We start from the raw sequence: 60,948 nt of genomic DNA, 5'->3' as shown, positions 1-60,948 counted from the left end.
TCCACAGGTTTCGCTGGCAAGAACTGAGCTTGAAGGACCAAAGACCAAGCCATGCTCCTCCCTTCTCAAAGGACTCATCCAATAAAGGCTCCTGCCTGGAGCGTCCCAGCTGCTTATCTCCAGAGCACAGCACTCTGTGTTCCCTGGGTAGGCCCATTATAAGACCAGCATGGAGCTTTCTCCCTGGGCTGGGTGGCAGTTACCAAGGAACAGGAAGCCTGGGCCAGTGCGGAGGAGGTAGGGAATGAGTGGCATGTACCTCTCAGGGTCACCCACCCACATCGAGGAGACATGGAGGTGTCCTGGGGCCATAGCGTGTCATGGCATGGGAGGGTCTCCCAGAAACCATCCACTTGGGGTGGTGGGGGAGGTGCCAGGGGGCCTCCTCCCATCCACGATGCATTTGTCCCAGGTTCTAGAAGCTGCATGGGCTAAGGCTTTGGTCATGTGACACTCTGAGGGATAAGGCCATCCTCCTCTGGGGGGTTGTCCCACCTTGCCCCTCCCACAGCACAGGCCTGGTGGAGAACAGAGAGATCCACAGAGTCAGATGGCAGACCCCACGAGGCGGCAGCCAGGAAGGCTCTACTTGCTTTTAAAGCAGCTTTTAAAATCAGACAGGCTGGATTCAAAGTCCAGCTCTGCCACTTAGTAGTTGTTAGTTTGGGGGAAGCTTATTTCAGTTCTCTTGGCCTTGTTTCCTCATCTGTAAAATAGAGATAATAACAATGCCTACTACATGCTCACAGAAGATAATACACATGAGGTGTTCAGCACAGCATCTGGCACATGGCAGACGCTCAGCAAAGGCTAGCTATTACTGTCATTATCGTCATCATTATCATTACGAGGAGCTCTCTCCACGTGCATCTCTCAATGTCCTCCCAATTGCAGCAGGACGTCGGCTAAGCAATTATGGAAAACCATAGGTCTTGGGAATCTAACCAAACCCCAGAGGCAGCTGGAAGGGCAGCAAGGCTGTAACTGGCTCCCCCTCCAAAGAGCCATCATCACCTGTCCCACCCCCAACGCACTCACTTGACCCTCCCCCTTTCCCCAGGGAAATTCCGGGGAAATTCAGCCGTCAACAGAGCTGACAAAGCCAGAGAGTTTGACTGGAACCTGGAGGTGCCTGGGGCCCAGGGACCATAGGACAGTGTCACCAGCAACACCTCCCCTCAGTACACACACCCATCTCCCTGGAGATTCTGGATCAATTTGGGAAATCCCATCACCCACCCTCCATGATTTTTATAGCCTCTATAGATGTCCTGGGCCTAAGGAATATTTTTCTCTTCCCATCTAGATACTGCTTTTTCTCTTACCTCTCCCTGACACACACACCTCTGCACCCCAGCAAATCAATTTCTGCCCTAGGGAGCCAAGAGAGCAGAGAAAGGGTCTGGTTCCTAAGGAAAAAGGAACAGAAATGGCCTAAGCCCTAACTCTCTGCCCCAAGGCCTAGCTTCTGGGATATGACCAGCTTCCTCTGGGGGGCAGAGATGGCTGGTTATCTTCCAAAACAGGTGTTTACTCTTGCATGGGAACTGCCCAGGGACTGACTTTCTTCGTGCCTTTCCCACTTGATCTAGGTGGTGCCATGTGATATGTTGACACCCATAAAATATGAGTGAAAATGACATGTATCACTTCTGAGCCAGAGCATCTAAGAAGTGGATATGCTTTCTTCATCTTTTCTTTCCTCTGTCCACCGGCTGGAAGCAGATGACAAAGTCACTAGGCTGAAAGAATCTGAGCCCCTGAAAAATCATGTGGAAGAAAGCCTCCCATTGGCCAGACACCCTCACTGGACTGTTAGGTAGATGAGAAATAAACTTGGATTGGGTCAAGCCACTGAGATTGTGGGGAATTTGGGGATCTGTGACAGCAGTTGTGCTACCCCTACTGCTAAATATAGTAAGCCTGGCACCTGCCCCCTCCCCATGCTTTGTCCTGCAGACAGAGCAAGAAAATAACTGGAGGAAGGATTTCCCCTGGCGTTGACAGGGGAGATTAAACAATCTTGGGGTGTGCAAAGGCCAGGCCCATGGGGGCAGGCCTGGAGAAATCTGTGCTCATGGCTGGAGGCACGCGTGTGTGTTGAGGGTGCTGGGAATTCATCGTGGGATCATAATGGGTGAGGTCAATATATTGATATTAAACACAGGAAAAGTAAGTGCAGAGCAAGAAGGACTAGATCTTTCAGAAGAGGCCAGTGGGACCGCCCATCCAATTCTCTTGGAAACAGTTGAGTAAGCATTGGGGTTTCTTTGTAAACATGCCTTTTGCTGAGCTGGCAAAGTCAGAGGCAGAGAAAGAGGAAGGAGGGAAACAGAACAGGCACTGGCCTGCTCTTGTCCCACCCCAGCTGCTTGGTGAAGACTCACCTACTCTATTAAGACTCATTTCAAATCTCACCTCATCTATGAAGCCTTCCCTGACCTCTCTAGGTGCAGCTACCGGCTGTGTTCCAAGCACGGTGTCCACACTGAATCACAGCTTCTATCACACTGGGTCACGACCATGACTTCCTGAGGACCACTGTGGTTTTTGTACCACCTGGGCCTGGTGCAAGTTCCTGGTACAGAGCAGGCACCCATATGGTGGGTGAATGAATAAATAAATGAATGTGTGATTAAATGAGCAGAACCCAAAGCTGAGGAACCAAAACTAAGAACAAAAACTGAGGATGTCTGGGCACCTGGGTGGACAATCTCAGTTTTCTACCTGGGGTACCATGAAAACATCCAGTGACACATTTTTCAGGTCACACAACTTTTATTGCTGAAGACCACTGCTAGGGGTGCTGTGGATGTGAATGTTGCCGTCCCCCCAAAAAACCCAGCTGTGATAACACGTCACCAGGCCCCTCAGACCCTGCCCAGTGATGCTAGCCAACTCCAACTGCTCTTCCAGAACAGTCTATCCCCCGAGCAGCCGCCTGCCTGGGCTGGGCTGGGCTGATCTGCTCGGACCCTGCCGATGGGAGTCATAGCACTACCAGACAGACCCAAAGATGGTAGGAGAATGGGATTGCGGGAGGATCGGGTGCCCCAGAGAAAAGGATGGGGAAGGTCCAGGACTTCAGCTGGTGCGGGGGCTAGAAGCACTGATGCCCTGCAGGAGGGGCAACTCGGGTCCTTCAGAAAAGCTCTTTGGAGGGCCTGGGGACAGAGCCAGCTTTCTCTCCAAGGCAGTTTTCATGGCAACACTGTGTCTCTGAGAAGGTGAAAGATGGAGAAAGCTGAGAAGAAATTCCAAAGTCCCAGGACAGCCCTGGGTACCAGGGATGCCCATCCACCTGGATTTTCCCAGGCTCCAGGGCCAACAGAGAAGCAGCATTGGTTCCTTCATGCTCCTGCAGCCCTTGGATGCAGCAACGGCCATGGTTCTCTTTGTGATGGATTTGCCCGCCAGCCCAAGTGAGGATTTGCTTCCCTGAGTATCTCAAAGGGCCCCTTGAGGGCAGGAGCATTCTGTGGGACTCCAGAGGGGCACAGCTGCCAGGAGTCCCTCTGAGTTCCTGAGGTGATTGATGTTAGCTCTCTTGGCTCCTGGAATTTTTTTTTTTTAATTTTTATTGGAGGATCGTTGATTTACAATGTTGTGTTAGTTTCAGGTGTACAGCAAGGTAATTCAGTTACATATGTACGTAAATCCACTCTTTTTTCTTTTAGATTCTTTTGCTCCTGGGATTTTTGGAGAATTTTAAAAAATACATCTACTTCTATTTCTTGAATATAAAAATAAAATGAAATGAAATTTGCCTCCAACAGCCTGTGACTGTTGGACGAGGACAGCGAGCCCTGTCCTGAGTTGTCAGCGGGGACAGCCACGGCGCGGCCCCAGCAGGAGGGCTGAGAGGGGAGAGGCCGCGCAGGAGGCCAGTGGGAATATCTTCCTGCTAGGGATGGTCCCGGTACTCCATGAAACCTATTACTGGCCCTTGATGGCAGTTGACGGCTGGGCCACTGGGGGAGGCGACCCATTCTGGACTAGTCTCCAAGTCAGGGTCAGAGAAGCAAGAATTCCTGATGTGACCTTCCAGGCCCTTCCCTGGGCTCCACCTCCTCCATCCATTATGGTCACCCCTGTGGGAACCTCCATGGTGTCCAAACGGTTATCTTCAGGTGATTTCCAGCCTGGCGTGTGAGAAGAGCTGACAGCTCTCCTGGTTTCTGAAGACCTTGGGAAAGCAGTGACACACACGTGTGCCCATGCACACACACAGGTGTATTCACAGAGGCAGCAGACAGTGGAGGTGGCAGTAACGATGGTGTCTGGTGGCCTTTAGCCCAGATGATGGTGCCTGTGGCCCGGTCACATTGGCCAGAGTCTTTACAGCAGCCAGTGCCGTTCGGTGAAGCCAGACTTAGGCTTTCTGGAAGCGTGTCTCACTCTGAGGAGAAGAGGGAGAACAGGGTGAGGGTGGGCAGGGTGTGTCTAGAACACAGAAAGCTGAAGGTGGGGCCTCAGGGCCTAAAATTCAGCCCAGCTGTCATCGGGCACTGCCCCTCAGAGAAGAGGGGCAGCCCAGGGGAAAAGATGGGAACAGGACCCGCCCCGCTGGATTTCCAGAGAAGCCTTCCCATCCCCACCTGAGCCCTCACTGCCTGGGCAGAGAAGGGAAGGGCCGGCACAGCACCCCAGCTCTACAGCTAGGACGCAGGCCCAGGGAAGGTAGGGGCTGGACCGGGTCCACAGAGGTGGGGGGTAGACCTCCGTTTCCTGATGCCCAGTTTCCCAGGAGACCCACCTCCTGCCAAGAAGGGGAGGCCTCCTCCTGTCAGCGTGTGGGCTCACGAAGCAGCCATCACTGGGCAGAGGACAGTGATGCTGGGGCCGGTACCCAGCCTAGACCCACCACTTTGCAACCCTCTGAGCTCTGTTTTGCAGGAGGAAAAGGGGCGGAAGAAGCACAGGCAGCGGGGGTCGGCCCAACATTTGACTCCGGTCCTGTCCTGGTCATTTCCACATTCTGAACACCCCGAAAGGCGAAGGGGCAAGGGGACCTCACCGAGACCCTTGGGAAAGGCTAGGCCCTCTTCCAGGCACCCCACCTTTGGGAGTCCCCGCCTGCTGGGTGCACACACGCTGCAGGGCTCTCACCTCCATCTTGCTGTATATCCAGTGGAGGACTTCCGTCACTTTGGTGTACACGCCGGGTTTGTTTCTCTGGCCACAGCCCACGCCCCAGCTGGTGACCCCTGCCAGATACCAGTGGTGGTTCTGCTCGCAGATCAGGGGCCCCCCACTGTCTCCCTACAGGGGAGTGCACGCGCATCAGCAGGTTGACGACTCTGATCATCAGATCATCACCTGACTCTCCCTCCAACCCCAAAACCCCAGCCTTCCTCCCTTCCCTTGGGGTCCCAGGGCCTGAGCCCCACGCGGGAGCAGCCTCACCTGGCAGGAGTCTCTCCCTCCTTGCAGGTCCCCCGCACACATCATCCTCGGGGTGAGGTAGCTGTTGTAGACCAACTCGTTGTTACACTTCTTGTAGTCGATGAGGTTGACCTGCACCTCCCGGAGGAAGGGGGATGTCCTCTCTTCAGTGCAGGGGAGGAGAGAGAAGACGGGAAGGGAGTGAGACTCTGGGCGGCTTTGTGGCCTTCCAGCTGCCCACCCCACACCCCAGACTGGCAGCCTCCCGGGCGTGGAGGGCACCATTCCCATGGTAGGCCGCCCAGGATGTATGGGCGCATACACCCTCACACCAGACACAACTCACTACACGTAACAGAGACGCACGTACACAGACAAACTCACAGGCCTATCGGGCTTACATGCTGCACAGTGCCTTTCTGTATTCAAAGCAACGTCAAATAGATCGTTTCTGGTAACTACGTGCTCTGAGGAGCGCAGGTGTGATGAATCCATTTACAGAAGGAGAAATTTAGGGCTGAGGGAGGACTTGCCCACGGTCACCCAGCGAGTCAGTCACAGGGCCAAGATCAAAACGAGGCTGCTCCTGGCCAGTCACCGCTCCATCCCACGAGCAGGTCCTGACACCTGCGGCGGCCACAAGCTCACGACTCTCGTGGCAAGGCCAGCTGACTGCTGTGCCCTCCTGCCCAGTATACATAACCTTACAGACCGGACACCAGACACGGCCACCCTGTGATCATGATGAAGTGAGGGAAAACCAAACCGCTTCCTAGCCTTGTTTCCGCACAGACAAAACACAAGGTAGGTCAAACCACGAAAGGACCAAACAGCCCCCTGTCCCAGACAGGATGAACAGCTGCTGCTTCTTCACCAACTACAGCTTTAGACTCAGTCTATTAACTCTTTCTAAACGAGATGATTAAGCTATCCACTCACAGGATTATCCCTGCTTTCCTACAAGCAACCAATCTAGAGAAAGACTTCGCTTCTTTGAACCCCCTTCAAAGCACCCGAATCCTATAAGTCCTTTCTGACACCCTCTTGTCGAGACGCCCCACGGTTCTCCCTGGTGTGAGTTCTCCCTCGGTGCAATGAGCAATGAACCCAGGTCTTTCAAAGATAGGGGTTTTCCTCGTGTTCTTGGCTGGGGCACTGTCACAGCAACTGCTTTGATGTATATGCAGGTGTATACACACACACATTCACACCAAGGCCCATGAATCTGTATATCCAAACCCTCATCTAGGTAGACCCTCATCCCTATACCCTGACATATCACCCACACACACTCTACATAGACACATATGTATACACACACACACACACACACACACATACACACACACACTCTAGCATCTGCCTCTCACCATCTGTCTCCTTGGTCTTGCCGAAGCCTGTGACCCAGCAGGTCTCATTGAGGCTGAAGGTCTGTCCATGCATGGGGAGGCAGGCAGGGTGGACGTGTGCTGTGACAAGACCTCAAGACATCAGTGAAGGGACACGGCTGGAGGTTTTGGGGGGGGTGGTGTGTGGAGGGACAGGAGTACCAATGTCCCAGGACCTCCTCCTTCCCCCCAGAGTGCTTCTGAATCTTTCAGGGCCTTGAACTGACCAGGCAAGAAACTCAATCGCTTTATCTTGACCCTCCAGCCTTCAGGGTGCCATCAGAGTCCCCCAGACATTCTGATTTTTCAGTGGGTGACATGTGAGCAGATGCATATGTCTTGGAAGCTCCCCTGTGCCCAGCTGATACTGGGTGGCTGAGGGTCTCTCTGCTTCAAGAGTGGCTGTCCTGGCTGAGCCTCTTCCACGCCAGACCCTCAGAGCAAGCAGCAGTGCAGGCTAAATCCCAGGTATTACTGCCATGATGTCTCAGGGGTGTGTCCTGCCTGGTCTGGGGAGGGCACCCCTGGTTGGCCAGGGCCCGAGCCTCTCCCTCCAGGGTGAGACAACCTCTCCAAGTGGGGAGAGCACATCCCTAGAGGCACAGGCCACGAAACTGCTGCTCCCTTGCTCCCACACTCAGAATGATATAGAAGGTGCTGTTGTGCATCAGTTCATAAGCTCCCTCTGAGGACCAGTGTTCCCATGTGGACTAGAGCATCAACCAATTTGCAAGAAGAAAAGAGGTGATAGAATGTTTGCAGTGTTCACAGTTGTTATGCTTACTGCAGCTTCCCGTGCCTAAAACAGTGCCTGACACATAGAAAGTGCTCATAGGAAGGAAGGAAGGAAAGAAGGAAGGAAGGGAGGGAGGGAGGGAGGGGAGGAGGGAGGAGAAAGACAGAGGGAGGGAGAATGAATGTAAAATTTTTCTCCTGTAAATTGGGAGTCTAACACATTTCTCTGCTAAAGAGTAAACAAACAAAAAATAAATGAAGGGATGGCATCAATTATTAACCAAAAACACAAAACATGACTTCTTAAAATAGTCTGTGCCTATTTTTGAGACATGCAGTCTTAAAAACATGTAACACTGTTATATATTCTACTCTTTTTATGGGGTAATTAAATTTATCAGTGAGCCTTCACAAGTTTTCTCAGCTAGTACTGTGACTTCGAAGTGCTCAGCCTACCAGACAGTTTAAGAAAATCTGCCCTGATCTCTAAACCAAAAATCAGCGCACATGGTCTGACCACAGGACTACATAAATCTAAGCTGTGACTGTCTCAGCCTAGAGATATTCTTCCTTCCCAGGAGAGTGGGATGGGGTAGGACAGGCTATCAGAGTCTAGAGAGGGACAGCTGCAGTCTGAAAAGCATAGGTAGTGCTATAATAGCTTTAATTTAGTTTTACAAATTAATTATATTTGGAATTCCAAATAACATTAAGGGGGTTTGGGGTGATGGCAGGTAAGATCTGGATAGTTAGCCAAATGAAGTCTGGGTTTTACAAGGTTGGGAAGGCCTGTCCTGGTCCTTCAGACTGCCTGCCCCCTTTTATGTGTGCACGAGGGGCAGGGCAGGGGCAGCACGACACCCCCATCTCACCGTCCCAGGCTCCACAGACGAGGCTAGGAGGGGCAGGAGAAGGGCAGAGAGGGCTCGCCCATGGCAGGCGGTGGGCTTGGCTTCTGCTGGGCTCAGCTCTGGGCCGGCTCCGCCCAGCCCAGTCCTGCGTTGGGGCTGGGGTTCTCCTCCCCACACCACTGTGATGAGCTAACCGCTGTGACTCAGGACCAACACCGCCTCTGTAATTAATGTGCCGGCAAAGGCCAGCTCACAGGCCCAGGGCACCAGAAGGGCTGGACTACCCAGAGAGCCCTCCAAGGCTTCCAGAAGCCTCTGTAGCCTGCCAAGACCGATTAGGTGCCCAAATCTGTGCCACCACGGCTCCCCGGGGTGCCCCCGACATCACATCACTAGCTTCTAAGTGGCTGTTTGTGTGTGTCATCCGTTTTGTTCTCTTTCCAATGGAACTGCAGAGCCGCTATGTAGTAGACACACGGTATTTGATGCGTGAACAAATGGGTGGATGAAGTAATGAAGAAAAGCTCTGATCTCCTGAGAACTTCAGTAGCATTTCCTTCCTGTAGCCCCATTTGGTCCTCAGCTCCAACCTCACGGCAGTTAGATGTTTGGATGTATAGGTACTTTCCTTGTGTTCCCAACTTTGGTGTCAGCAATTTGCCAGCAGAGAGCAGCGTGGGAAGAGCATAGCTTAGGAGCCAGACCCAGCTGGACCCAGTCTTGGAGCTGCCACTTATTACTGCATGGCCTCGGGGAATTCTCTCTCTCTAAAGCTCCTCTCCTCAAATGTAAAATGAAGCTAATAATAGTACCTGCTCCACAGGATGGGTTGTGAAGAGTAAGTGAAATTGTAGATGTAAAATGCCTACCACAGTGTCTGGTCTCTGTTAAGTGCTCGATATACCAGTGAAACAATTCGATCTGTTTATCCTGATGAAGACCAGTATCCAAACCCTGGCTCTGTCACCAATTTGCAATGTCAGATGTGTCACTGGGGCAAGTTTGTTTCCAACCTCTGGGTCTCAGTTCCCCTAACTGTAAGACAGAGGTGTTCCACTAAATGATCTCTAAGAGTCTTTGACATCCACCACGCTGAAGCTCTGGACCCTGGGATGGGTCAGCGGATGCTGCCAAGTGTAAAGGCTGCGCCCCAGAGCTGCTGGATGAGCGGCGGGGGGGGGGGGGGGGGTGACAGGCATGGATCCACTCACCGGTCAGAGTCAGGGGCTCAGAGAGCCGCATGAGGGCGATGTCATAGTCGTCCTTGCTGTCCGTGTAGTTGCTGTTGATAATGATCTGGGCAATGGAGGCTCCCTCGGGCAGCTGGTGCAGGTTGTTGGTGCCCGCGTACACCTTCCAGCCCTCCAGGATCTTCTCCGGGTTTCTGCCAGAGCCACAGAGAGCATGGGCCAGTTACCACCTGGCAGAGCCCTCTGGCAGCATCCGCTGCACACAGGGAGCCGCAGGCAGAGCACCACTGGAGGCAGGAGAATGGATGAAATGACCTCTGGAGGGAGGTCTCTATCTTAGCCCAGGGATCTAGGACAATCCCCTACTTCCAAGAAACCGCTCTGAACTGGCGGTTCTGTACCTTACAATAGAAAACGGGAGGGGATGAGTAAGACTTCTGGGACCACTGGCCCCACTGTCTCCTCTGGACGCCACCAAGGATCAAATAAGGTGGATGGGACACATCTCAGTGGTAGTATCCTCAGCAGAAACGGAGCTTTCGACAGGACAAAGTGACCCACTGAAACCTCGCTACTGGGGAAGCCAGTGCCCCTGAGGCCTCGTCTCCGAGCCCTTTCCTGTCCACCAGCTCGAAGGACAGGCCTGGCTGGTGACCGTCAGAAGCTGACTGCACTGCCCTTCCCACAATCCCCATCCCTCAATTCCTGGGACAGCATTCCTGATGTCTTGGGCTCCTCCCCTCTAACTTCCAGTTTCTGGAAGCAGCAACAAGCCCCAAACCTCTTTATTTCACCCTGGTCTTTAGGGCAGGCTCACAATTCCTTCCTTCTACCTGCCTCCCTCTCTCCCTTGGAGCCACCAATGGTATTTTCTCACTCTGTACTGGCTCGGAACAAGTAATCCCAACTCACAGCCCCAGGACCAAATACCAATGGCAAATCATGGTCCTCGCCACACATGTGCCGCCCAACCCGCAGGGTCCAGGCTTACAAACAAAGCCCTCCTCCACAGAGAGAAGTCAGTCTGCCCTCAGCCCTTGCTGGTGTCCCCGACCCTCAGCGGTGTCGCATCACTGCCCCCTTGGGCACTTACATGAAGAAGCAGTGGGCGGCGGTGAGAACCCACTGGGCATCGATCAGCGTGCCCCCGCAAATGTGGGTGTGGGCATACTGCAGACTAACTTGCCAAGGCCACTTGCTCTCTGGGGCCAGCGCCCCGCCCACGATCCGCCCGGTCATGGCCCTCAGTCCACAGTCTGGGGAGAAGCAGAAGAGATGAACTAGTATGAACTCAGCTTTTCTCGGAGCTGCTACCATGCTCCCAGGCCCAGGGAAGCTCAGGCAGCCGCATCCTGAGGGCACCACCCACCCATGGAGGCCGCTGTGCTCACTTAATCTGATGCGGCACAGCTGCTTCCTGCCAACACAGAGCTCCCACATGGTGGGTTAGCTTTCTGGGATCATCCAGTGGGAAGTTTGGTCCTAGGAAAGATCCTCTTTCCTACCACTCATTCATTCTTCCATTAATTCGATAAATGCTTCCTAAATACCTCATGCTTTGGGCACTGTGCCAGGCATTAGGACCATAGCGGTGAATCCCAGGGCTGCTGTCAGGAGCTTGGGAACGCAGACCAAGCCTAACATGACCCTGACTTGGTAAGCACTGTGATGGGGATCGTTTCAAAACAAAGGAGAGGGCTTCCCTGGTGGCACAGTGGTTGAGAGTCTGCCTGCCAATGCAGGGGACACGGGTTCGAGCCCTGGTCTGGGAAGATCCCACATGCCGCGGAGCAACTAAGCCCGTGAGCCACAATTACTGAGCCTGCGCGTCTGGAGCCTGTGCTCCGCAACAAGAGAGGCCGCGATAGTGAGAGGCCCGCGCACCGCGATGAAGAGTGGCCCCCGCTCGCCGCAACTAGAGAAAGCCCTCGCACAGAAATGAAGACCCAACACAGCCATAAATAAATAAATAAATAAATTAAAAAAAAAAAAAAAACAAAGGAGAAAAGCCCTTCCCGTGATGCACAGCTAGTTCGTGCCCACATGTTTCCTCAGTGGGTCATTCCGTGCTGTTGGGGACCCTGCACCCCAAGCGGACATTTCCAAACATGTTCTGGAGTGAGTCCTCCCCCCGAAATCATGGACAGAGTTTGTTCATATGTGTGTTCTTTCTTTGAAGAAGGAGAGAGGGAAGAGTCAGCGGTGGTCCGAGGGGGCTCCATCCACAGCACTGTGCCCCCTGCTCAGGGGAGCACCTCACCTGGTCACCATGAGCACACAGCACTCGTGGACCCGATAACAGTCTGGGCTTTGGGGTCAGACCCAAGGTCCAATACCAGCTCCTTACCTACCAGCGGTCTGATCTTAAGTAAGGCAAAATTTTCAGTCTCTTTTAAGTAAGTGGACAATAATGACACCTGCCTTGTGAGAATTAAACGTAATCACGTTTGTAAAGCCATAGGAGCAGTGCCTTGGCATCCAGTGTGCTCCGTAAATGTTGGCTCTGGATCTAGCTCCATGTCTATTGATAGCAGAGCTTTAAGCTGGCCCTGACGTGCTCTCCCAGTCCTCTGCCCTCCACCCAGAATCCAGGAGACTTGAATGGCGAGGTTGCTGGGCTAAGCAGAGTCAGGAGAAGGGGAAATGCTACCCTGAGAATGTCCATCCAGGTGCCTTACAGAGACCCTGGCCCTGAAGCAGGCCTGCTGCTCCAGCCCCTCTTCCTGGCTTGGACACCCAGGGCTGGCACTCTCCCTCATAGGGACCCCACACCTCTTCCCCCTGACTCCCACCCCACACAGGCTACTATCCAGGAGAAAGGGCATCCTCTTACGGGAACACTGGAGAGCCACATATTGCTGGGAAGGGCATTCAGACCTGCAGGAGGAAACACAAAAGATGAGAAAAGGGCACGTTAGCTGCCTCCTCCAGGAAGCCTTCCGTGATTGGCTCCTGCTAAGTCTCATCCCATCCCCTCTGCACAAGAATATGGAGATTCTTTTCTTTTCTTTTTTTTTTTTACACCATCTTTATTGGAGTATAATTACTTTACAATGTTGTGTTAGTTTCTGCTGTATAACAAAGTAAATCAGCTATATGTATACATATATCCCCCATCTCCTCCCTCTTGCGTCTCCCTCCCACACTCCCTATCTCACCCCTCTAGGTGGTCACAAAGCACCGAACTGATCTCCCCGTGCAATGCAGCTGCTCCCCACTAGCTATCTATTTTACATTTGGTAGTGTATATATGCCAATGCATTCTCTCACTTCGTCCCAGCTTTCCCTTCCCCCTCCCCATGTCCTCAAGTCCATTCTCTATGTCTGCATCTTTATTCCTGTCCTGCCCCTAGGTTCATCAGAACCTTTTTTTTTTTTTTAGATTCTGTATATATGTGTTAGCATATGGTAATTGTTTTTCTCTTTCTGACTTACTTCACTCTGTATGACTGACTCTAGGTCCATCCACCTCACTACAAATAACTCAATTCTGTTTCTTTTTATGGCTGAGTAATATTCCATTTATATATGTGCCACATCTTCTTTATCCATTCATCTGTCGATGGACACTTAGGGTGCTTTCATGTCCTGGCTATTGTAAATAGTGCTGCAATGAACCTTGTGGTACATGTCTCTTTTTGAATTATGGTTTTCTCAGGGTATATGCCCAGTAGTGGGATTGCTGGGTCATATGGTACTTCTATTTTTAGTTTTTTAAGAAACTTCCATACTGTTCTCCATAGTGGCTGTATCAATTTACATTCCCACCAACAGTGCAAGAGGGTTCCCTTTTCTCACACCCTCTCCAGCATTTGTTGTTTGTAGATTTTTTGATGATGGTCATTCTGACCGGTGTGAGGTGATACCTCATTGTGGTTTTGATTTGCATTTCTCTAATGATTACTGATGTTGAGCATCCTTTCATGTGTTTGTTGGCAATCTGTATACCTTCTTTGGAGAAATGTCTATTTAGATCCCATTTTTGGATTGGGTTGTTTGTTTTTTTGCTATTGAGCTGCATGAGCTGCTTGTATATTTTGGAGATTAATCCTTTGTCAGTTGCTTCATTTGCAAATATTTTCTCCCATTCTGAGGGTTGTCTTTTCATCTTGTTTATGGTTTCTTTTGCTATGCAAAAGCTATTAAGTTTCATTAGGTCCCATTTGTTTATTTTTGTTTTTATTTCCATTTCTCTAGGAGGTGGGTCAAAAAGGATCTTGCTGTGATTTATGTCATAGAGTGCTCTGCCTGTGTTTTCCTCTGAGAGTTTGATAGTGTCTGGCCTTACATTTGGGTCTTTAATCCATTTTGAGTTTATTTTTGTGTATGGTGTTAGGAAGTGTTCTAATTTCATTCTTTTACACGTAGCTGTCCAGTTTTCCCAGCACCACTTGTTGAAGAGACTTGTCTTTTCTCCATTGTATATTCTTGACTCCTTTATCAAAGATAAGGTGACCATATATGCATGGGTTTATCTCTGGGCTTTCTACCCTGTTCCATTGATGTATATTTCTGTTTTTGTACCAGAACCATATTGTCTTGATTACTGTAGCTTTGTAGTATAGTCTGAAGTCTGGGAGCCTGATTCCTCCAGCTCCATTTTTCTTTCTCAAGATTGCTTTGGCTATTCGGGACCTTTTGTGTTTACATGCAAATGGTGAAAGTTTTTGTTCTAGTTCTGTGAAAAATGCCATTGGTAGTTTGGTAGGGATTGCATTGAATCTGTAGATTGCTTTGGGTAGTATAGTCATTTTCACAATGTTGATTCTTCCAATCCAAGAACATGGTATATCTCTCCATCTGTTGGTATCATCTTCAATTTCTTTCATCAGTGTCTTATAGTTTTCTGCATACAGGTCTTTTGTCCTCTTAGGTAGGTTTATTCCTAGGTATTTTATTCTTTTTGTTGCAATGGTAAATGGGAGTGTTTCCTTAATTTCTCTTTCAGATTTTTCATCATTAGTGTATAGGAATGCAAGAGATTTCCGTGCATTAATTTTGTATCCTGCTACTTTACCAAATTCATTGATTAGCTCTAGTAGTTTTCTGGTAGCATCTTTAGGATTCTCTATATATAGTATCATGCCATCTGCAAACAGTGACAGCTTTACTTCTTCTTTTCCAATTCGGATTCCTTTTATTTCTTTTTCTTCTCTGTTGCTGTGGCTAAAATTTCCAAAACTATGTTGAATAATAGTGGTGAGAGTGGGCATCCTTGTCTTGTTCCTGATTTTAGAGGAAATGGTTTCAGGTTTTCCACCACTGAGAATGATGTTGGCTGTGGGTTTGTCATATATGGCCTCTATTATGTTGAGGTAAGTTCCGTCTATGCCTACTTTCTGGAGAGTTTTTATCATAAATGGGTGTTGAATTTTGTCAAAAGCTTTTTCTGCATCTGTTGAGATTATCATATGGTTTTTATCTTTCAGTTTGTTAATATGGTGTATCACATTGATTGATTTGCATATATTGAAGAATCCTTGCATTCCTGGGATAAAACCCACTTGAAGATGGAGATTCTGACCTTTCTCCCTCCCAGTGGGACAGACCCTTCCAGTGCTTTCTGCAGGAATGGGGATGGCTTAGTGCAAACCATGCCCACTCTTCTCCCAACCTCCCAGTTTTTCTGTGCAGATTGCACATGTTGGCTAGGTCCATGTCCTTTGAACTCATGACTTCACTGTCCCAGCATCTTTCCCCAGCTAAACAGATGACCCAACATTCCTCTGACAGTTGCTCCATGTTCAGCCCACAACGTAGCACGCGAACCACCCAGCACAAAGCAGGCAATCCAGGAGGCAGCTCACTGCCTCCCTTCCCTCCCCATGCCTTCTTCTCTCACAGCCTGGTTTCTCCTCTCCCCTCCCCAAGGTAAACACTGCTAGTTGGTGGAGCACCACCCCCCAACTCCTCCCCTCCACCCAGTGGCGGTGGGAAAGAGCAGCTGCAGTGCGAAGATGACAGATGGCGAGGCCCGGGGGGATGGCAATGCTGCTCAGATGGGTCTCCCTGCCCCTGACTACCTGCACCTGGTACTCCCCCTCCCCATGCCCCACCCCAGTGATGTTTCCCCCTTTCCACCCCAAGCCCCCCTCCCTGCAGCAGCTTTCAGTCCAAACATCAGGCTGACCAGTGGCCCCGAGGTTTATTCATTGTCTCTGGCAACCAGGTAAACTCTTGGGGGCCCCTCTGACCTCGAGGTGCTCTGCGCACCCAGCTTCGACTGCTTTCAGGTCAGGAGGCAGGTAGTGAAGGAGAGCTGTTTCTGAGATGCTCCTGACATTCACGAGGGACTCCTGGAGGTGTGGTCCCAGAAAGGCCGAGGGAGAGGGGCTCCCTGACTCAGAGCACTCCTTCACTCCCCTGCGCACAGCTGACAGCCTGGCCCGCCTCACACACCTGTAGATGCTCTCCTGGAAGGTGGAGCTATATTTGGAGATTGAGAAACTGCTGTCAAAATTCCTATTGGTCACCTTGGCTGTCCGGTAAGCGCTGCAAGGGAGGAGAGGGAAGAAGAATGAACCTCCTTGAGCCAGCGCACACCCATGGTTCCCCAGCCAGCGTTAGAGTCCCAGCGAGCCCTGCTGCAGAGGCCAGAGGCAGTTAAAACCCAACAATCTCGGACCCCACCCACTGTCCCCTACTAGCCCTACGCACTAACCCAGTAGTTTTGAAAGTGTGGTCCAATCCCAGGGGACAATGTTAGCACTGCCTGGAAATTTGTCAGAAATGCAAATTCTTGGGCCCGGTCCCAGACCTACCAAATCAAGAATTCTGGTTCTGTGTTTTAACAAGCTCTCCAGGTGATTCTGATGCGCTCTCAAGTTTGAGAAACACTGACCTGGCCCTTTTCTATCCAGACTGTGATCCTTGGACTGACTGCAGCAGTATCACCCCAGACCTGCTGAGCCAGACTCTGCATTTTAAAGATCCTCATGTTATGGGTTTGCGCATTAAACCCTGAGAACCGTTTGGCTTTTAGACCACAGTGTGCCTAAGAATCACCCTCCGGGGTGTTGTTAAGCAGGTTTGAAATCCTAATCCCAGAGATTCTGATTTCAGGGTGCATTTTAACAAGCACCCCAGGTGATTCTGCTGTGGGTGATCCATGGACCGCTATCTGCGTTGCCCTTTGGTGTGTTTCTAGAACATGGGACACCCTTGCGTGAGAGCATGCCTTTGCGGGCGCCGTCCCTCTACCCAGGGGCCTCCTCCATGCTCTGCTGACCTCCAGGCACAGTCAGGCACCCTCTCCGTTGTGTGTGCATAATGCTTCCCACGTGTCCTTTCCATTACACATCACGCGGTGCTGTGATTATTGGTTAAAGCCTCTCTCGCCCACACCATACCAGAGATTGTCCAAGGGCAGGGATCTTGTCTGGGTGAATGGCTCAGACATAATTAAAGCTCGATGAATGTTCTTTGAATAAATGACACTATCTATTGAAGCCCAAGGGAAGTTCGCATTTGCATAAGGTCACACAACTCAATGATAAACGATGTCCGTTGTCTTCCAACTAGATCACCCGGGTCGTCTTTCACAGATGGGAACTCTGAGGCTGAGGTGGGGGCAGCGAACTGGTTCTAAGTCCTCGTCCCCAAGCCCTGGTGTTCTAGGTGGTTTCTACAGAGAGCCCACAGTGAGATGCTAATAAATAAACCTTTCTCGCTACAACTTCACACACATTGGTGAACCCCCATACTACTTGGTTTGAAACCCAGACCAAGAGGGAGGATGGAGGTGACTATGTGGCCTGCCAACCGGGGGCTCCTTCAAGGGGGAAGGTCATGGTAAACCCCACTCCCTACTCCACCCACTGGTACCAGCTTCTTGTTTCAGATCCGTAGAGCCAAAGATGCTAATGACGTTACCTAGCCACATCTGCCCATCTCATTCCTGTTTGATGCATTCTAGCCCAAGCCACAGCTGCTGCTCAGAGTCCGCTGAAGGGTTTGCACAGCCTGAGTTGCTGGTTCCCAGATGTGAGGAGAAGACGAGACCTGCCCGAATGCCCACCCACCTCACAGGGCCTCCGCGACCACTGAATGCGAGCATGGGCATGAGGGTGCTTTGATGCAGAAAACCATATAGGAACGTCATCCTGCTGCAGATGTGCAAATAACTACTTTGGCCTCTTGGAAACAGCTTGTCCCCAGACTTGGGCTCCTCGGGCCACTGTCCCTTTGAATAATTCAAGGGTGCTATGAGCTAGTGACCTCAGCCCTGGTCCCCAAGAGTCTTTTTAATATGAGTTTCCATCAATGATCCTGAGATGCCCTTATGAAGAGTCTGAGGCACCCCTGAAGCTGGGACTCATAGGGGAGGTTTACCTCTTGAAACCCAGCTGCTGGCAGATCTTCTTCGAGTAGAAATCATTCCAGCTGTCACTGCAGATGGGAAGCCACTTATGGGAGGATCCAGAGTAGAATTTAAGCAGAGACGTGTCCCAGTCAAACCTCACTGCAGGGCAAAAAAAGATCAAGGCAGGTCCTCAGCACCAGGAAGCTCCAAGTTCTTGAGGAATGAACCAAGTAAGGCTCTGAGATGCTCCTGTCCTAAGGCTTCTCACTGAGGCCTTGCAAACAGCCGGGAGCTTGGCCCGGGATGGGATGATCATCAGCCAGTGCTCGGAGCCCAAGATGCTCAGTAAGGGCAGAGCCAAGGCAAGGGGGTGGGGCAGCGCAGAAAGAGCTCTCCATCTGACAGGACCCAAGAGCCGTCACTGGGAGAAGGGGTGTGCGCTGCCAGGAGCTATCACGCCAAGAGGGCAGTGATGTGCCCAAATAAGAGAGGGACAAGGGGAGTGATGATCAACTGAGTGCTCACTAGACAGGCTGAGTCACAGAGGGATGTGGTCATGGGCAAGGACACACATATACACACAGGTGGAAAGGGCCAGATGTGCACCCACAGACACCCACGTTAGGGCTGTACATGGACAACACAAGTAAAAACCACTGAGGACCAGCGCTCAAAGAGATCTCTGTGCTCGTGAAAGCCTTCATTTACAAACTGACCTTCATGAAACCACAGGGGTGGCAGGTCAGAGGTCACCTGCTGGGCACATGGACAGAGCTCCGGACCCCACGCCTGCCTCCAGCCAGAGCAGCCCTGCTTTGCTCAGTCTGGTAGCTGCGAGCCGTCAGATTGTATCTGAGAACCACTAATCTTGTCCAATCCACTCATTTTCCAAGTTAGGAAACTGAAGCCCAGAGAAGGTAAGTGATTAACCCAAGTCACATAGCACTCAAAGCCAGGTTCCAAACCCCAGTCTACTGTAACTAGAGTCCAGATCTTCTGAGTCTCTGTCCATTGCCTCCCATTTGAGCTGATACCGAGTTTGCAGCCCCCAGAGTACACATGTGCGGGTGCACACGCACGCACACACACACACGCACACGCATGCACACGCACGCGCGCACGCGCACACACGCGCGCACACGCACACACGCACACACACGCACACACGCACAGCCGGCCTCCTTACCACAGCCCAGCTCGTCGCTCTTCAGCTTACAGTCCACGACCCCATCACAGCGCACAGCCTGCTTGGGGCAGCTCTCTACCGGCTCCTTGTACTTGATCCCTATGTGGCCCTGCCAGAAGTAGACTGAAAAAGATGAAGCAGAAGCCTGGTCACTGCCAGCCCCAGAGAGACATGACGCTATGCAGCCCAAGGCCCTGGGTGTTCTGAGACACTGATCTGCAATCCCTCCTGGACTCTGGGTCCCTCGTCCCCCATCTGTATGGAGAGAAAGGCTGCTCCGGAATGCTCCAGAAAGCTCCTGCAAGCAGGGCAGCGCACAAGAGCAGCCACCCAGAGAGGGAGAGAGGGAGGTGTGGAGACGGTTTCTACTCTGGGAGCTCCCCTGCCCTACGTGCTGGCCAGAGTGGTGGTCAGAGAAACCCCTTCCTCCACCATCCCAGAGGCCCCTCCTCAGAGCCACTCTGGCATCCCTCCGCCTCTGTGCTCTGCGGGTTGTAGCAGAGACATTTCCATCTTCAGTCGTACACTTGCAACCACTACCTGTCCTGTCTTCTCAAAGGCTGTCCTCCCAGCCTCAGAAGCTCCTGGATTTTCTTCCTCCTCCCTCTTCTCTAAACAAGGGATGTCCCCTTGGCTCAGTTCTTGCCCCATTACTTGTCTTGATGCCTTTAAATGTCTTCCCACCCTGCGAGCAACTCTAGGTGGCTGATTCCTAAATGTACAAGTTGAGCTGAAAAGCCAACAGCTTTACAAACCATATGTGAAAATCAGCTTCATGACTTCTTCTAAGACCCATCTCTTTCCAAACTAGGAACCGTCATCCCTCCTGCCGGGAAACACCTCCCCTTGGATGCCTGAGAAACCCCGGGTTCTGACTCCTCACCCTGCCTGTTGTCTGCAACCTGTTACTCAGCCCTCACATATCCCACTGGTCCCACTATGCTCTCCATCACCCCGGGTGAAGGTCAGCCTTGTGTGACTGCTCCTTCCGAGTCCAGACACCAATCCCTCCTAACCTCTTGGACTTCCCCCTCCTCTCTGTGCCCTGGTCTTTCCCTCTCCCACGTCCTGGGCACTGAGGCTCCTGGGATCACTTTGATGTGTAGCAGAGAGAGCTCTCAGGGGGCAGGGGCTCTAGTCCTGACCCCACTGCAGAGCTGCTCAGTGACCACTTCCCTGGGAATTCCGGAGGTCAGGGGACTTCAGGGAATGCTGTGAAATCATGCTGAGCACCTGCCCTCAGTTGCCATCTCCCCCCTCCATGGGTTATTTCCTACTGGAGCAGATGTCCCGTGTGGGGAAGGGAGGCAGCAGGGTGGGGCACCCCAGCGGGAGGTTCACATGGATGCCACGTGGCGGCAGGTTCCGTGTTGACGCCTTCACATGCATTGTCAGGCAGGCGGGGAAACTGAGGCTCGGGAAGTTAATTAACTTGCTGAAGTCACACAGCTGGTAAGTGGCGGAGCCGAGATGCTTCGGCAGGTCTGTCTGGTCCTAAAGCCATACTCCTTGTTGTTTTTGTTTGTTTTTTTTTTACTTTTATTTGTATTTATTTTTTGCAGCATTTATTCCTGGGCCATAAGTTTTTGTTTCTTCAGTTTCTTCTGGGATATCTTCTTCTGGGCAACCTCCTTTTCTGGTTTAGGAACAATCTGTTCTTTTTCAGTAAGGATCATCTCAATGTGGCAGGGAGAGCTCATGTATGGGTTGATCCAACCACAAGCTCTGTAAGTCCTGCGCCGCATCTTGGGGGCTTTGTTCACCTGGATGTACTTAATGACCAGAGAATCTACATCTAAGCCCTTAAGATCAGCATTACTCTCTGCATTTTTGAGCATGTTCAGTAAAAATTCAGCACTCCTTCTGGGCCACCGACACTGCGTCCAGCCCCACTGTTTGGCCTGGGCACACCTACCAACTCCACCATTGTAACGACGGAATGGCACACGTTGCCTCTTTAAAGTGCCATCCTTCAGATACTTGGTAGCTTTTCGGATATGCATACCCTTAATGGCCTGGGCAGTTTCACGAGTGTTCTTAAAGTGAACACGAAGATTTGAACCTCTTGACTTGCATGATTTTGTGGGCTTTTCTGGGTCAAGTGAAGAGGGAACCATTTTTAGAGGTCACCTCAAGCCACTTACCGGAAAAGGAAACATAAAGCCATACTTTTAACCAGCATGCAACTTCTTCCCACGCAATCCTCTCCCTCAAACAGCCCTGCCCTTCGCCTCCCGTGCTGCCTCTTTAACAGAATCCTTACCCCTCAGCCTGGCATTTAAAGCTCTCTACAATGTGGCCCAGCCATGCCCAACCAAACGACAGCCCTCAGGTCCCCAAATGAATATTCTCTCCGGTTAAGTGGGTCCCTTCCCTCTCCCCATGCCAACTTGCCCATCTGCCCCCCCACATTCCCTGCAGCTGCTCATCCTGCTCAGATGCCCTGCCCAAGACGCACCCCCCATCTTCTAGGTCCTCATCTGGCCCCATGGCTTTATGAGCTGTCCCCTGCCACCCCAGCCCATACAGCTGTCCTCTCTTCCTGATGGTCACACTCAAATCCACTTGCTCTTAATCATTTCCATCTACGTCCCCCAGGAGACTGTACTCTCCCTGAGGACAGGGTGGTGTGATGTGTGATCCCCTTTGCTCCCTCCTAAGATTTCCCACTGTGCTGGGCTCAGAGTGGACTCCCCGGCAGGGAGTCCAGGGACATGTCCTGAGTATCTTTTCCAAAGGAGGGTGTGGAATTGTGGGAGCCTGGACCCCTGAACACTTTATCCAATTGACTAAAAATGCCTGGGGACTTTTCCTAATCAATGTTTTTATGTTTGTTTTTTAAATAACTAACTTTTTTAGAGTGGGATTTTGTGCCAGGCATTGTGCCAGTAGCTCATTTATTCCTTATAACCCAGTGAAATCTTTAGGAAATTTTACTGAGCACATAATACGTTGAATGAATGAATTTAATCCCATTTGAAGAAACAGAAACTGAGCTCAGACTGGTTAACTACTCACCCAAGTAAGTAACACAGATGGGACCCAAGCCAGGTTCCTCTGACTTCCCACCCTCTCAACCCAGCTACCTCCAAGGGGCCTGGAGGTGCCATGGTCCAAGGCCATTTGCAGGAGTGTCCCTTTGTGGACTTGGCAGCTGGCGAGTGTGTGTTCCCCACTCGTCTCCCTGCTGCGTGTCCCCATCCCTGAACCCCACTCCACCCCGCAGTGACCAGAGCCCAGCCCTGCTCCTTCTGTTAAACTCACAGAGAACGATGAGCAACACCACGAGGGCGATGAAGAGGAAGATACATCCGATGAGCAGCATACGCTTCAGGCCCTCCTGCCTGGTGAACTTGGGCAAGTTGATACCTGGGAACAGGCCAGAAGTAGGGGAGGGTGAGGCTGTTGGAGGGGAGTCCGGCACAATGGATGAGGGAGAAGGAAAGAAGGCTGGCCCAGGAGGGCCCTGTTAGGATCACTCCGCCCAGAATATGGCACCGCCCCTGCCTGAAACCAAGCTCCCTTTTACTCAGCATCTACTGTGGGCCAGCTAGGCATTTGCATGTGTTATCTTATTTAATTCTGACAGCAACTGTGTGAGCTGGGTATCATTACGCCCATTTTATAGATGGGGAAACTGAGGTTCATGGATGTTAAATAACTTGCTCAAGGTTACTTGGCTAGTGAGTGGCAGAGTAGGGATTACAAATGAAATGTGTCTGATCCCAAAGGTCTCCACACCAAAGTGCCTCACTGGCCCTTCAAAGGGCAAGACTGGGCCCCAAATCTTGGTTTGGATGCTCCTCCAGGCCTGTTTATACTGCAGTGCTGGGGCAGGAGGACAGGAGGAGGGCAAAGTTGGGATGGGCAGAAAGGCTGCTTCCCTAAGGGCAGAGCCAGTCCCTGAGGACCATTTGACGTCTCTGTCTCCCTATTAGCTGAATCCTATAAGCCAGCTTGGGAAGTTGGGGGTGGGGCATGCCTGCCAGATCAGAATCTCTCTCTTTGCCCCTCTACCCACAGATGAGCCCACGATCATGACTGTACTCCAGTGCAGACCCCAGCTTCCCTGGCAGACCCCCAGGGCAGCCCAAGGAAAGAACCCTGGCTTCTAACCAGGAGCCCTGGCTCTCAAAATCTGCACCTTGACCCAGACTGAGCAGCCTCCAAAGTTACATCTGCTTTGTCGGTCCTGGTTTCTTAACCTCAACCCCATTTGCTGCAATTTCCCACTGCCTTGGGTTTGCATGTCATGGTTCCTTCCTGCCCCCTCCTCCCCAGGTCCCCCACTGCCCACCTGGACCATCCCCCCTCCTTCCCAGTCATTGTTATTCAAGAGCTAGAGGAGGAGCAGAGAGTGACAGCTTGGAGATTCCCCCCCACCGCACCCCCCTCCGCCCTTGGACTGCTTCCCTGTTCCTCTTGCCTTCCCTGCAGGAGCCCCCTTACCTGGGCTCTCGGCCCTGGTGGCCCTGGCAGCTGGTGTGGACCTGTTAGGAGATGGCTGGACAGGTACGGCCCTCACTGGTGTGGCTCGAACAAGGAATACTCTCGTTGGAGACGATGTCATGGAGGCTGACATGGCAGACGATGACCTGCCGGGCGTTGACCTGGAAGGTGGTACCCGGGCTGGGCACGCACAGGCCAGCGATGCCCGGGCTGGAGGCGTCCTTGCTGGGGAGGCATTCTGAAAGCAGAGTGAAAGCCATCCCTCAGGCTGCTCCCCACTGCCAACCCACCCAGCTGTCAGCCCTGCTGGGCCAGGAGGTAGATGCCCTGGAGCAGGCGGCTAGGGGGTGAGCAGACCTCCCAGACAGGGAAGAGAATGTCCAGGGATGGATGAAAGCTCAAAGAGCCTGCGGTACCCTACTCCCTGCGGTCTCTCCCCATCACAGGGACCTGCGGAGGTGGGCAGAGGGCTGTGGGTCATCTGCCTGGGGTATGGGGGCACCTGCTTTGGCTACATGTGTCTAGAGACCCTCAGAAAAGAGGTTGCTGGACCGGACCCTCACTCTGAGGGGGAAGTAACCACCCTTTCTGCCCTCTTCACTCCCCTGCGTCCCGCCCTTCTGCGTATGTGTGTGATATTATAAAACATCATTCGTACTATGAGCTGTCATCAAAAAGTGTGAAAGCACTTCCTAAGAAAAGCCCTGACCTGCCTTGTACCCCACTGTTCTCAGTAACACAAGAAGTCGCACGCGCGCGCACACACACACACACCCCCCAATACATCAGGGAAAAAGGAGAGGCAAGGTGAAGGGGAAGAAGGTGACCAAGGTCCTTAACCTTCCTCAGCTGTAGGTGGAGTGATTTTTTTCATTTAGATTTAGCACTTTAAGCTGTAGTTACAGAGGACTTATTCTCTGAGTGCTTTATGTATTTACTCACTTGATCTTGAGAACAACCCTATGAGGTAGGAACTCTTATTATCCCCATTTTGCATCAGGGGAAACAGAGGCAGCGAGATTCAGTAACTTGATCAAACTCTCAGAGTTAGAGTGGCAGAGACAGGATTTGAGGCCAGAAGGTTGGGCTGTGGAGGCCACGCTCAACCACCAGGCTTTGCTGCCTCTCTGAGGAGGAATGCATGAGATAATGCAGCAGTGGCAATCAATGAACACCAGTGCTGTTCCTTCCTGGAGAGTCTGAGCCTTTGGGTGCACTGAATCTGGAATTGGGAGCTGGTGGGCAGCCAGGGCTGATGGAAAGTCCTTGAGCAGCCTCTGCTGGTGGCCAAGCCCTGGTCTGCCGGAACCCCAATCCCTGTCACCAGATTAGGCACCCTCTCTCCTCCCTCTGGCTCCTTACAGAGATCTCTGCCCTCCCTCACACCTTCTCTGCTTTCTAAGTCCCCTCTAGGTGTCCCCAGAACAGCAGGGGGAGCTGGAAACCGACCTGGCCCAGGGGCCACATCTGCCCCTCACTATCATTTCTGCTGAACACTGACTGGATACTCAGGAGGGCAGCCCGGGGAGGAGCAGGAATGGTGGGGGAAGGGACCTGTGCTCAGGGCACAGTCGGCAGGGCTGTGTGGAAGAGACGGGGCTCTGGACCTTGGGCACCTCTGTTTCATCCCTCATCTACCACTGTGCTTAAAAGCATTTGACATTAGTAAGCAGCTCAGTTAATAAAAAGTCCTCTTCATTAGGACATCCGGCTCAAGCCAACACCATCAAGCCTACCAGGCAGGGTGGGTTTTTTTGTTTTTTTTAACTCCATCTTCTAAGAGTCAGAGGTCACTTTTTTTTTAAACTCCATCTTCTAAGAGTCAGAGGTCACTAATTGATCTGGTCACTTCTCCATTTTTCTGGAGGCTGTGGGATGAATTCAAGGAAGGACGTTGAGTCCCTGACCACACTCAGCTTGCCAGAGGCAGGGACCAGGAGTGACTATCCCAGGGAGTTACTGGGGTTAATTGATGGACATGGGTAAATACACATGGGTCCAGATGCCCCAGCCAGCAGAGCAGGGACACACTCGTGTGTGTTTAGGGATATGAAGAGCAGCGGAACCAGAGCTCAGATTTCCCTCTCACCCCTGTTGTCTAGAGACTAGATTTCCGCAAAACGAAGACAGGTTAGCCCCTGGAAGCCTCAAGGGGAACAGGACTGGGGTTGGAGCATGGAGAGGGGGTGAGGATATGCTGAAATGTACAATGCATCCGTTCACAGCACTGGCTTTGGAGTCAGGCAGACCTGGGTCCCAATCCTAGCTCTAGAAGTGTGACCTTAGACAAGCCACTTAACTTTCCTTTTTCTTTTTCTTAATCTGTAGAATAGGACTAATACTCCTGAGGATTCAATGAGATAAAATAAGAAATCTCTTGCCCGTGCCTGGCACACAGTGACTGGGCAGGAAACGGTCATTCCTCTCCCCCCTTTGCACTGGCACACCCAGCACCCACCGTGCTGAGATTTAACAGCCCCGAGGCACGGCCAAAGGGCTAAAAGGTGGTGTGAGCTCCTCTTGGGAGAAAAGAGGGTGCTCAACAAAGGCCAGACTAAGGTCCTTCAATAAGAAGAACAAGCCCAGGCTGTGTAGAGCCCTGCGCTTCCTTCCCACAAGTGGTGGCCCCAGCCTCGGCACCTGAGCGAGACCTTGGCATTGTGGCACCTCAGCTGGCCTGCCAGGCCTCCCTCCCTGTTATGCTCACAATATACATCTTCCCTCACCTCAGGGGAAATTCCCATAACTCAATACAATAAAATTGATTATAGCTCCCAATGTATGGTACTTTAGGGTTTATAATACACCTGCACATCTATGGCCTCCTGAGGTCATCACTCCATCCCTGAGAAGTTGATATGTTTAGAAGCGCGTTTTACAGGTGAGGAATCCAAGGCTCAGAGCTCAGATTGCCCAGAATCACATAGTCGGGCACCTGGCCCAAGCCCCTGTGCATCTGAGTCTCCTGCCCTCTTGAGTCAGGAGCAAGAGGCCCCCGGCCCAGTCTTTTCTCTGAACCTGGTGCATGGGATGCTCGTTCTGCATCTGTGACGTGGCATGAGAATCGGGCCTGGGACCTTGCAGGGCTGGGAGCGCCATGGGGAGCCTGGGGGTGGAGCCGAGGGTTCCTGCAGGGATCTTGGTCTTTCCAGTAGGAAGCAGGGAACTGAAAGTTTCCAGTGGGAAGCAGGGTTGGGCCTGGTGGCCTGCCAGGACAAGCCTGGTCGTCAGGAGCCGTGGCATCACAGCCCTCCGGTACTCTCAAGGCCAGCTGGTGACTGGGCAAGAGACTTAACCTCTTTACATCTCGGTTTCCTTACCTGTGCGGTGAGCCGGTCACCTTGCTTCATAGCACTGCAGTGATAGGTGATGTATATAAAGTAAGACTTGGTGACCATTAGCTGTGATGGTGGGTGGGTGTTTGTCTATTTGCTTGTTTGCTAAAGACACTGGGCTTGCAATAGAAAAATCTGTGTTCAAATTTGACTACATCCATTCCTAAGTGGCTTGGGCAAGTACATTAACCCTTCAGAATCTGTCTCCCCACATATAAAATGGGATTGATCTTACCTTCTTCCCCCAGATTGACAAGGAATAAATATGAAAGAGGCTGGTTTATAAATGCATATCACCGTAATAATAGGAACAGCCCACTAGGCATTTTACTTGATCCCATCTCAACCTCATAACAGCTCTTTGTGGTTGGTATTATTAACCCCATTTTATAGATTTTGAAACTGAGCTCCAAGGTGGTTAAGAACATGCCCAAATTTACATCTCAGGTAAGTGACGGCGCTTGGATTCTATCCAGGCCTACTCAGAGCAAGTTGAGTCTGGCCCAAAATTATCACGAATGCCCACAGTAACTTCCTGCATTTCTTCAGGGCTTACAATTTGCAAAGAGCTTTTACACCCATTATTCCATTTGCTTCTCACAATGCTCCTAGTTAGCAAGCTGGACAGGAGTTATCATTCCCGGTTTATACACGAGGAAACTGGGGTTCAGAGGGGCTCAAGAGCATGCCTAAAACCCCCAAAAGGATTAGTGGCCCTGGGACTCTTATCACAACCTTCTGACTCCCCCGGCAAGAGCTCAGGCCCTCCACCTGAGCGGGACCCCATGACCAGCTAGGGTCCTGTCACCCCATCAGCAGGGCCTGAACGAGAGAGAAGGCTGAGAGGCCCACAGGTGGTGGAGGCCCAGAGGAAGATGGGTGGGGAGACCTGGGAGAGGATGGAGGGAACAGGGAGCGGGCAGGCACAGCAGGAAGCCGGGGGCAGCCAGGGAGGCAGGGCGACCTCCTGAGCCTTGCGGGTCCCTCTCCCAGATGCTGGCTCCACACACAGGTAGGTCCCAAAGCGCCCACCCACGGCCTTGGCCGGCAGGAAGTGGGGAGGAGAGGCCCTGGGGTCCCGGCAGGAGACCCACCTGGGTCCCTCTTCTGTGAGTCTAGAGGGAGGTGGGGCGTGTAAAATGGAACTAACCTGGGGCTCAGTACCCAAGGAGCCAGGTGGAGGGGTGAGTAGTCTCCAGCCAGATCCTTTCAAACTGTTACCTCTGGGCCTCAGCGGTCCAGCACAAAGTCTTCCCAAGGTTGGGAAGAGTGGGGTGTGGGGATGGAGGGGAAGCTGGGGGTGGGGGAGGGGAGAAAGGGTGATACCCAAGAAGGGGCTGGAGGCCCTGGAGGCCCTGGCCTCAGGAGAATGAGCACTTTGGTGTCGGACAGGGTGGGAGACAGGTGGAGAGTTTCTGGCCCCACGGAGCAGGGCAAGAGAAGAGTCCTGGTCCCCAAAGTGCCAGATAGAGCTGCGCATGTAGAGAGCTGCAAACCCCAGCAGGGACAGCAGGATGGAAACACAGCCCCAAGACCAGAGGAACACAGCCTCCAGAGTGAGGCTGTCTACTCCATCTTCCTGACTCCAAACCATCACACTTCCAGGACGCTGCTGGGAAGAGTTCTCATTTTCTAGGACCACTAGAACAGGAGATTCCACAGCCGTCCTTCTTTACCCATTTCACAGCCTTCCACCCCACCCTCCTGGAAGTTCTCCCTGATGTCTAACCTACTAGAGCAGTAACTCATTTCCCTTCCTCAATTCTTGGAGATCAACTGCTGAGATTCCAGCATCCCTCCTGGAGGCCTGACCTCTCCCTCAGAGCAGATGCCTTGAGCAGGTGGGGAACAGGCAGGGGAGGAGAATTCTTGCCCAAGGTCCTGAGATACAAGGGACAGAGCCCGGACCAGAACCGGCCTGACTCCTAGCCTTGGCCAGCGGGCAGCAGACCCAGGATTGGGAATCAGATGACCAAGGCCAGGCTCTCCACAACCTGCCTGCAGACCAGAGGCTCCTCGGTCTTCAGGGGGACAGGGGGACAGGGGGACAGGGCAGAGCCAAAGCGTGGGTGACTCTGGCCATTTCCCTGGCCTAACATTGCCAATCATTCTCTGCCTCTCTGCCCCCGCCACCCCTGGCGTGGTCCCTGGGGTTACCCCCTGGGCTAATACAGCCGTGAACCCTCACCGTGTCATGGACCAGGCCTATACCCCAGGCTGTCACTGATGCCACCTGCCTGTGTCTCTGCAGCTCCCGGGGACCCCTACTCAAAACTCATCCAGTCCCCTCAAGACGTTCTGGGGCAGGAGGCAGCGGGCAGGGCAGGGTCCACAGGAAGGCAGCAGCGGATGAGCCAGGGAGAGGCCTGAAAAGAGCAGTCCCTGGCTCTGGGGCTCGTTCCAAGCACTTTCCTGGACAGGAGCTGATAAGCATTATTATTCCCATTTTATAGACAAGGAAGGAGAGGCCCAAAGTATTTGTGTGCTTTGCTCAAAGTCGCTCAGGTACGTCTTATAGCAGAAGAGGGACTAAACCCGAGACCCACTGCACCCGGTCCACTGCCCTCTATACCACAGTTTCCGGGGTAGTTTCCCCAGCCCACGGCACCTGGGCCAGTGTTACGGTTTCCTGCGGCAGCTCTGCCCTGGGCCCTTACCTGGTGGGGGACGGGAGTAAGTTAACAAGCCCCCAAGTGGGTCCTACCCTTGGCCTCTCTGGGTCTCCTGCAGGCCCAGCCAGCAGTGCCAGAGGGGAGGGAGCTTCTGCTGTGCTGAGTGATGTCACAGTCACCTCGTGGATTGCTTCACCTCAGTGGTTATGTGGCTGCCGCCATGGATTGTGCCCTGGGCTTTCCGTAGAGACTGTTATTTACCCACAGACGGCAGCCTGATCTCTGGCCCAGATGCACTGTGGGTCGCTCAGAGCACCCGGCATTACAGGGAGCAGAACCCTATAATAAAGTCTCACGCTAGGCTTAAGAACGTCCACCTGCAGTGACTTGAACGCGTTTTCATGTCTCTCAGGGCCCCTTCAAGTCCAGCACGAGCTGACTGGGCCTCCCTCCCCGGTTCCGGGCCAGGCTCAGGCTGGGCATACCACAGGCTAGAAGCATCTTGAAAACCCTCCAGTCCAACCCATTTTCCTATTGGTGAGGCGATTAAGGCCCAGAAAGGCAATGTGATTTGTCTAAGATCACACAGCCAGCTGGGGGCAGCGCCAGGACCAGAACCCAGATCTTCTGACTGCCGTCCTCAGGCTGTTGCACACCTCCATGCTCTCGCACTGCCTGCCCCTTCCCAAGCTCCAACAAGGAAGGACCCCTTGTTAGATTTAGGCCCCTGTGGCAGCGTCTCTCTCCCAGTAACCCTGAGAATCAACGATGCTCAAAGGGTGGCAGCCCAGGCCGGCACCCCAGTATTCCAGGCTACGCAGGACAAGGTGCTCCCCAATCCCCACCAGAAGCACAAGCAGTGCCAAGGAAGATCAGGAGCCCCCTTTCACGGAACTTAAAAAGCCTCCTTGCCTGTTGGGAGCCTGGGGAACCCCTGGACCATGGCAGGGGAGCCTGAACCCCCCTCCAGTGTGGACTGGACTGGATCGGAGTGGTCCGTGCTTCTTTCCATCCTCACTGCCCAACCCAGGCTTCATTACACCTCCAGGTACACAGGGTTCCGTCCTACCCTCCCCGCTCCCTGGACCCGGAGAAACCGCACAGATACAGGCCCCCTCAGAACCCACAGGCAGATTTCCCAGCACCTCCTGCCACCCAGCCACCAGCACGTCCCACATACATGCAATGCTAACCTCAGGGACCCCAGTCGGCCTGGAATCAAACTGGGATCCAGACTAAGAAGCCAGAGCCCCGAGGCCCCCCTCACCGCAGGCACAGGAGGCCCCAGGGACTCTTGCTTCTGCTCCTAACCAGCTCCAGGACCTTAAGGTCAGTCACTTTCCTTTCTGGGGCCAACCAAGGAAAAGGCTGGACAATCAGCTGTTTTCAAACGAGTTTCTACAGAGCATTAAAAGTTCCGTGGAGATGCCTTGGAGGCCCGCTTGTAGGTAAAGAGCTTCGAGTCCTTTACCCCACTTCAAACAGAGCAGATTAACTTTTCAGTTTTATGCAGTGGGTTCCACATAAGATTTCATTTGAACAAAAGAGTCTGCTACTACAAAGAACTTGAAAATTGCCAGCCTGATCGGGTGCTAAAGTTCCTTCTAGTTTAGGATGCCTCTTATACACATGAAAAAACCTTGGGGATCCCTATTAGACTAGAATCAAAATACCTTCCTGCTCATTCACTCATTCATTCATCAAATAGTTTAAAGAACATTGAGTACCCCCTATTGCCAAACAAATAACGTTTGGTTGCCCAGGAACTTGGTGCCTCAGTTTCTCCCCATGCGCCCTCTCTGCCAAGGCTGGGGTGGTAATAGGGCTGCTACATAATGGGGGCCCCATGGACAGTCCTGGGTATTGCTTCCCTATCACAGGAGCCAGACGCCGCCTGGCATCGCCAAGGCCTCCACTTGGCTGACCAAGCCCTGGGTTCCCTGTGCTGGCATCCCTCCTTGCCTGGCTGGACACCGTCCACCCCCGTTGCTGCCGTACCAAGAGGAAGCTGTTTTGCCAAAGCCGGACACTTCAGCCAAGTGGCTACCGTTACATCCGTCAGCCTTCCCACCCAGCACCCAGCCTAGATCCCCGTACACACACTCCCACACATTTCATGCTGACATTTGCCAGGTCACAGGGACAACACAGGGGGAGGCAGGGTGGGATGGGCCTAGTGTAAGGCTGCCTGGCACCAGTGCCAACATGGAACACAGAGGTTTCAGGTGAGGGCTGCCTACCTGCAGGGACAAAGGGCAGGTGCCAGGAGTCCTGGGGGTGCCTGCACTTTGCGGTCTAGGGGATAGCAGAGCAACCTGAGCCTACTGGTCTGCCGTCTTGGGAACCTGCCCAGCCCCCTCTAAAGACGGTGCCTCATCCTGGACCAGCCCTGGGGCCTCCAGCCATTCTCAAGTGCACAGCATCTGTGGTCTTGGGCTGACTGAAAACCTGCTCCACTTTAAGAAGACCCAGGGCTTCCCTGGTGGCGTAGTGGTTGAGAATCCACCTGCCAATGCAGGGGACTCGGGTTCGAGCCCTGGTCTGGGAAGATCCCACATGCCGCGGAGCAACTAAGCCCGTGCGCCACAACTACTGAGCCCGCGCTCTAGAGCCCGCGAGCCACAACTACTGAGCCCACGTGCCACAACTACTGAAGCCCGCACGCCTAGAGCCCGTGCTCCACAACAAGAGAAGCCACCGCAATGAGAAGCCCACGCACCGCAACAAAGAGTAGCCCCCGCTTGCTGCAACTAGAGAAAGCCCGTGTGCAGCAATGAAGACCCAAAGCAGCCATAAATGAATGAATGAATTAATTAATTAAAAAAAGAAAAAAGAAGACCCAGTAGAAGAAAATCCACTCTACAGAGGATTGTTGCTTTATCAGTGGGTCAACTTCAGTCTTTCTTTAATAAACATGACACTTCTTTAAGCATTAAGCATGTGACGCCTTTTGAAGAACACAAAGTATGCACTATTCTTCAGGAACAAATGAGCATATCCAGTGTGGCACACCTGTAATCTCACTCTACATGATTCCAGAGACTGTCATGGAACCAGAAAGGGGCCTCAGGGGGCAATTCGTCCAACCCTCTCCTTTTGTAGGTGGGGAAACTGAGGCACAGAGAGCAGAAGATATTTGTCCAAATTTAGAGGCGCTAAGACTAGACCCTAGATGATGATGATGATGATGATGATGATGATGATGATGGCAATAAATCTTAACTCTATGAATACATGTCCATCTGTCTATCTATCTGTCTGTCTATCTGTCTGTCTGTCTATGCCAGATGTTCTTATAAAAGAGACTTATTATGTGAAAGACACTATTCTAAGACCACTTGAAGTAGATACTATTTTGATTCCATTTCACAGATGAAGAAACTAAGGTGCAGAAAAGTTAAGTGATTGGTCCAAAGTCACTGCTGACCTGGAACTTGGTCAGTGTTCTGTCCACCACATCCTGCGGCTTCTCTCTTGAACACAAAGAAGCTGTGAGCCTTCTCCACCTTCTTTCTAAGGTCCCCCTGAAGTCCCAGCCAGCTCACACAGGAGCTTCATCAGGCTTAAGTCCATTGGCCACCATCTTTCTCACTACTTTATTGAGCTGATAGTCAAAAATCACAATGCGTCTTTCTGCAATGACGTCCTCAGGGAAAAAGGCACAGCCTTAGACGACCAGTTACTCCCAGTCTCCTCTTATTCAATTTAATTAGTGTTAAGAAATCTGTTGCAGATAAGCTTAAGATCTTCAGGAAGCGCTCTCTGTCCCCACCTCAGGCTCACTATCTTGGGGGTTCAACCTTAAATAAGGAGGTAATGGTTCAGTTCTTTCATTCCAAGGTAAGTCTCCCAGAGTGAACGTGGGACCTGCCATACCATGTGACATTTATTCTATCAGTAATGAAAAGCCTGTACTCTACCCTGTGCCCCTCCAGTGACCTTCCATGTTGGTTCCTGACTCTGGAGAGATGAGTTTCCTAGAAGGTGCCCCCCCACCATCACCCTGCCCCAGGGACTGGCCCTACCACCCTTCACATAGCTCAGCACTTCTCACCCCTTGTGTCTAGGGACCATCAAGTTTAGGTTCCCAGCAAGTTACCAAGGAACATGACCCATGGCTGTGACCATGGGTTCACCTTCCCCATGCCTCAAACCAAACTCCATTCTGCCTTCTGCATCCCCCTTACTGCTCACCAGAGGTTCCAATGAGCCCCAGAGGCCTAGGGTCAAATGACCTCGGTGAGGCAGAGACATGGGCCAAGGAGACCCGATCAGAGGGCAGGAGAAAAAGCCTGGGACAGAAAAGTCAAGAAGGGGCTGGAAGAATGGTGGGAGAGATGATGGTAGAGTTTTCAGAAATACATCTGGGGTTCAGAATGGACCACGAGCCAACTATCAGCCAGAACATAGGCTAAGCTGATCCTCAGTTCCAGCGTTGGCCCATCCTTCCCACAGTCCCAGATTCTACCACATCACTGGAGAACAAAAGAAGGTGGAGATGAGCAGAAAATAAGACCCAAGGAGAAGTAAGGGCACAGAGGAATGTTCCTCAAGAAAAGAAAGCTGAGGAATACTTGAACAAAATCTTTGGAAACCTTCACATGCATATGACTGGCTTTTCCACAGAGGACACTTAGCTGCTCTCTACCAAAAAACAGAAGAGGAAAGTAATCTTAGTTGTAGCAGAAGGAATCATGGTTAGACATAAGGAAGCACTTTCCAAGCATGAAGATTATTAAGCCTGAAAATAATGACCAAGAGGAGTTTAAAATCCCCTTGAAGATCTTCAATGCCACCTTTTCTGAGATGGTTTATGAGTCTGGTGAGAGGGTCACCCAAAGATAACCTTGAAGCCGAGTTAGAATACTAAGCTTTCATGATTCTCAAACCAGCAAAGTTGTCCCAACAGCACATACGTCCTGGCTGGGGTTCTCAGGGGCCACAGAGCGGGAGCCCAGGATTCAGCCACACAGCCCTGGGGTGCTTCCTGACCAGACCCCAAATCCCATCAGCTCCTCCTCCCATGGGGCCCCTTTTAGGAACCATGATAAAAGGAGGCCGCGTGATCTTGATCCCCAGTAACTTCAAACTAGAAAAGGCACATTCAGTTTCCCCTGAAACCGAGGCACACCGCCGCTGCCCCACCTAGCTTCCAGCCCCATCCCTGTTTCCTCAGTGCCAGGAGGTTCTGGCCCAAGCTCTACAGATGCACTCACCAGGTGGCTGTCTCCGTCCATGGTCTCCGGAGGGGGTGAAGCCTCCAGCCTCAGCTGATGTTGACGGGAAGATCCATGTTTGGCTTCCCAGGCAGGTAAGGAAAAGGGGGCTGGAGGGCTGACGGCCAGCCCTCACCAGATGGGCGGGGAAGCCAGTTGGGACATGTGAGGTAATCCTGTGTATGAACAACAGGGCAGAACTAGCCAGACCTGTCCCTCGCCCCTCCTCCAAGGCCATCCCAGTTACTCAGCAAATACCAAATACTGGGAGTATGAAGCTACCTTTATTCCCAAAGCTGTCCCCACAGAGTCAGCTGTGGGGAAACCAGGGCTTCCAGACCACCTTTTTCAGAGGGGGATTCTGGGGAGAAATGGCCCAGGCCTTGGGAGGACAATCTTAGCCTTGCCAACCTGAGCCCCTAAAACAGGTGCTTCTGAGCCCTCTGAGGTACGACCCTGTCCCCATAAGGATCGTCCAAGATCAGGGACCAGCGCCAACCCAGGGCAGGACAGAGTGAAACTTCATCTCCAAGGACCACATGCCCAAATCCCAAATCGGGGCACGTGGTCTGGCAAAAAGAATCTTTCTCCTGAACTTTGCTTATTTCTACAACAACTCTCAACAAGGAAATTAAAATCAAATGGCTTCTAATTATGCACATAATGAATTGCCTCTATTGAAAATAATAAAATGTTATGAAACAACACATCAAAACCAATGAAAATAAAACATACATATATTGGAATGGAGACCATTCCAAGAAATACTATGCTGACTCATGATTCCCTACCTCTGCCCCAGCCTGTCGAAAGAAATAGTCTAAAGAAACAGAGGAAGCGCTGCTGTGAAGGGAGAGTTAGCACCTCCACACCCAGCAGAACTGCTGAGAACAGCAGAATGTAAGCTCTGGGGAGAACTTTCCAGCCTCTGAGTATTTGGGGGTACAGAGATCATAGAACTGCAGACCCTTTAGAGATGGAAGGAAGCTCAGAGTTTATCTAGTGATTCAATCTCCTCATTTTACAGATGGAGAAACAGAGAGCCAAGTAGCTGAGGAAACTTCACAAGTCACATCTAACAAACAACAGCAGCAGCAATAATAATAAGGTGCTGGGTGTCCTATGAAATGCTTTACATACAGCAATGCATTTAATTCCTGCAACAATCCTATGCATCCATCCTTCACTCATCCATTCAACAAGTATTTATTGAGTGCTTCTTATGTTCCTGGCACTGTTCTAAGTACTAGGGACACAGTGAACAAACTCAGCAAAGACCCCCGCCCTATGGCACTAGCATTCGGGGTGGGCTGGGGCAAACAAAACGAATTTTAAAAACAGATAGACAACAATGGTGATGATAGATGGATGAGCCAGTGTAGCAGAAAGTGGAAAGTGCCATAGAGCGAAACAAAGCAGGGAAGGGGATCAAGAGGGCTGGGCAGGCAGAGTTACAGTTTGAAACAGGAAGGTCAGGGATGGGATCACTGACATGACGTTTAAGCAAAGACAAGGGAAGTGATTACTATTCTCTCCATTTACATACAAGAAAACAGGAATTTCTAGCTCAGAGTGGAAACTGTTGGCTCCAAAGCTGTCTTGAAGGAAATTGAATCCAGAGGCAGAAGGATGGTGGGCCCAGGCAGAGACCCTAGGGTTCTCCACTCTTGGGTTATTCGGGTTGTCACTGCCCTGGCTCTCCAAGAGAACTCAGCTTCAGGCCCCACACCCTCCCTCCTCCCTCCACCAGCCTGCCAGGGCAGAGGCACCCCTCCCACGTGGTCATCCAGTCCCGAGGAGACTCCGAATTGTGTCCTCAGCACCTCCTCTTCCCTCTTTCCTAGGGAGGCACCCACCCCCACCCCCCCCTCCAGGCCACCGGGGACTCTGAGGCTGGAGACTGGCACTGGGCCTTTCCTTCCATAGACCAGACCTGAGGAGCCCCACTCTGTCTCCCAGGCAGACCACTGGCCTCCCAGCGTCACCCTTAGCTTCATTCCCTGAAGGTCCCCCCGTCCTCTGGTAAGAGCTCAGGATTGGGGTTCTGGGCCCATGTTGGGGGGGATGGAAACCCCACCTCAGAGGTAAAGGCCAGCGATGTGAACTTGGAGGTCTTTATCACCCTCTGGAAGACCGTGATGACACATCCACCCAGAGAATGTGTCCGGCACTGGGGAGGCTCTGAAGAGACGTGGCTTGTATTTCTTGCTCTATTCCTTGGGTCCATCAGAGACACAAGTCGTCCCAGGGTCCCTGCTGAGCAAACCAGCTGACCCACGTGGAAATGCCCATCAGCCACCCGTTCAGTTCAATCAGCATCGGCAGCTCAGCACCAGGCCCCGCCGTAGCTCTTGGAGGTGAAGGTGGCAAAGAACAGAAGGGTGGGGGGAACAGGCAATATCCCGCGCTGGGGCTCGGAGGCGGGGCCAGGGGACACTGAGGCATGACCTTCTTTGCTGGTAGTTTTCCTATTTCCAGAGGGGAAGGTCCCGGTGTGGCACAAGGCCTGGACTCTTCCCCCAACAGAGCTGGCCTTAGTAACCACCTACCCCGGCTTCTGCACCCGGCTCCAGCCTTGCTCTGCCTCTTCCTGTCTCTTTGGAAGGAAGGAGACCCCGTCCGTGCCATCCCTGCATCCCTCTGACTACCTGCTTTCTTTTGCCTCCCCGCCCTCCTCCCTCCAGAGACCTGATCACGACGACTTTCCACCCAGAGGGGAGCAGTGCACTGGGCCCAGGTGTTCATCTGCTCTGCCTTTTACCTCCCCTTCAGTGGGGCTCCAGGCTTTTAGTAGCCTGGTCCTTTCCCGCCTCTGGGTCATTTCCATTTAGGGTGGAGGGAGTTTTACAGAAAATATATCATCCATGCAAACAAGTACATGCCTCAAGGCAGCCCCAAGAGAGTGAGGAGTGACAGAAATCTCACTACTACTTTGAGACTAAACTCCTAGCGCTCTGCTTTCATGACCTCTCCAGCTGCCACTACCTAGCACCTTGCAAGCTCCTTCCTGGGGCTACAGACCGGGAAACAGGGCTCTTGGCCATTCTAGTCCCACCTGGTTGTCAACAGTCCTGGTTCGTGAGTCCTCCTTCATCAGCCCTACTTGTGAATTTCCTCCCCGCTCCCTCCGTGAAAGCTCTGAGTACCATCCCTCCCGTGTAGCCCACTTTGGAGCTTCTCCATCACTCAGAGCTCAACAGAGGGACATCCCTCCAGGTCTAAGGGAAGCTGCAACACACAGACCACATACTTAGAGGCCAGGCAGAGAGGAGACACCAAGCCCACCCTCAAGGGAATAAGTCACCAGGAGAGACGCCCTGGGCCAGGACACCTGCCCCACCCCAGAGCCTGGACTCTTACCCCAGCCCCTGCTCTCCCGCCCCCCTAGCCCCCAGCCCCCAGCCCAGCGCTCCTCCCTGAGCCCAGACCAGCAAGGCTACTGGCCCGGACCCACACCAGGTGCTTGGTTAAGGATGCTCCGGATATTATAAGGGGAGGCTGGATAGGGTGGCAGTATTTTTTTTTTTCAAGCCCAGAGGAAACAGCTCATGAGCCTAAACGGAGCCCCTCAGCCAGCCTAAGGAAGGCTGGCAGGGGACTCTGCTTGTGGGGCAACTATGAGGCTCCCCACATCCAGCAGATATGGGGCTTCTTGGCTGAGTAATAGGGACAGAGGAGGGAGGAAGGCCAGCCACACCCAGAAAAGAAAGGTGGGCAGAAAGCCTGAGCTTGGCCAAAGGACCACCTGATGACCCCCCAGCAGGTCAGGGTCTCAGAGAGTCTAGAACCCTCAACCCAGGAGCCAGTGTTCCCCTTAGTCATGGAGTTTGCTGCCCCATTTGTCTTGTTCAGGACCAACAGGAGGCAGAGAGGGACCAAGCCCTGTTCTTCTCCCCGTAACCATCATTGTTCTGGTTGCATCACCCCAAATCCGTGATTAGATGGGATAAACTAGGTAGAAAGCCTCTGGCAGAACGCCAGACTCCCTGTGGCACACTCCGGCCCCCAGCCCATTAAACAGTGGGCCATGGGCCGTGAGGAGGGCTGGCCCCGCCCTCCAGGGTGTCCCGGGCCAGGGCAGCCGAGTCCTCTCGGGTGGACCATCTGTGACCCTCCTACCTGGAAGTCACCCAGCTGTGCCCAGATTGGAGTGGAAAATACCACCATCTGGAGACAGTTCTGTTGTTTAGGTGCCACCTGTTTCCAAAGAAGCGTTTGACACAGCTGCTCTTCCTCGTGATTCGCCCACACCCGTTTTTCTGTACTCCCAGCTCCCCTCCCTGCAGAAGTCAAACCCCACTTCAGCATGACAGCCCCTCTCACACTTGAGGGATCAGTTTGGTGACTCTCTGAGTCGGCACTCTGCCCACCTGAACACACCCAGTTCCTTCACTTGCTCCTGGCGTGAGGTGATGTCAAGTCCTCTTCCCTCCATGGATTTCTCCAAAAGCAGGCCCACGGGCACTATGGCCCCCCTGAAGTGTGGTCCCAGAGCCACTGTCCCAACCAGTAAAGATAAAACTAACCAGTGGTTCACCGGAACCACCAACCGGGCTGCTGCTAATTTTTCCACAGGACTGAAGCAGCTGCCCACAGAGCAGCGGTGCTGAAAGACAGGTGGGGATTAAGTCCTGCAGAGGCAAGCATGGGCCACCTGCACACAGCCACATTCAAACACTCACAGAGTGAGGACAAAGGAGACACTGCTGTGACCACGAGACTCCCACATTCAGACAGCAACATCTCTACTCCCCTCTGAGCCATCTGAGAAGGCTTTCTGGAGGAGGAGGTGGGATTCCAGAAGGTGTGAGAGACAGGCAGTAAGACAGCCTGGCACTCTCAGGCTGCCAAGGGGAGTGTGAGAGTCCTCAAAGGAACGTTCAGAGCAGGAAGTGTTGAGTGCTTTGTACAACAGGCTTTGAGATCTGTCATGGAATCAGAGCTCTTCAGGTACTTCCTCTGTGTCCTTGGGCAAGTTACTCCCCATCTCAGAATCTCAGTTTCCTTAAATGCAGATAATGGTTCCTCTCAAATCAGAGTATTTATGTCCATTCACTGAAATCATTTGTATAAAACTTTTGGCACGAGGTCTGATACATAGTGCCCGCCAATAAGTAGTAGCCATTGTGATATGATATAATTGCAAAATTTGGTTGAACAACAGGTAGTGCTTTGAGCAGGTATGGAGAGGGCTAAGACGTATGCTTTGAATTCAAAGCCCAGAGAAAATGGTCCTTTGCTGGCAGTTTGGTGGAGAAAGCCCTGGGCTAAGACTCGAGACTGGGCTTTTATTGCTTCTCTGTTATTGCTGAGCAACTTCTCAGGGGCACCAGGGCTCAGCTTCCTCATCTCTAAAAAGTGAGGTCCCTTTCAGCTCTGGAGAACCTAATCTCTAAGTAGAGAGATTGGGCACAAGAGAAGAGAGTCAATGAAGGTGACCAGGCGGTCTGGAGATCCTTGCACAAGAGCTGAGGAACAGAGAATCTGACAGAAAGAAATAGAATTACAGTTTGAGAAAGAAGAAAATGCTGCCAAAGTTGCCCAGGAAGAAAGAACAGAAGGGTGGTCAGAACCCAGAGAAAAAGCAAAAACAGGTGCAATGTGCAGTAAATAAGAATTATAAGGAGAAACTATATATTTTTTCATGGTTAAATATAAAAAGAACACCAGGAAATAATAACCCACATTTGCAAAGCACCTGCACGAATATTATTTCTCTTTGTCCTCAGAACACAATCGCATTTTGCAACAAGGGAGCAAAGAGTCAAAGAAATACACTTTCCACTGTCAACAGCTTATGAAGGATGGAGCTAATGCTCAAATCCACATTCTCTGCTTCCACCTCTATGTTCTTACCATGACAGTGTCTGTTGTAATAGACTGGTATAATGGATCATCATATTTTTAAATTTTCCAAAATATCAATACACTGTTTTGATAATAAACAGTACAGAATGTTAAATATGTACATTCTTGTTAGAACCTTTATCTATATTCTTTACAGTTCAGAGTATTTTAAAAGGAACACTTCCTTTGGATGTAATTCTTTCCCTAGCTTCATTTTTTCAGCTGCTTCAGATGTGTTTTTATCAGAGCAGATGATAAGTGTGAAGTCACTGAAGGTGAACCCCTGCAGGTCCCCAGATTAATCATTCTGTGTTTTGCCAACTGTCACCAAAAGATAGACATTTATATTGTTTGCTCAGTGAAAGGGAAATGTTATGCATTTTGAACTTTTGGCTTTTTGAATATGAATTATTTTTTAAAAGATACAAAATTATACAGACTTTAAATATAGATAACATGAGAAACTTTAGATTTTTTTTTTGGTAGTATAGTTGATTTACAATGCTGTGTTAGTTTCTGGTGTACAGCAAAGTGATTAAGTTATATATATATATATATATATATATATATATATATATATATAGTTTTTCAGATTCTTTTCCATTATAGTTTATTACAAGATATTGAATATAGTTCCCTGTGCTATACAGTAGGTCCTTGTTGCTTCTCTGTTATATATAGTAGTTTGTATCTGCTAATCCCAAACTCCTAATTTATCCCTTCTCTTCCTTTCCCCTTTGGTAACCATAAGTTTGTTTTCTATGTCTGTGAGTCTGAGCATGCAACTACATTATTCCATTTCTCCAATAGGTTATTCAGAGTTTGGAAAGAGAACATGAGCCTTTCTGCTTTTTTGGCTCTCAAAAGACTTCTCAGTTTAGAACAAACTAATCTGAAGGAATATGATTTTTTTTTTCTCTATGCACATGGATATTAAGACATTGAATAATCACATTTGTAAAGCACTTTATCTCCTCTAGCCCTTAGGACAGCCCTCCAAAGCAGACAGGACAGGTGATCTCAGGAAAGCCCAGAGAGGCTTCAGGTCCCAAGGCTGGTGGCTTGGCTGGGCCCAGCTGCAGCCGAAATGTCTCCAAGGCTGTGCATTTCACATTAATGGTACACCCCAAACAGGGGCCCTTAATAATTATGATCAACATAAAATTCATGAAGACAAACGCTTCCCTTGAAACTATCTTTATATCCAACCTAGAGCACTGCTTAGGGACAATGCACGTTGACCCAGGTCCAGCCCTGGCTTGCCTCCTTCCCAGAAGTGGAAACTTGGCCAAATCACTTCGCTTTAGTTCTCTCAACTGTGATCCAGAAAAGGTAAGATCTGCTCTGCCTGCCCCTTAGGGATCAAATGATATTGTGAGATGGCTCTTGGGAAACGCTGACGTGCTCTAAGGATATAGGACATTATTACTATCAGCTGAAAACTCTGTGTAAACAGATCTCCCTACAGTATGTCTTCACTCAATGCTTTTGACCGCTAAGATGTGCCCTTTTGTAACACATCAGAATTCAGTTCAGCCTTCCAAGTTTTATAAGTTTATATTGGGTTTTTTTTTTTCAGCTTTAGTTTTCCCACACTGAGGGGTCCTGGCGTTTCTAGCAGTTTCTGATGGAGACCCTTAGTCACGGAAGCACTGAATGGAGGCTGTTACACAGAGCAGGACAAGGTTTCCAGCTGATGTTTCCCTGAAAACATCCAGATTCCACCGGCCTTTTGGGCTGTGACTACCCTTTGGTCCACCCACTGGTAGGCTGTATCCAAAACTGTTTGTAGCACCTTTTAGATCCCTTTCTTAAGTCAAGACAGAAGGCTCAGGGCCCGCGACCTTAAAGCCAGTGCATGGATCATTTTGCTGAGATATGTTCCCTTTCACTTACCAAATCAAAGCCCACTCACTCAGCCCCTGAAATCTTGCTTAATTTTTATACATCTGTAAACAATTATTTGCTGTGCACCTATCGTATACCAGGTACTGCTCAGGCCACTAAAACATAGCAGGGGCAGCCCAGCATCACACCTGTCCTTATGACGCTTACCCTTCCGTGAGACCCTCACTCTCCTCCGTCCTCACCCTCCTCACCCTGGGACTTGGCTACCAGAAAAAGAATAGCTAATGCGTATTGCACCCTCTTCGTGGACAGTGTCTTAGTTAATTGCCACATCAGACTCATAAATAGATATTTTATACCCATTTTACAGATGAAGAAGCAATCAAGGCTCAAAAAGGATAAGTAATTTGCCCAAGACCACAAAGTTAATAAGTGCTGGAAATGGGTTTGAAAACAGCTCTGTTGGACTTCTGAAACTGCTTGTAATGCTACTCTATGCCTCCCTATACAGTCTCCCAACTCAACATCGACTTCAGACATAGAAATATGAATGGTCATTCTGTCTTCCAAAGAATTCATGAAGATTTAAATAAGGTCTGTCCACTCTGAGATTCTTAGAAATTGTTACTTAATTCTTTGTATAGAGAAGTTTCCAGTTTTCTCTATGGTTGGTTTTCCATTCTAGGCTAACTGCTTATCTATATGGCAATATGACATAATGGTTAAGAATGTAAACTAGACTATGGTTTTAAAAAAAAAAACACCCTGGGGTGAAATTTTGGTCACATTAGTTACAAGTTTACTATCTGAATCTCAGTTTCTCCATCTGCAAAAGAGAAAATAATACCTATCTGATGGGTTATAATACCCCATTAAAGATTAAATGAGACAACACTCAATAAAACGGTAATGTATGTTACCATACAACTTTCCTCTTAATCACAATTTTTTCCCCACACCAAGCAATTCTGTGACAAAAGACACTCCTATCACCCAGGAAATTAAAAGAGTTTTAGGAACCCTGTGTCAAGAACCAGGATCAAAGACTAAATATTAAAACCAAAGATTCTCCTAGCATCCTATTTACAAGGGTTTCAGGAGCCCTATGACAGGAACGGTGGGGACCAGAGACCAATACATATATTTCTTCTTATTTCACAATATATTTTATTGAATTTGGACAGGATTACTTTTACCTGAATTAATTGCCAACATTTAAAAACCCAGAGAAGTCTGGTTCCCCTTCCAAGATTGGACAATACTTTGCCCATAATATACACTCAATAAGTATTCACTAATTGACTGATATAATTCTTTCACATCCCCTCACGATGTCTAGCACAAATCTAAGCAATCAGTTAGTCAGTCATCAAGTCTTTATTGAGGCTGTACTATGTGCCTATCAGGAGCTGCTTAATAACTAAATTGCTTCCACTGATCTCCCCGTCATGAAGAAAAGTTACTGTGACTAAGGCTACACCTCATAGGGTTATGTGAGGGTGAACAGAGCTGGTGCGTGGACAGCCATGGCGCAGACCAAGTGCCCAGTGGATGTTTGCAATCAGACTCTCAGAATGTCCAAACTGGAAGAACCTCAGGGATCCTCTTTTCTGAATCATTCTTTTAAATTTCTGATTGCAGGGTAAACCTCTGACATCTTATGGCAGAGCTTTGAGAGGCCAGGATTCTAAAGACCCGCTTCCTGCCTTTGGCCTTTCCACCCAGGCCTGTGCCCAGACCTCAGAGTCTGAAGGCTGCCCAAGACTTCTTTGGTTCAACACCAAACCACAGACCCTCCTATACCAAGTTCAATGCTTCAAGGCTAAATACAAGGCCAACCAGCCAGCCATCCTCAGCTCCAGCTGGAACCACCACGGCCCCACCTGCTCTGGGTTCCAGTTTTGGGGTGAGGAGTGAGGAAGACCAGAGAGCCCTCCTGTGTCACCACTGTCACCTTTTCTTCTCAGTGCCTGGTGCCCTGGCTTTCCACTCGCCCTGAGCACCTGGAAGAGCCGGTTCTCCCAGTCTTCACTGGGCCAAGGCTGGTGTGATGCAATGTGACCCAAATCATCAGGCCCAAGTTCAGTATAATCATCCACATGTGTGGATGACACACACAGAGGGGTTAACGAGGGGTAATTACCCCGGGCGGGGTGACAGAGCCAGTGACTAAGAGAATGCTTTGCTCTAGCTTCAGAGAGCTGGAGAGAAAATTCCAGTAGTCCCACCTGGGCCTGGACCCTGTGTGGCCCTCCAGGACACCCTTCCCATTAGGTCTCTCATGGCATCCAGGGGGGCTCCATGGGGATGGAATCCCAGAGGTAGGCAGGGCGTGTGTACAGATGGAACGCCTGCATCAACTGTGCATGTCCAGAATAGAGCAGAATAGACCAGCTCACGGGGCATGTGTTACCTGATTTGTCTCCCCTAAAAGCCAGGAGGTGGTCAGAGGAGCAGATTCATTAATTCATCCCACACACACACAAAAATTAACAGCTTTATTGAGATAGAATTCACATCCCATATAATTTGCCCACTTACAGTGTACAGAGTTATGCAACCATCACCACAATGAATTTTAGAACACTCATCACCCCAAAAAAGCTTACCTCCCCCAGCCCCATAGGCAACCACTGATCTACTTTCTGTCTCAATAGATTTGTCTATTCTGGACATTTCATATAAATGGAATCATACAGCATGTGATCTTCTGTGACTGGCTTCTTTCATTCATCATAATATATTCAAGGTTCATTCATGTTATAACTTGCATCAATACTTCATTCCTTTTTATTGTGGAATAATATTCCATTGCATGGTTATCTCATATTTAATTTATCCATTCATCAGTTGATGGGCATTTGGGTTATTTCTACTTCTTGGCTATTATGAATAATGCTGCTACAAACATTTATATACAAGTTTTTGTGTGGATATATGTTTACAGTTCTCTTGGGTATATACCTAAGATTGGAATTGGTGGGTCATATGGTAACTCTGTGTTTAAAATTTTAAGGAACTTTTTCACAAATAACTTTGAGAGCTTCCTATGTGCCAGGTCTGGGCTGGGTGCTAGGGATTCTGGACAAATCTGGTGAAAAAAATCTGAATAAATTCTAGTGAAGAAAACAGATGAGGTTCTGTCCTCATGGAGCTCGAATTCTAAAAAGGAAGACAGGCAGTAGGCAAGAAAAAGTAAATGAGCACAATCATTTCACATAGCAATGGAAAGAAAACTGATGAAATGGAGCAGAATGAGGGGGGTGCTTTGGATGGTAGAGTCAGGGAAGGCCCTGGATAACGAAAAAGAGTCAGTCAGGCAGTGCTCTAGGTAGAAGGAAGAGCTCAGAGGAAAAGAGAGCAGCATCGTGGGGGCAGAATGAGCAAGGAAAAGAGTGGCCCTAGGGTCCCGTAGGCCACAGGCAGGGATCTAAATTTTATTCCAAGAACAATGAAAAGCCATTGTGTTCTTTCAAGTAAGTGGTGGAAGTGGGGGTGGGGGAGGAGTGTAGAGGCATGATCGGATTCTTTTTTTTTAAATCAGATTTTTGTGAAGTGTAATTTATGCACAATAAACTTCACCTTTCTAAAGTATGAAGTTTGATGAGCTTTGAAAAATACTACAGTTGCATAGCTACAACTGTGCTCAAAATATACAATATTTCCATCTCCCCAAGTTTCTCTTATACCTTTTCTCAGTCAATCCTCTGTCCACACTCCCTGTCCCCGACAACCACAGATTCATTTTTTGTGCCTTTTTAGAATGTCATATAAATGTAACCATAAATATGCACTCCTTGATGTGTGGCTTCCTTCAGTCAGCATAATGGTTTTGAGATTAATCTATATTGGCAAATAGGAATTGTCTGTTCTTTTTTTCTTGCTAGTGGTATTCCATTATATGTATATGCCACAATTTGTTTGTCCCTTTACTAGTTGATTGACATTTGGATTATTCCTAGTTTGGGGCTATCATGAATGAAGCGTCTATCAATATTCATGTACATCTTTGTATGGATATGTTTTCATTTCTCTTGAGTATCAACACCTAGGAGTGGAATTGCTGGGTCATATGGTAAGTTTTAGCCTCATAAGAAAAACTAAACTGTTTCCCGAAGTGGTTGTACCATTTTTGCATCCCCCACTAGCAACATAGGAGAGTTCCAGTTGCTCTGCACCCTCACCCACACTTGCTATTGTCAGTCTTTTAAAATTTCAGCTATTCTAGTGAGTGTATGGTCGTATTTCAATGTGGTTTCAATGTGCATTTCTCTGATATCTAAAGATGTTGAGCATTCTTTCTTGTGCTTATTGGCCATTTCCATAGCTTCTTTACTGAGTGCTTATTCAAATATTTTTGGTCCCTCCCCTTTTTATCTAATGGTTTGTCTCTTTATTATTGAGCTATAAGAGTTCTCCATATATTCTGAATATGTTTTACACACTCTGGATATATGTTTTCATATATTTTCTCCAGTCTGTAGTTTATCTTTTTATTTTCTTAACAGTGTCTTTTAAAGAGAAGTTTTTATTTTTGATGAAATTCAACATATCAGTTTTTTCCTTTACAGTTTGTGTTTCTCATGACTTATCTAAAAGTCATTTCCTGGGGAATTCCCTGGTGGTCCAGTGGTTAGGACTTGGCGCTTTCACTGCCAGGCCCAGGTTCGATCCCTTGTTGGGGAACTAAGATCCCACAAGCCGCAGTGTGGCCAAAAAAAAAAAATTTTTTTTTTAATTAAAGAAAAAAGTCATTTCTTAACCCAAGGGATTTTTCTCCTATTTTTCTCTAGAATTTTTATAGTTTTAGCTTTTACATTTAGATCTACAATCTATTTCAAGTTAATGTTTGCGTATGATGTGAGGTAAAGGTCAAGGTCCATTTTTTTTCATTTTGGACATCCAATTATTCCAGTACTGTTTATTGAAAAGACTATCTTTTCCCTATTGAATTACTTTAACACCTTTGCCCAAAACTCAATTGACCATATATTTGTTGGTCTATTTCTATAGCCACAGAGCACATTAGTGTCTGAAGCAGGGAGCTATGTACCAGCCTCTGACTCCAAAATAGGAATGAAATTAAGGCCTCCAGGCAGCCACATGGTCCCTGGGCTGGGTGATCCCTACGACCCAACTGGGAGGAGGCACACACTGGAAATGGTCTCTACTGCGAAGAGGGAGAGGAGGAGAACCCCCGGGGCACAGGGCCTGGCTCTGGCCCCAGGTGAGGGGACATCTGAACCTCGAGATCTCTTTCAGCTTCTCTGGTGAGAATTGAGAGAGGCTGGGGAAGGGGAAGGCCAAGAAAGAGGAAGGACAGAGGAGGGGATATCATTGATTGGTCCAGGCCTAGTGGGCAAAGCTGGGTAGAATCAGCGTTAGGAACCCGGGCATCAGAGGTAGAAAGACCAAGAGAGCAGCAAAGGGAGAAGGAGAAGAGGGAAAAGAAAGGAACCTGCTGTTGTCAGCAGGAGCAACAGTGGCCACACGGGCCAGCACTTGAGCTTAGGGATAAATTAATGAATGGGTTCAGGTATAACACTCACCGCAAATGAGGATCAGACCACCAGAAAGGACTCTAGATTCTCAGAGCAATGGTTCCCCATCCTGGCCTCACACCAGCATCACTGATACCCAGCCCTCACCCCAACCAATGCTCTGGAAGAGAAGCTGGGCATTGGTATTTTTGAGGTGCTTCCTAGTAATTCTAATGAGCAGCTGGGGCTGAGAAGCCCCTGTCCTCATCCAACTTCTTCATCTCACAGAGGAGGAAACTGAGAGGCAGAGCTGGGCAGTGGCTTGAACTAGGATAAATGACCATCCTGGTTTGCCCAGGACTCAGGGGGTTCCTGGGATGTGGAGCTTTCAGTTCTAAAACCAGAACAGTTCCAGAACATGAGACTTTCAATGCCCAAACTGGGAAAGTCCCAGGTAAACCAGAACAAGTTGATCATCCTAACTGAAACCTTTATCTCCCTATTCTCAGTCGCTCTTTCCACTTAAAATGATAGATTAGATGATCAGTGAATCCTGGACAACCAACTGGGCATCTTGCTGTTTGATCAAACCCCTAATGTGGTAGAGCTTTTGTTTCTAGCTGCCCCTCAGGACATGACCTCCCCCAAATCCAAATACAAAGCAGTCAGTCAATTAGCCTCTGAGAGGACGGAAGTCAGGCGGTCTCAGTGGAAGCCACATCTAGCTTTGCTCGGACATGTTACCGTGCTGGCTTCCTGCCTCTGTGGGTTGACAGAGGGGCTCCTTTCCCAGCTAAGTTCTCCTAGAACAAGCTTTCATGTCACCACATACCTCTCCTCTGTAGCTTATCACAGTAGTAATTCTATATTTGTGTGATAATTTGATTGACATCTGTCAAGATTTTAAATTCAGCGAGGACAGGGGCCATGTCTGTTTCAGCTCATTATTGTATCTCGGCACTTAGCACAGTATCTGGCACATAGTAGGTGCTCAACAAATGAATACATGTAGGCACGCATGAATGAATGAATAATGAATATCACTACCTATAACTGTGCCCAGGGAGTAACACTGCCTTACATCCTTCTATCACTGGGAGATTTCAAACGAGTAGGGGCTAAGGGTTAAGTTCTTGCCTAGGGGGTTCCATACTGTTATGATAAATGTAATTCATCATCCTCTGAAGTATAGAGGCACAGGATGATAATGAGGGGAGTGATGGCCTCGCTGAGAGGCCTCTCTCTGCTACCTGCTTCCTGAGACATGGCTGCTTCTGAAGCAGAACTGCTGATTACCCTCAAGTCCAATCCACACACCTCCCTGTCTCAGTAACCTTTGACATCTTTATTAGTATCTGTGACATTAAGGGCTTGCCAGGCAGGGCCTCTGTCACATTCCTAGCACCTCGATACAGAGGGCCCATGGGTGTATCATCACCACCATCATCATCATGATCACCATATCTTTATTGAACATCCCTATGTTCTAATCACTGTGCTGAATGCTGGGAAAGCAGCAGCTGGGGTGGGAGTTGGTAAGATAATAATGATAGATGAGACATAATTCCTGACCTAGCATGTTTTACCATTCAGCTGGGTAGAGAGATATGTACTTAGAAAAAGCTTATCAGATTCTAGGACAGTTTACAATAAATGTCAGAGACATAGTACAGTCGTGAAGTGGTGCCCAATGTCAAAGGAGGGAGAGTACTAGATAGAACCATGGGTAGGGCTGGGCTGGGGCGCTCTCCACTGTGTCATCCACACCCCCCATTTTCCATGTTCAGATACCAGTCTTTGGCCCTCACTCCCACCCTCCACTCCACTGCCCAAACTCAGAAGGAAACAGGACAGGGGTATCTTTGTGGAAATGCTTGCCATGTCCCTCCGGGCCAGGCACTCATTAGAATGTCAGATGAATGAATGAGTCAAGAAGGGCACCCCCAGCTGCACCCTCACCTCAGATATAACAAGGTGATACAGTCCTCCTGGGTCTCACCCCACTGAACCTAGTGACGAACAGCCCACTGTTGAAGTCATCCTGGTGAGTCATTTCCTGGGAAGTGGCCTGGAGAGCCACCTCCCACTTTGCTGGCTTAGCTGCCCAGGACATGCTTGGCTTAGGGCGCCACCTGCTGACACTCCTAGGAAAGGCTCTCCAGGTCACCACCTCCTTCCCCACCTGGGCCAGCCTCAGAGTCCTCCAGGCTGGTAACCCAGGAAACCAGAACCCCAAGGTCCAAGTTCCCCAAAAGAGCAGAATCAACCCTCTTCCAAGACCCTTACTCTTATCCTCCTGTGTGGCTTTGGTCTTGAGCATCCTTTTAAGGGAAAATGTCACCTGTGTATCAGCTACTTATATGTCCCTAAAGCATTCAGCTGTCTGGAGTTATTACCCTCTGCTTCCAAGCCCATACAAGTGGGGAGCCAGGGTCACTCCCCACACCTCCAAGGATTATGGAGGGGGACTTATGTTTCCCAGAGTTACCTTTAGATCTGCATTCTTTCTTCTGCTGGTGTTGGAACTCTTGCTCGTTGCTCTAGGTTTTACATCCTATTCACGTGCTGCTCTTTTTCTGTACCATGTACCCCACCAGACAACACCCCTGTTGCTTTGTTCCCCAAAGGGCCAACTACCAAAGGCTGTGCATGCAGCACACTTTACAGAAGGTGTAGAGTTGGAAGGGGGTGTTCAAGCAGGGAGTTGCATTGTCAAATAACTCAACACTGGGCAAGAGATGGGGGGAGGGAGGCTAAGGTCGGCAAGATGCCATTTACAGACCTAACCTTATTGTGGGAATAGAGGCACCAAGACAGCTCAGATCAATTCTGGACAGGAATTCTTCATGGACAGAGAGATAATGGTCCTATCCTCATGAAGCTTACATCCTAGTGGAGCGAGATGGGCAATAAACAACTGGACTAGTAAATAATTAGGTGACTTCTGTAGTAGTAAGAGTTATAAAGAAAACAAAGTGATAGGGAGTGGCTAGTAGAAAAGAAGGGAGGCACTTGCATAAAATGATGTCAGGGATGATTTCTCCAAGAAGGTGAGAGGTGAACCAGGACCTGCATGGTGAGAAGGAGACAGAGCAAGGGGGAGGAGAAGGGTGAACAGTCAGGAAGAGAGGCGGAAAGGAGTCAGAGTATTAGCCTTTCACCTTTGGGGTGAAGGGTCAAGAAGAGACCTCCCCAAAGCAAGGTAAATAATGTGATTTCCAAGGACAGGAACTTCAATGTACAATTTCAAAATTGTGTGTGCATTGAGGGGTACAGTGTGGCCACTCATTTTCAGTAAATCGATCATACTCATGGATTTTTTTGCAAGGGAGTTTTTACTTTTTACTTTTGTTTCTGTTTTGGTTTTGGTGGAAATCAAGGAAAGAAGTGAGATTGTCACCCATGGAGCAGAACAGAAAACATGTATCTAGAAACAGAAACTCACAGATAAAGACAAGCATGAGCTCACAGATACCCCTGGGAATTCCTCTTGAGCAGGGTTTCAGACCACAGCCAGTCTGGGACTTGGGGCTCAAACTCATCTTAGCTAGATCCCAAGGAGCAGAGATAGAATTCCCAATGTTTATTGCATACTTGCACTTTACTTCCAATATCTCATTTTAGCCTTGCCCCTAGGTACCACTGTTATTTCCACATGATAGATGAGGACACTAAGGTAAGAGAGGTTAAGTAACTTGCTGAAAATTACATAACTCATAAGTGGAAGACGTAGAATTTGAATTCAAGTCTGACTCTAACCCTGGGCCCTGGATCAGACTCTACAATGTGAATACAATGAATTTTTTAATGAATGTTTCTCCTTCCCTCTCACCCCAACACTCAGACACCCATAGACACAAGCAATTCCTCGCTTCTTTGACTCCCCCATAGTACCTGGTCTGTTGAAAGTTGAAAGAGACCTCGACTACACAGAGCAGTGGTTCTCAACCAGGGACATTTGGCCACGTCTGGAGACGTTTTTGTTGTTGGTGTTGGTGGTGGTGGTGACATGCATCTAGTGAGTGGAGGCCAGGGTGCTGCTAGACATCCTACAATGCATGGGACCCACAACAAAGAATTATTCAGACCAAAATGTCCCTCGTGCTGAGGTTGAGAAACTCTGATGTGGAAGATGTCATCAAGGAAAGCTACTAGCTGACCAACTTGACATTACCTTGATGACTTAACCTCAGTCAGGGAACTGTTGCTCAGCTAGCAGGACCCAGAACCTAGGTTCTGTGAATTCTCCAAGATGATAAGGTCCTGAAGAAATGATTCACCTCAAGCCAGAAAAAGCATAAGAACTAGAGCTTTCAAATTTTTGAAGCAGATGGACCCCCAAAACCAAAACAAGCCAGAACCCTCCCCACTCTTCATAGATGCTATTGCAATACACTCTAGAAAAAACAAAGGAGGAAAGTGAAAGGAAACCTCAAGTCCGTTCAAAGCCCTGGGGTATCTGAGCTCCTTCTCCAGCAGTCAGGGGAGGAAGAGCCCTGGGTACCACTTGTCCAGGGCTGCTGCACTGGCACCTGAGAACAGATACCAGAAGAAGTCTTTCTAGAAAGATCAAGATCTGGCGATAGTCTGAGATCCACAGGGACAAAGCCAAAGGGAAAGAGCCCAGGAACGAGGCCAAATACCACCCACGTGAGTGAGACCAGTGAATTCTCCAAAGCTACGCTCATTAATTTACCACAAAGAAACCTAAGGGTCACACAGTCTAGAATGTTCTCATTAGCATAGAAATAACTTCTTCCCAGAAACAGACCCTCAGAATACCAACTGCTCATTCAGTTTGGAGGGAATCTCCACAGAGGATTAATAGTCTCCTTTGAAAGTGCTTTTCTCACCCCAGGACTGTCCAAGCTATACTCTTCCAGAAAGATTCTAGTCCTGAATGCAGATGACCTTCAAGTTCTCAGTTCCAGGGAGACCTGGGTTCCCCCGCCGACCCCCCTCCTCACCCACACATCTTCTTCCCAAGGGCACGTTGTCCAGGTTGTGGTGAGTCTTTCTTGGCCGGAAGCCAACAAGTCTCCTGATTTGACCTGGGATGTGTTGATTTTCTAGGTTAGCTCTCAAGAGTCTCTCTTGTTTCCCTTGTTCACTAATGCTAGTTCACGGGGGGAGCCCTGTCCCTTGTGCTGCGGCTCTGTGCCGGCCCCCCTGTCACTTCCTACACTGTAAGAGTTCCCTGAGTATGTACATTGCCTCCCGACCCCTAGTCTGCGGTTGGCAAGGCAGGTTCAACAGCACAAACTCTCGATGTGGACAAAGTCGAGACTGAGTCCCAGCTGCAGCCCACGCTGGCTGTGTGACCCTGGACAATGGCTTTCACCTCGCCAAGGCTCAGTCCTCTCTTCTGTTAATCAGGGCCACAAACGGCAATGGTGGCTTGAGGACTAAATGAGGGGATGCGGATGAAGTGCCTTGCACAGCGCCTGGCAATGGTGAGCACTCGGGAAACGTCAGCAATCATGGTAGCTGTCACCTTGCACGGGGCCTAGCAACAAGGGCGGTGGCGTCTCCCACCACGCCTCCCGCCTGACCTGTGCCCAGCACGTGTTTGTGACTCGGGGTATCGGCGCGGAACTCCTTGTTTACTACTCATTTCACGTACACGTGATTGTCCGATCAGTGTGGATTAGAGATTCTGTGAGGGCAGAGAAGAAAGCAGTGCGGCGAGGTGGAGCCCAGAACCTGGATGTCAATCCTGCCTTCTGGGTCACCCCGGCAGGTTACTTACCCTCTCAGCTTATTCATCGGAAAAGTGAGGAGATGGCAACATACGCCTGCCTTCTAGACCAGCACTATCCAACAGAAATATGACATGAGCCGCAAATGCAAACCACAGAGATGCGATTTTTAAATATTTAGCACCTATATTATAAAGAGTAAAAAGAAACAGACAAAATTGATCTTAATGTATTTTATTTAACCCAAGATATCCACAAGATTATCATTTCAACGTGTAATCAATGAAAAAATTTAAGGGGTTGTTTTATAGTCTTTTTTTTTTTAATATTAAGTCTTTGAAATCCAGCATGTATTTAATATACACAGCACATCTCAATTCAGACTAACCAGGTTTCAGATACCCAATGGCCACATGTAGGGAGTAGCTGCCGTACTGGACAGCGTAGTCTTAGGAAGTAATAAAAATTGAATGAGTTGATGGAAAGAAATCAGTTGGTCCCAAGTAAGTGCAGGGTAAATGTTGGTGTTATTACTTCACCACTTGAAATAGACAGCACACGGGTGTGGGTGGGGCTCTGAATAATTTTGTGTCAAAATCTTTTTTGAATGCTCATCTTCTTATGTTGTAAATATAATATACAGTAGAGGATAGAGGCTAAGCACATAGCTTCTGAAGTCAAACTGCCTGGGTTAGATCCCACCCATGCCACTTACTAGCTGTGCAGCCTTGGGACAATTACTTAATGTCTCTGTACCTCAATTTACTCATCTGTACAAGGGGGCTAAAAATAGGACCTCCACCATGAGGTAGTTGTGAGGATGAAATGAGTTCATTCATGTAAGTGCTTAGAAGAGTGTCTGCCATCTGATATCATAATAGCAGGTATTATTGTTCCATGTTTGTTAAAGAAAATCCAAAAATACAGAAAGTTTGGAAAAAATTAATCAATTAACCCCAGAGTCTTTTCTACCCAAAACAACCACAGATGATATTTTTCTGCTGTGGTTTCTCAATAAAACATGGGGCCCCACCTAGTTCCTCTCTTGATGTTATAAAGTGCCTCTCCCATCCTTCCCTTACTCTCCACTCCACCCGCCTTGTCTGCCTTTGAAGTCTCTGGCCCCAGAAGCCAAGCGAAGGTCAAAGAACATTCCTAAGAACATGAAGAAAAAGCGAAAAAATACACTTATGTTTCGAGGCAACACTTCTCTGGTCCGTTGTCCAGTGACAGTCTGATCAGTCATTGACATGACATCTTGCTTCCACCAAATGTCAGCTGAGATGGGACTGTTGATTTGGTCATATCACAGCACAGGGCAGCTCTGTGTGTCAGAGATGTGACACCCACCTGGGACAAGCCCAGGGTCTTCTCTCAGTCATGCTGGACAGTCCCAGGGCACCTTGGCGACCCAAATTTGAACAGAGAATGTCTGTCCCTGATTACAACCCCTACTGCCAGACCTGCAGCTCCAACTGCGGACACTTCCTCCTAAGGCAATGGTTCTCAAACTTGAGGGTGTGCTTATGAGAATCACCTACTGAAATGGTTACAATGCAGATTTGACTGGGTTCGACCCTGAAAGTCTGATTTAATAGCTGTGGGGATAGCCAGGAATCTGCATGCCACGGGGGATTCTGACGCCTGTGGTCTGCAGCCTACTCTTTGAGAAGTCCTATTCATGTAAGGCGGGTAACTCTCTTTGCAGCTCACTGGTATCTACAGACACAGAGACCAAGCTAGAGACAGTGATGGTGAGAGCGAGGGAGCGAGGGAGAAAGGGGGAGGGAGCCCTCCCTGAGTCTCTAACCCACAGTCCTCTCCTCGGAAGTTCAGTGTCAGCCTTCGACCCGAGCACGGACAGCACCCCTCACCGTTTTTAAAAACGGTGTGACTCACATATCACATTCCAATGATAATGGAAAGAAATATCATGTCTGGAGTCAAATCTTAACTTGGCACCTTAGCTGTGTGACTTCAGGCAAGTGTCTTTCCTCTTTGAGCAATTTACTCATCTGTAGATAGGGATAATGAAGCCAACCTCTCGGGATGGCTTCGGCTATTAAATTAGATACTGTATGTGAGCCAACAGGGCAGAACCTCCTGCATAGTAGAGGCTCATTTTAGTTATTTGGCAACTATTTATTGGATACCAGTATATGCCAGGCTCCATGCTAGCTTTGGAGGCACAAAGATGCAGCAGAGGAGCTGCCCTTTTATAAGGTGTCCTCCAGGTGCTGGAGAAGGCAGGCAAGGTCTCCACTATGAGACAGAAGAAAAGCCAGAGAGGCAGTGTGGCTTCCCAGAAATTTGAGTACCTTCCCTTCCCCAGATGATAATTTGCTACCCATTCAGAAGTTGGGGAGTGGCCCACTGAGATCCAGTCATCCTCACACTGGGATTGGCCATGGAAAGGACATGCTTATAACATTCAGCTGACCGTTCCAAGGAAAGCTAACTTTCAGCAAAACTCAAATCCGCTAAGTGAGCGAGGGAGTGAGGCCTGGTCAGCATGCAAAACTCTTGCCTCAGTGCACATCAAAGACCTTTCGTATATTTATGCCCTAATAGTCCCAGTTCTTGACATTTCCTCTGAGGAAATGATCTTAAAAAGAGAAAACCTTTACACACAAAAATGATAGGTCAAAAGCTGTTTTAAAAAAAAGTCCATGCCCTTTAATCTAGTAATTTCACTTCCAGAAATCTTCTCTAAGGAAATAATAATAGAGTCACACAAAGACTGTGATGTGTACAGGTTGTTCATTGCAGTGTTTTAAGTAAAATTTTTTAGTCTAGCGTCAAACAAGAGAGGAATTGGCTAGGTAGGAAATAATAGTCAAAACATTAAACAACCAGTACAAATAAGGATTCTGAAGGCCCCTACTATGCCAGGTGTTAACCTTCTAGCTGCCAGACTGTGAAAAGTTTGGGGAAGGGTGTCCAGGGCAGCCTGGAAGGGAAGACAGGGCATTGTACCACTGGCTACTCTCCTACTTACTAGGCTAAAAATTCAAATTAGATTCAGAGGAGAATCATGCAGTCATTAAAAATGATGGTGGTTACATGTATATACATTTGTCAAGACTCACCAAATTATACACTTAAGATCTGTGGATGTTACCGTATGTAATTATATCACAATTTTTAAAATTATTGTGGAATAGAGTAGTGGTTAAAAGCCTGTATTCTGACCTCAAATGGATTTGGGTTGGACATACCAGCTCCACCAATTCCCTTTCTAAGCTTCAACTACCTATCTGTAACGTGAGGATAATGATAGTTTTTACATCATAATATTGTTGTGAGATTAAGTGAGATAATTAATGAAAAAAAATTAACACAATGCTCAACACTTAGTAACTGCTCAGTAAATGTTAGCAATAATTTGATAATATGAAAAAGTATATATGATATAATATATATCATAACACATATGACATACATATGTATCATGTACATCATATACATAGACATATAATCATATATATACATATCATATGTATATCATATATACATATATACCCATGATATAATAAGAAATATGAAAACCAAATACAAAATTATATCTGCAATATGATTAAAGCCATATATATTTTTACATGTTTAACCTTTGCATTAAACAGAGACAGGGATGGAGTGATGTCACCAAAATGACGACATAGGACATTCCCGATTCCACCCCCTCACACAATAAGAACGACGAACAACTATTCATGGACAAGACACCACTGTGAAAATCCTAGAACACGGAGGTGAGGCTGAAGCACACCCTGTACCACAGAGACCAAGACAGATCACATGAGGAGGGTAGGAGGAGCAACCACACGCTGACCACATTGCCCCTCCCCCAGGCTGGCGCAGCACCACGTGGAGAGGTCTCCCCTGAGCCTATGGTTCCTCCAGAGGCAAAAGAGAGCCCAGGCTGGACATCCAGCTTCCCCATTGTTGTGGCTCACTTCTTGGGAGTCCCACTCTTGTCTTGCCTCAGGGGGATCGCAGGGGAATCTGTGGAGCTTGACCACTGGGAATCAGATTGTGATGGAGAAGGGAGGAGGGCTTGTAGGAACCAGGATTTGGATTTTGGCAGACCAAGTTCCTACTAGCAGCACCTAAGTGGTAGTCTCAACTAGGAGCTTTACTCATCTGTAGACCCAAGACAGTGGTGCAGTCTGACCAGGGAACTCGGCAGGGTGCAAGTCTGCCTGATTTGGGACCTCAAACAAAAAGCTTTGTCAGCCCTGGAGCCTGGTCTGCCCCTCCACCCAGGCAAGGGAGGTAACTCATAGCCCTACCTACTGCTGAATACAGCCTCCAACCCTGCTAGCCAGGAAACCTAACCAGAGCTCCTGGGAATCTCAGTAGCCCACCCTGCAGCCCCGATTACAGTGGCACTTGACTGGAGAACCCAGCCAGTGGCTCTGAACCTGCAGAGCCAACTCGGTGACCATGTCTGTCCAGGGAGCTTAGCATGCAGGTCTGTCTGATTTGATCACCCAACAAAGAGCCCTGACAGCCCTGGGGCCTGTTCTGCAGCCCCAGCTGGCAGAGAAACTAATTTATAGCTCTGCCCAAAGCTGAATACAGCCCTTGGCCTGACCCGAACAAGAAACCTATCATCTCTAGTTGCAGAGCTATCTTGCAACTCTGGTTACAGCAACACTTGAGCAAAGAACCTGGTCAGTGGTCCTACCCATCTGTATAGCTATGATGGTGGCCCATCAGGCCAGAGAGCTTTGACCCCTAAACAATAGCCTTGCGGGACCTACCCCAACAGGGAAACTAACTTATAACCCCACCCACTGCTGAATATAGCCTTCAGCCCATCCAACCAGGTGGCCTAACCAGAGCACACAGGATGCAGTGTAGCCCATCCTACAACCCTCCTTCCAGTGGCATTTGAACAGAGAGCATATCCCATAGCTTTTCCTGTCTACAGAGCAAAACCAGTGCACCCATCTGCCTGGGAAGTCAGTGCACAGTCTTACCTAATTTATGTCCCCAAAACAAGCTATGCAGGCCTTGGGTCTGTTATGTAAGACCTGAAATCATAAAACTCCTAGAAGAAAACAGAGGGAAAAAATCTATTTGAAATGGGTCTTGACAACGTTTTTTTTGATATGACACCAAAAGCAAAGGCAACAAAATAAAAAATAGACAAATAGGGCTACATCAAACTAAAAAGCTTCTACACAGCCAAAGAAACAATCAACAAAATGAAAATGCAACTTACCAAATGGGAGAAAATATTTCAAATCACACATCTGATAAGGGGTTAATATCCAAATTACATAAATAACATACAACTCATTAGCAGGAAAACAAATAATCCAATTTAAAAATGGGCAAAGGGCCTGAATAGACATTCTCCCAAAGAAGATATTCAAATGGCCAAAGGTACATGAAAAGGGGCTCAACATCACTAACCATTAGGGAAATGCAAATCGAAACCACAATGAGGTATCACCTCACACCTATCAGAATGGCTATAATAAAAAAACATAAGAGGGACTTCCCTGGTGGTGCAGTGGTTAAGAATCTGCCTGTCAATGCAGGGAACACCAGTTCGATCCCTAGTCCGGGAAGATCCCACATGCTGCGGAGTAACTGAGCCCATGCATCACAAATACTGAGCCTGTGCTCTAGAGCCCGTGAGCCACAACTACTGAGCCTGCATGCTGCAACTACTGAAGCCCGCACACCTAGAGCCCATGCTCCACAACAAGAGAAGCCACTGCAATGAGAAGCCCATGCACAGCAATGAAGAGCAGTCCCCGCTCAACGCAACTAGAGAAAGCCCGCGCATCTCAATGAAGACCCAACACAGCCAAAAAAAATAATAAAATAAATAAACAAATTAATTAAAAAATAAATTAAAAAAACAAGTAATAAATGATGTGTAATCTAATGAAAAAATATGAGATTTCTATCAATAAATTTCCTGTTAAAAAGAAAAACATAAGAGACAAATACTGGCAAGGATGTGGAGTAAAGGGAACCCTTGTGCATTGTTGGTGTGATTGTAAACTGGTACAGCCACTATGGAAAACACTATGGAGGTCCCTCATACCATCTGATCCAGCAATTCCACTTCTGGGTATATAGCTGAAGAAAACAAAATCACTATGTTGAAGAGATATCTGCACCCCCATGTTCACTGCAGCATTATTTACAATATCTAAAAATGAAAATAACCTAAATGTCCATCAACAATGAATGAAGAAAGAAATTGTGGTGTATATATATATGCAATGAATACTATTCAGCCATAAGAAAAAAATAAAAAGAAAGTCCTGCCATTTGTAACAACATGAGTGGGCCTAGAGGGCATCATGCTAAGTGAAAAAGTCAGACAGAGGAAGACAAACGCTGTATGATCTCACTTAAATGTGAAATCTAAAAAACCAAAGCAACCAAGTTCAAGAAAAAGAGATCATATTTGTGGTTACCAGAGGCAAGAGGGTGGGGGTGGAGGAATTGAATGAAGGTAGTGAAAAGGTACAAACTTCCAGTTACAAGATAAATGAGTACTAGGGATGAAATGCACAACATGATGACTGCTGTTAACACTGCTGTATGGTATATCTGAGAGCTGCTAAGAGAGTAGACCCTAAAAGTTCTCATCACAAGGAAAAAAATTTTTTTTCTTTTTTGTATCTATGTGAGATGGTGGATGTTAACTAAACTTATTGTGCTAACCACATTGCAATACATGCGAGTCATTGTGCTATACACCTTAAATATATGCAATGCTGTATGTCAGTTATATCCCAATAAAACTGAAAGAGAAAATAAAAACATTTAAAAAAAACAAAGTGAAAAATATGTCATGGGACTATGGGTGATTTATCTTTCCTACTTGGTAAACTTTTCTGTACTTCCAAATTTTCTTTAATAAATATGAACTGCTTTGTGGAAGAAAAACATTTCTAATTTAAAATATGAGATAATTTCAAAATCCCATTGTTTGGGAATATGAATGCTTCAAAATGTTATGGTTTGTTAGCACTACCTGTCCTTAGGGTACTTGGAAAGGGATGAACTTTCAAAATGGGAGAGTCAAGGAGCCAGCTATAAGGAACCAGGGAATACAAAATCTAGGGAATGGGGCAGGCAGATGAAGCTGACACTGGACACAAGAATTCTGAATAAAAGATGAGTGGCTGAGTGAACCAGCAGAATTCTTAAGAAGCTCAACAAACCCCAAGCAGGATATATTCCAAGAAAACCATGCCTAGGTACATCATAATAAAACTGCTGATGACAAACACAAATAGAAAATCTTGAAAAGAATCCAGAAGAAAAAAAAAAAGACACATAATCTTAAAAGGGAGAAGAATAAGACTAATGGCTGTTAAAAAGGAACGAAACTGGGTCATTTGTAGAGACATGGATGAATCTAGAGACTGTCATACGAAGTGAAGTAAG

At 49.1% G+C, this 60,948-nt stretch overlaps 2 protein-coding genes across 2 annotated transcripts; both read right to left on the bottom strand.

Annotated features, from left to right (window-relative positions):
- Nucleotides 1-2,758: 2,758 nt before the first annotated feature.
- On the bottom strand, nt 2,759-34,887 carry TMPRSS13 (transmembrane serine protease 13). Its single transcript, XM_059929302.1, is given in 14 exon segments — nt 2,759-4,399; nt 5,110-5,262; nt 5,407-5,549; nt 6,756-6,854; nt 9,571-9,743; nt 10,643-10,805; nt 12,383-12,426; nt 15,949-16,041; nt 17,881-18,010; nt 19,038-19,160; nt 22,302-22,406; nt 23,487-23,724; nt 34,650-34,676; nt 34,678-34,887. Coding segments are annotated over 14 exon segments (1,728 nt in total). The 3' UTR covers nt 2,759-4,372.
- Nucleotides 20,603-21,154, bottom strand: LOC132369610 (large ribosomal subunit protein uL22-like). The gene has a single exon (XM_059929301.1). The coding sequence runs from the start codon at nt 21,152-21,154 to the stop codon at nt 20,603-20,605; it is 552 nt and encodes a 183-aa protein (XP_059785284.1).
- Nucleotides 34,888-60,948: the final 26,061 nt, after the last annotated feature.

The sequence above is a fragment of the Balaenoptera ricei genome, chromosome 8, assembly GCF_028023285.1.
Source record: "Balaenoptera ricei isolate mBalRic1 chromosome 8, mBalRic1.hap2, whole genome shotgun sequence".
NCBI classification, from domain to species: Eukaryota; Metazoa; Chordata; class Mammalia; order Artiodactyla; family Balaenopteridae; genus Balaenoptera; species Balaenoptera ricei.
Note: the sequence above shows the minus strand (reverse complement) of the source record. Positions and strands in the feature narration are given on the sequence as shown.

What these genes read in the sequence shown, in the direction of transcription:
- LOC132369610 (XM_059929301.1), bottom strand. Translation starts at nt 21,154, where the DNA reads ATGGTTCCCTCTTCACTTGACCCAGAAAAGCCCACAAAATCATGCAAG.